Here is a 72,089-nt window from a genome sequence, read left to right on the forward strand (position 1 = left end):
ACATCTTGGCCAATTTACTTTCCTTAGACTTTTTGATACTTGTGATTATAAAATTATTACATGGTCATCATAAAATAAGAATAATTCTAAAAATTCAGTCAAGGTTTAGAAAATAAAGATTATCTATAATTCCATCAATTGGATATTATGTAAACTGACTTTTGACAAAAATTAATAATATCACATAGTTCTTACACAATTTACTTAACCAACCCCATTAGTGATAAGTTGTTTCTAATTCTTCACTGTGGCCAACAGTACCTTGACTGGATGATACACGCTTGTTTACACACCTAGTGATGTCTTTGTGAAAATTTCCCAGGACTGGACCACATTTAGACTTTGATTAAATGTTGCCAAATTGATCTCTAGCAGTGTGAGAAGGTCCCCGAGCACTGGGTATTATCATTTTTCACATTTTTACTGTAGTATCTGTTCAAATAGATTCCTGTTGAATTCAAGCTAGATTAGATTAGTTCAGCATTTTATAAATTCATGAATTTTATTTAAAGCCAGCATATTAAGTGAATAAACACGTATGGTTAGATTTCTTAGATAAATAATTAAATACTAAGTTTAACGTGTATTATACAAAGGCAATATTTCAAATTCCTTCTTCAGTGAAGTCAATCCTGCTGGTGGTACTTCCTTGTGAAAATGCTGAACATGCTGTGAAATAGTGAAGATCTCTACAAGAATTGAGTAGTTATAGTAATTACTATATTTTCTTTAATTGATTCTTATGACCTGGACCTCTAAACAGAGAAAATTACAATGAAAGAATCACTACCAATAGAAAATACATTAACTATATTACAGGTCTAGTTTAAAAGTAGGAAATAAATAAACCACATGTAATGCAGGGCAGAAATAAGAAATAATGTCACCAGGCAGTTCTGTCAGCAGTATAGGAACTGAGTTTGTGGAACTGATTACCTAATGACCAAAGATGAGACAGTGAAACAAATCAATGCAAGAGCAAAGAATAAAGGGGAAGAGTAGCAGTTAACATCAGGTAACCCCAAATTTTTTTATATCCATTAAGCAAGGAAAAGGTCCCTGTGAAACTATAATAACCAAATGCTATGTTTTAATACATGAAAAAAATTAAAATATACAGCTTATAGACACTCAAATATAAAATAAATTTGCCTTATAGTAGCTCAAAATATCATAATTGAAGTTAATTTCTCATTCTCTATGTAAGATAATGCACCAAATTCAGAAAACAAGGGATTTGCAGTTATGCATTGTTTATATTCAGTAAATCTCTTTTAGATTTTAATACTCATTTTTAAAAAGTTCATAGCAGGTACACCAGAGGATTCTCAAAAAATTTCAAAACTCAGTATATTTTCCTTATCTTCAGCAAATTAATCTATTAAAAATGAATCAGGGACTTCCCTGGTGGTGCAGTGGTTGAGAATCTGCCTGCCAATGCAGGGTACACAGGTTTGAGCCCTGGTCTGGGAAGATCCCACATGCTGCGGAGCAACTAAGCCCGTGAGCCACAACTACTGAGCCTGTGCTCTAGAGCCCGCGAGCCACAACTACTGAGCCCACGTGCCATAGCTACTGAAGCTCGTGCCCTAGAGCCCAAGCTCTGCAACAAGAGAAGCCACTGCCATGAAGAAGCCTGCGCACCACAACAAAGACCCAACGCAGCCATAAATAAATAAATAAATTTAAAAATGAAACAAGTTGAATTGAATTTTGAAATTCTCTTTTGGCAAGATAAAAACACCAAATACCTATTTAAAATTAATTTTGAAAATGTAGTCTCAAAGCAAAACACTGCCCTTGAGTTTCCTCCATAATACTGAGTTCTATACAAACATATCCATTATACTTCAATAAGTTAGTTTAAAAAATTATATACTTTAGTTTTTATGAGATGCTTCTATACTTTATTAGAAAAGTTATCTCCAGTCGAATATGTTAAGAAGAAAGATAGCTCAAATATTCTAGAAATGTAAAATTTCAATTTTTTCCCCATCGCTTACATATTGGTCTATGGGGCTTACAAACAGCAACACTCTTGGGCTGATACTGTTAAGAACTTTGCTTAAATTTTGAGGACAGAAAAATAAAAATTTCACAAGTCAGAAATGACTCATGAATAGATTATATGCTGATGCACACTATAAGATATTCTACTTAAATAAATGAAAGGCAATAGTTAATGCAAAATAAAAATGGAATGAAGGCAACTTGAAAATAAATTTAACGTATATTAAAAAGTAAAATAGTACTCTATTTAAAAGTACTGTCATATTCATTCCTTAAAAAGCTGTGTGAATATCTAGACTTCAAAAGCAAAAAGTCAGAACGAGCACTGCACAGTGAAGATGCAGAAAGTTTTACCAGAGATATTTTTGTTTACTAACAGAGACATATAAGCAACTTTCTATTCCTCAGTCAGTTAACTGTTCTCCCCAGCCCCCAGTACACAGCAAATCAACTCTAGTCCCAGCTAACCACAGCAAGTATCTGATGGAGGACACTGATTATCATCTGGTAAAGTCATTTCAGAAAGCCTCAAATCCATAGCTTCCAATACAGGACGTTTCCATATGGAATCTAGCACTGGAACGTTTCCATATGGAATCTAGCACTGGAATCTAGAGTTTTGCCTAGACTGGACTTGCATTTTATGATTCTTTACATTTTTAATTGCTTTGTAAGTACTTCTACATAATAAGTGACCTTCCTTATTGATGAGATCGGAAGTGTTTGAGCTGAAGTTTTCCCACAGATAACCACCTGTGTGTGGTTTCCCCCTGCGTGTTTGGAGTGTGTGAGATAAGAGAACTAGAGACAGCGCATGCCTCCTTGTGGGTATGACACCTGTAAGGGTTTCCTTCAGTAGACCTGCGACTGTGAGAGGTCAACGTGCTGGGACGGGCAAATCTTTGTCCACTCCTATCTTAGATATAGGACTTGTCTCCACTATCTGTCCATGTTGTGAATCTTGAAATTGTGGAAGTTGTAAGTGGTCAGTTACATACATCACACTTAAAGGGTTTTTTCTCACCACAGTGAATGCGACTGCGGATGAGTACCTGGCATTTTTGAGCAAAAGCCTCTGTCACGTAATTCATTTATATGGCTTTCTTACATGAGTTTTCAGCTGGTTATACTGGGTGAACACCTTTCCACACGTGTGGCAGAGGTAGAGTTTGACTCCCTTGTATGTATACTCACGTGCCTTCTCAAGCTGCTGGCTTGTAAAGCCACTTTTCCATACATGTTACACATCAGCTTGCCCTTGGAAGCCCTCTGATCCAGCTCTTTGCTGGAGCTTTCCAGCTCGTAAGGATTCTTGACACTGGCTGTATTAAATACAGTGTGTTTTCTCTCAGAGTATAGTTGAACTGTGATTTTTCCCATTTTCGTTTCACTGTTAAGGGTTTGCACAGAGACATCTAGTAATGGAAATGTATTTCATCAACTCAAGTTCTGAATTATTTCTTTGTGCAACTTGTTCTGTTACAAGTGTGGACACTTGCATCTAGAACTATTTCAACAGATGCATTCTCTAAAACGTCACTGAGATATCAGACTGTTTTATTCTGCCCTGTTTTCTGGGAGTTGAAAGCTTTCTTTTGAGTTGGAGATAACATCTTTGCTAAAGCCTCTTGTTGAGGATTTGCCTGAACTAAATCTGACTTTGTTTTTAATTCCAGTTTTTAATCAAGAGCTTTAGAAGTTGTTTTTTTCTTCTTGCCCTTTTAGGTGGCTTGATTTGATTCAGTAATTTTTAAAGATTTAATGTCTTGCAATTAGAAAAATGTGGCCTGTATAATTGTTTTAAAAATTGAGGTTTTCTGGATATCTTTTTTTTGGTAATGTTTGGTGGACATTTGAAAAAACATTTAGTTCACATGAGATACAAAATTCTATTATATGGAGATTTAACTGCCGATTGTAATATTTCCTATTTTGTCTGTTTTGCATGTCAAAATTAGGCAGATGTGTTCAAGTTTTACACACAAAAGTTAGAACTCTGATGTCACCTTTGTTTATTGTTTATCTTGATAGGTAATATATATATATATATTTTGCAGTACGCGGGCCTCTCACTATTGTGGCCTCTCCCGTTGCGGAGCACAGGCTCCGGACGCGCAGGCTCAGCGGCCATGGCTCACGGGCCCAGCCACTTTGCGCCATGTGGGATCTTCCCGGATTGGGGCACGAACCCGCGTCCCCTGCATCGGCAGGCGGACTCTCAACCACTGCGCCACCAGGGAAGCCCTTGATAGGTAATATTTTTAAACCCTCTCATCCCCATGTTTCTGTTTTCTCTATTTCTTGCTTCTTCCCTATCTGCTGTGTTTGTTCCTTGTGGTATGCTTTATTGCATCTCCTGGATCTAGAATTCACAATTCTTATGTGTTAGCTCTTCATCTCTATCCCTTTCCTCTGAATTCTAGAATAGTTTCCCTATTGACTCAGTTTTGTGAAATCTCACTACCTATATTTTTAGTTTACAATTCCATAAAAGTTACTTTTCATTTGAAAGCAACCATCCCTGATGTGATTCATCCTTTTTGAGATATGACATGGCTGTAAGTTTGTGTTTGGAATTAAAATTAGAAATCAAAGCTTGCTCTTCTGCTCGGATTCTGTAGAATGAAATCCTTTTTTCAGGAGGCTAAACCTTTCCATATGTTTGCTGATTTTTAAGGAATTTTTAAAAAGGTTATGTGGGTCACGCTGCTTTAATCTTTTAATCCTTAACGAAAAAGCAAGCATAAAGCCGCCTACTTTTTTCTGTAGCTTCTTCTCAGTTAGAAAATTACTTGATTACAGAGTATAGGAAAGACAGGGAGGTTGAATGTTTTGCTAAGCATTTGTTTCTAGCCAGTCAGTAAGCAAACACCAGTGGCTGCTGCTTTTAGGTATTTACAGCAGGGTTGAAGATTGCTCCCTGGAATCTTGAGCTAGGCTAAGGAAGTTTCTCCTCCATGCTCGTATGGCAGCTTGAAGTTACTGGGTGCATCACGCTCCATATCAATGTGACCAAACCAGTTGTATTAAGTACCTCTCTTATTTAGTCAACTGTGGTGCAAGTGAGACAGAGGGCAGTTGCCGCAGTCTCCCTGCTTTTCTGACCATCACAGATCCTTCTGTTTGCCTGCTGCTCAGAATTTGGGCGTTTTCATGGCCTCCGTTGGGGAGCCCAATAGACTTGATTTATAGGTTAACCTTCACTGGCAGCTAGAACTGTGGGTTCTTGATATTGGTTGCTACCGCCCTCAGTACACACACACACCCCCCATCTGCATCCTGTCATTTCCTACCCCGAGAGCACCCTTCCCTGTTCTCCAACCCTTAAAAATGTTTTCATTAGTTATTTCAGTAGAATTTGGGAAGAGAAACTCAAATTCTAATCTTGAAATAGCAGTACCCCTGCCAGCTGTGACCGTTTCACTCGTTGTGAAAGTGTAGGGAAGTGTAGAGGGAATGCAAGCTATTTCAATACACTAATCCAATGTTCTCCTCCCCCAACCCCAAATGCCTTTCAAATGAAGACCTTTTTTTTGAATCATGTACACCCAAAGCAGGCTATTTTTAGTGACTTAAAAGAAGTCATAATTGGGGGATGGGATTTAGAAATGGCTATGTTAGTGGTTCTTGATCAAGGGAATAGAACTACCTCAAAACAGATTGAGTCCCCAAGAGAATAAATGCATAAACAAGTCAAAAGGAAGCAAAGTAATATAATATATAGTAAGTAGCATTTTGCTCCCGAATCACAGTGCAAGACCGAGGGAAGCTAGGCTGCATCATCTGATTTTCCTGCATTCTCTTTTCCTTACCACTAGAACGTCATGAGAGGCTGGTCAGAAGCACACCCACCACTTTTCCAAAGGGCAGGACAAGTGAGATGATTTGACAGCCCTAAGGGTATGGAACTGGCGAACCAAAATCTCACCCACATATTATATACCCTATTAAAACCTTTGAAGCCTCCGTCACGAAACACCACCTGGATAGTGTCCTAGAAAAAGGCCAATAGGCCAAAGTCAAGTCTTCCAGGAAGTCTTTGGAGGAATTGGGGTAGGAGACAAACCACACCCAGCACACTTCCGTGTGGGAAACTGAGCAGTCAGTACCTGAGGAGAAATCACTATATGGGTAGTGGGATTGCAGACAGATGATGCAGTTCTCTTAGAAGCCTAATGAACAAAATGAGCAGCACAAGGAATCACTATTGTGGTAACCAGATTTGAAGTAATTTTCTATTTCAAAACAGATTGTTTAAAAGGGACAACACAGGATGTGAGAAGTGATGAGAAGGGAAAGAAGACAATAAAAAAATACCTCACATACTATTTTTAGTTATCTTGGATGTTCTTTCTATGTGTTACTTTACACTACGATGTGGTGGAGGGTAACCAAGTACCTCATGAGGTAAAGTTTCCTTGTAACTTCTGAGAGGGAAGGAGGGAAAGTATATATGCAGGTTAAAGATGTAAGAAACATTAACAATCAATGTCAGGTATTCTATTTAGACCCTAATTTAGACATGCTTATAAAAAAAACCTGTGAGACCAGTTGGGAAACTTAACACTGGGTATTTGATATTATCTTGTAAGGTGTGATAGACGGTGGTTTGATATTATCTTGTAAGGTGTGATAGATGGTGCTTTTTAATAAACTTAAAAATTTATTTACAGATGAGCTGCTAGGATGTCTGGGGGTTTGTTTCAAAATAATGGTGGGGGTGGTGGATGAGAATATAGATGAAATAAGTCTGCTTATATCTGGATAATTTTGGAAGCAGGGTAATGAGTGAGTGGGGGATTACAGGATTCTTCTGTACTTATGTATGTTTGCAAATTTTCTTATATTTAAAAAATGTAGTGGGAGTGATTTTGACTTTAAATATGCCTAATCATTGAAAATACTATCTACCATAATTCATCTGCAGTATTTTCTGTGCACAAGTTGGGAAGGGTGACTACAGACCCTAGCAAGAGGAAGGTGATTATATCCCTTTGAAAACCTAACTACAGATGACAGAAAGAGATAAGAAAATCACTCATTCTTTGGTAAGTGACATATATTAAAGTGGAATGAAAAATGTAAATTTTTAACATATCCCACTATTTTTTTAAACATCTTTGAGTACAACTGCTCTACAATGGTGTGTTAGTTTCTGCTTTATAACAAAGTGAATCAGTTATACATATACATATGTTCCCATATCTCTTCCCTCTTGCGTCTCCCTCCCTCCCTCCCTCCCTATCCCACCCCTCTAGGTGGTCAGAAATCACTGAGCTGATCTCCCTGTGCTATGCGGCTGCTTCCCACTAGCTATCTATTTTACATTTGGTAGTGTATATATCCCACTTGTATATAGAATTTGCTTATTTATACTTTCACCCAATTTTTAAGTTAGAGTAATGTACTAATACTTAATAACCCAAATCTAACATTACTACATGTTCTAATAGAAGAACAGAAAAGATTAGGTTTCTAAGACGGCATATTTCAGTCCAGAAATATATGAGTATTGGAACTAGGACTGGTTTGATATTGTAAATCATTTCTAATTACACAGAAAGGATGCAGAATGTAGTGTTTGCTTTTAGTTTATTAATTTATTTCTCAGGAATCTTTGACTTTCCGAATATGTTCTGTTTGGAGGTACGATGCATGCATAGCCTTTTTAAATGCCTTTGTACAATCTCGCCTCAGAATAATTAAACTCACAACATACACAGAAATCTAAGAGAGACATGGTATTTACAAGATTTAATAAGTTCTTGCTGTTTTAGGGAAGAAACTGAGCAAATCTTTTACAGTGGGGAAACATGGTGGACAACTGGGTGTCATTATAAACAAGAATTCAGAATTGTTCAGTGTCAAAGCCACTTTTCATGGCTTTAGAAATTAACATTGAGTCGTCATCCTATTAATCGCTGAATGCTCAAGCCATGCAGAATCTACTTGTATTAAATATTTGGGGACGCAAATAACAGAAAAAAAAATACGTACGTCTGGTGAATGAAATCATCATCAGAATTACCTTTTACAATAAGAAAATACTGTTAATAATTCTTTCAAAAAGATACAGTAGTGGTGCAACAGACAGTGCCAAATTTATTTTGATTTTAAAGTAACATTTCAATTGTCATTTTTCTCTACGGATATACAGACACACACTTTAACAACTCGTTCAAAGTCTGAACAGTGATTACAATATTAAAATAAATCAATTTAAACTATAAGGGGACATCTTCACATTCCAGGGTACATCACTGATATTTTCAAAGGACAATTTTTCTATGCCTTATATTCTTGCTTTTTGTTTATACTGTCAAAAACATTACAATTAATTACCTTTTAAAATACTATATAAAATCGAGTTGCCACAGAAAGTTGGAATATGAACCCCCTAGATAACTGGGACAAAGCAATGTCAAAACTGAAGGAAACATTGATCTCTTTAAAAGTACTAAAATTGAGACCAGCTCCTTAAAAATTATTAAAGTCATCACACTCCCATTTTTTCAGGGAAATAAACAAATTAGCAACACTTCCCCCACCATCATTAATCTGCTCTAAAACTACCTTTTCTACAACGCATTTCTTTTGTTTATTTAAATTGCCGCGCCTCTGTACTCTCTCAAACAAGGTCATTATTTGAAACATTTTACAATGCTTAGAAAGTTTCTGACTCCTTTTTTACCACTTTAAACTTTTAAGAACTACCTCAAAATGTAAGGGGCAATGTACTTTAACTAAATGACAAAGGTGCTTTCTACAAACCCAGTTTACAAAACAGTGAAATAATGTAAAATGTACAGTCAGCTCTCTGTGTTCCCAGATACATCAATCAAACTGGTTGTATTTTAAGAAAAAAACTTTTTTTTTTTACTAGAAACAAGAAGTGCACTAACTGATCCTAAAAGCATAGGCACCTCAGCAGCCAGATCCTTTTGAAAAGGCATCTTGAAAGTTGACTGAATTCTTATTCAAACTTGTCATAGGCAAGAAGTAGTCTACATATGGGACACAGTTAAATATATCAAATTTATCAGTGTCAAATAATTTTGCTTATTTTAAAAACTGAATACAGCCTATGTTGGCGTATGAAACTTTTGCACAACCAGAAATGAACATATACAAAACTTCCTTAAAAATCAATCTCTGATGTCTCAAACCCCACCCTCTACACCTATCAAATAGACTGATTTCTCATTTTTCCTGGCAGGTGAAAACAATGATTTACTAGATATATCACCAAAGGACTGGAACCATGCATCTACTGTGTGATAACAGTTCAGTAATCTGGATGTATGTTCATGCAATAGTTTTAAAGTCATCTACATGGTTTTAATAAAGCATCAAACGGTTTTCTTACATGCTACTTTCATTCTCAACTGACAACTGCCAAGTTAATTGCTGCCACTTCAGCATATCACTAAGAATACTGGGTAAACCTTTAGCTAGAACATCAAGCAATATATGTATTTTCCCCCTAAATTGTTACCTAATACCAAGTGGGGTTGACCATCACTAAAGAGATATGAAACCATACAAAGGCAAAAGCATCGGCATATTACAGAACAGTAGGACTGATAGACTTATTGGAGAGTGACAGACACCAGTGCTACTACAAAAGCCTTTAAAGAATGAATGCTGTTTTCAGGTCAATGCTTTTAAGCCCATCTGCTTTCTCACCTTTATTTTCACAGTTTTGCCACAGTTGTTACATGAGAGATGTTTTATCAGTGTAATTACATAGCCACGCTGACTTTGTGAGACAAGTAGATATTCTTCAGGACATTTTCCACATATGAAAAGTTTTCAAAGCTGCAGGTACAGTGTGAAATTATGAATTTGATGATAAGCTATGATAAGTTATTACGCCTTTGGTTTCATTATGCTATTAAGTGCAGCTTGTTTTTCCAGGTCTGCCAGAGATTACTGCTACATTAGCATACAATGACAGCTTGAAGCTTGTGTGTGTGAGATAGAGGGAGAGAGAGGAGAGAAGGGAGACGGCTGGTATGGGAGAGTATATATACTCCTCAGGTTATAACCTGAGGTAAAATCCTTTAGGATTAGGAAACCTACCAATTTTATTGCTGTTTATATTGACCCAAATAGGGGGAAGATTCCAAAATCCAATTTTGAGCTTGGAAGAAAAGTCAACGATGGTAAAGACCTTAATTCAGTGTCCTATTAATAATTTTCTAGTGGTGCACTTTAGTAAGTCAAATGATTTTATATGTCTTCAGTTATTTACACCCTAAAGTTCTAGTTTCATAAATAAAGAGTGCTTTAGTATCACCTGAACTGTCTGAACAAACTCAATATCATCTCTGAATACAGTATTGTTACATTTAAAAAGTTCTTAGTTTCAAAGTCCGTTGTATTCACCTTTCTCTCAGTCGTTATTTCTTGACTAGCCTTCTCTTCCTCCCCAAATAACGCAGAGCGTGCAACTTTATGATATTGGCCAACTATAATTTTCCTCACACTATTTTGTTAACATATGTGCAAATATATCTTTATTGAACAACTAATATTAATTTTTTTCAGCTAAATTAGGATTATGGCACAAAGTATTATCTGTGCTGTAAACATCATGGACTCATCACAAATTGGAAGGAGGGGAAAAGGCTCTAGGGACTGCAAACATTTCTTATAGAACCACAGCTGAGCTCAAGATTCCAAGTGGATTTTGGAATGGATTTACATTCAGCATACATTCACTGTGCTATTGGCGAAGCGCAGTTTTATGAGAAGGTCATTCATAAAATCATAATTTGTAAGGACTTGTTGGTTATTTTAAAAACCAGTGGCCTAATAAAAGCATGCAGTAACTTAAAAAATATATTATGCGGCGTAATTAGGTCTTAGTTACCAGTGTTGGTATAGCTTGATGAATCACTGTACAAGCAAAAGGGATCTTATTACCTCTGATTGTACTTTCGAACAAAGGGCACAATATGCCTAATTCCTGACTGCTACAAATCACATTTTAAAACATTTTGTTTGTTTGAAATTACCCCTGAAAAAAGCAGCAATTACAAATACCCTTGTTATTTTGCCCCCTCCAGGAAAACATCCTCTGGTTGCTTTTCCCTGTCCTTCTCTTCAGTAGGAAGCAACAGGAAGAAGCCTGGGGAGCCTGGGTTTTCCAGAGAGCTGTGACCAGGTAAGTCTGCTCTGGCAATTCACAGTTTGTCTGCATAAACTGTAACATGTCACATCATGAATCAAAGTTCTAGTTTATAAAATAAGGGTAACTTATTTTATAAGTAACTTTAACAGCAGTAACTTTAACAATTGGGGTTGCACAGAAGAGCTCTTGACTTCTCTGTGTACATTCTTTCAGGAGTGAATCCTTTCCCCATTTCAAGTATCCCTTTCCATCTCTAAGTCTGCAATGAGTTAAGAAAGGGGGAAAGAAAGCCCTCCCCGTTTTTCCTTTATTGAGCACAAGCGGCTGCATTGTCACCCCCTCCCCCCACCATGTTATCTGAAATGAAAAGGCTGGGCAGATGAACAGATTCCCCAGGTTTCCTTTTCTTCTAATGGGCGCTCAAAGCTTCACTCTCAACCTAGTGCAGACTCTTGGGAATTCAAGTGTACCGTGGCATCTCACACTGCTCACAGCGATTTAGTGCGGGGTGGTTCAGAAAGGTGCAGCTATCACAATTCCATGGAGCCCCTTCATAGTCTTCGTCTCGGGGTTGTGTCCGAGGACTCTGTTTGGAGCTACTTGGATGCTCTGAAAGAAGTTAGGAATAAAAGAGAGAAAACAGAGTGAATTTTTTTCTAAGTATAATCCAAACGGAAATTCAAAATTACCCCCCAAAAGCAAGGAAAGTGGTATTGTGAAATGAGAAAGCCAAGTAGTATACATAGCTACTAGAAATGCAGAACTAAATAGTAAGTTTATGATATATTTTCTACTTTGTTCTCAACAGTTTACTTTTTTCCTACAAGAAGTAGATAGAAGTCCAGCACAGACTACCTTCCAAGTTAATTATCTCTCGATAGTGGATAGTTATGCTATATTCCAGCCATGTGAAAACAATGAGAAATGTTAAATAGCATGTTAAATTACTTCTGAAGTTTTCCCTCATAACTTCGGCCCGCCCACGACTCCCACCCCCCCATAGTACTAGTCATACTATATCAAACATTGATTGAATGTGTGCCTTCTTCCATGAGACTTTCAGCTCCACAATATGCCTGTCTTTAATCATAATGACTTATAAGTGGTGTGACAGTTCATAAAAAACATTCTATCATAGGGGTGGATGGGTATGTCGATCCTTTGGTATCATTAGGGTGGCCACGCAATTCTTTGAGAAATTCAAAATAGCTGTCCCTGTTTTTACAAATCAGGTTTTTCCAGGACCAGAGGTGTAGCTCCAGGAACAATCCTCTACCATTCCCAAATCCCCAGAACCTCCCCTATTTATCTTAAGAGACTTGTAGTAGTGGGGGGTGGGGTGGATCTAGCCTTAAGGAACAAAGTCCACCTAGGAGAAGCTTGCATTTCTCCTCCTATGCCTTTGAGATGCCGAAGTTCTAGCTGGTCTACTCCAGGAATGCTTATCTAGGCCATTTTTAAAATGCAATTTTCAAAGGTAACTAACTCTCATCAACAAGAAAAAATAAACGGGGGCCAGGTAATATGGAACTTGGCTTGTCAAGGACAAATACAAATCTTAAGTGTCTTCTCTATAAATATTAGTAAAAAAGGTTTAACCATCTAAATAGGTGATCTTGATTTGTTCAATCTGCCAGAAACCCAATTTGAATGCAAACTCTTTTGTAAGTGGTGGGTTTCATATTATTGTAACTGGTTCGTGGCTGACATTTTGGCATGGGAAGTACTGGGTCTCTGTTTGTGTGTTTGGATGTATATATATATGTTGATTTTGGTAATACCACATACTTACAGTCTATAAAAGAGCTCTATTTAATTGGCTTCAATGAAATTAAGCACTTATATAAATACTCAGAAATATAAAAGAAAACAAACCAAATGAATTTCAGGACCATGATCTAGGATTAATTTTAATGAATGAAAACAAGTTTAAGTTTGTTGGTTTAATGAATACAGACCATAGAGTCATCAATCAACATGAACTTTTATTGTACCTAGGTTGCCTAGAAGTCAAATAAGATGTTATTATTCCTGTTGCAAAATTTGTCAGCAAGAAAATAAGTTGATATGATGAAACTTTAAAGGTGAATGAGAGTTTTTAGGTGACCTCTTTAGGAATAATGTTTTAGGACTGCCTACACAGAACAGTTTCTCCAGATTTTTGGTAACTTTTGAAACTGCTAAATTAAGCAATGGGAATTCACTGAATATTCGGATCATTTCCAAATAAGATACTAGAACATTAACTGCTAAACAAGTCTGTTTGTTTGAGTTCACTGGACATGTCTTGGGACCCACTAAAGAAAGAAATTAATTAGGTTATTAAAGAAAGAAACTAGGTTATAGGATATGTTCACAGTTTGTCATACCAGCATTATCCTGATTGGCAAACAGTTCATAATTACTTCTTAGCTTTTGCTACAAACCAAGGCTTTAAGGTTAAGAATTCTAATTAAAATATGTAAGTAAAAGTACTAAAAACTAATACGGAAAAACATCTTTGTATGCAAGGAAAAAGAAGGTGCATAAGGAATGAAAATGTGTTTTGTTAAGGGAATAGAAAGTAATTTTGTCAAAAAGCTGGTTATTTCTAAATGGGAAAGAAAAGGGAGAAATTAATATGAATATAGAAAGTGGTAGAAGGTTTGTGAGAAAAAAGAATCTTTAGAAAGGAATTCTATGGGTGGTCAGGACTAAGATTAAATTTGAGTTTGGGAAGGAGACGCAAGAGGGAGGAGATATGGGGATATATGTATAGCTGATTTGCTTTGTTATAAAGCAGAAACTGACACACCATTGTAAAGCAGTTATGCTCCAATAAAGATGTTAAAAAAAAATAAAAAGTACACTAAGAGGAAATCATAAAAGAAAAATTGAATACATAGACTTTAATGTTAAAGGGAAAGTGGTGCAAAACCTGAACTTGTTATCTCTCTGTTAAGAGTACATTCTTATAATATTAATCTGCTTTTGATAACATATTGTAAAGTCCAGAACTTTCAAGTTCAAGTTGTTTTTTATTTATTTACTTGGCCTTGTTTTCTAGATACTATTATTTTTAGAGGAATCTGTCCCATATGGTGGCCACTAGAAATGCAGCCACTCTGAACTGAGATGTGCTCTAAGTGTAAAATATACACCATATTTGGAAGATTTAGTATGAAAGAACGTAAAATAAAATACCTCACAAATTTTATATTGATTTCATAGTGAAATGTTTTTTTTTTTTGTTTTTTTTTTTTTTTTTTTTTTTTTGTGGTATGCGGGCCTCTCACTGTTGTGGCCTCTCCCGTTGCGGAGCACAGGCTCCGGATGCGCAGGCTCAGCAGCCATGGCTCACGGGCCCAGCCGCTCCGCGGCATATGGGATCCTCCCAGACCGGGGCACGAACCCGTATCCCCTGCATCGGCAGGCGGACTCTCAACCACTGCGCCACCAGGGAGGCCCCATAGTGAAATGTTATTTCACTTTTACTTCGGCTAATAGAAAATTTTAAATTATGTACGTGGCTTCAACTGTTATTTCTATTGGACAGCACAGCCTTAGAAACTCAGTAGAGAGTAGAGAGTAATTTCTTAAGGGAAAAAAAAAAGGTTGGCCCTTACTTATGAGAACTCTACATGGGTTAACACGTGTGTTTGGACATTTTGCACAAACTCCAGACACACAAGTACAAACCATCTGCAGCTGCTGCCTGGGTGTCATGGATGTCCTCCTGTACTCTGGAGGTCACGCTAATTCTTCGGGCTTTCCTCTCAACTGTGCAGGTGTCTGATGAGTCTGCATGAGAAGAAGCACAGCCAGGAAGAAGGGATCAAGCTGTTCATGAGAAGAGCGGACAGGCTCACAAGGACCTTTCACCGAACACACAGAGTTGAGTATTTACTCTATTACCTCATGCTACCTTTAGTTCTCCCATGAAGGCAAGTGCCATATTTTATACTGCTCTTACAACCTATCCAGAGCAGTGGATAAGGTTGTATCCACTTTTTCCATCCTCTCTAATTACTTGGAATAAATGACTTATTTCACCAGTTTCCCACTTTCTAGTGAGTTAGGGGTGCAAACTCAATATAATTAAATGTCAATATGAACCCAAAATTTGGGAGATTTAGCAATTCCCTGATTAAGCAGTAGTTACTAGAAAATTATGGGTTTAAAGTACACCACCCATATAAGGCTAACCCAAGAACACATTGCATTAACCCAAGAACACATTGCATTAATGGTAACAGTAAACTGTAATAGTTGTACTTGAAAAATCAGAACCAACTCAAAGTAATATTATATACTGATAATACATATTCCCCAATCTTTTCATAAATTCCAGTTACCTGTGTGTGCAAAAGCCTAGCAGACACTTCACAACATGGACTGCAGGCACACCAATTTCTTGCTAGAATACTGTTTCTATTAATTTATAGAGGTAGTTAGTAAGTAGTGTTTTGTATTCAGTAAAAACAAAAAATGGCAGACTTCATATGGTTTACCCTTAAGAACCAAAGAAAGATCTTACATTTTGTAATCAGTTCGGAGCCCCTAAGCAGTCCTCTAATACAACCTACCTTTGGAAATCAGTGCTCCACAATCCTAAGCGTGGGGCTTAGGCATTTAAACACTGTTATCAGAGTAAAACAAAAGCAGAGTGAACATCTTAGGCTCCAGAGAATAGGATAAGGTAAAGTTCTACTTCTTAGATCTGTTAACCACTTTTTTTTTTTTTTTTTTTAGAATTTTTTTTTTTTTAAGATGTTGGGGGTAGGAGTTTATTAATTAATTTTTGCTGTGTTGGGTCTTTGTTTCTGTGTGAGGGCTTTCTCTAATTGTGGCAAGCGGGGGCCACTCTTCATCGCGGTGCGCGGGCCTCTCACTATCGCGGCCTCTCCTGTTGCGGAGCACAGGCTTCAGACGCGCAGGCTCAGTAGTTGTGGCTCACGGGCCTAGTTGCTCCGTGGCATGTGGGATCCTCCCAGACCAGGGCTCGAACCCATGTCCCCTGCATTAGCAGGCAGACTCTCAACCACTGCGCCACCAGGGAAGCCCTGTTAACCACTTTTATAGCATCACATACCTCCTTCTCACTGACTCTTACAACAACCCTGTACAGAAGCACCTCTCTGGATCTGAACAAGGTCAGGTGGCCAAGACAACCAGGACCAGCGCTCAAGTTGTACCACACCAAGGTCAGTGCTCTCACCACTATGAGTTACCAATGTCAAGGTTTTGGCGGGGGGGACACAACGACTTTCTGAATCAGCTGAGGGAGCTTATCACACACACACTTACTTGCATTGCTTAACTACAAAGTCTAGTCCAAAAAGACTTCTCAGTCTCCCTTTCTGTCTTTCCTTCTTTCTCTCACTCTAATTATCACACTTATTATTCAGATAAACATCTATATTCCACTTGGATATTCTAGGTCTTCTGCATTTCCATATGAATTTTAATTCTACCAAAAAAAGAAACAAACAGTTAAATCTGGTATTGCATCAATATGAAAAGAATAGTACCTTAATAAAACTGATTTAATAACAGACATGGGTTATTACTATTTATTTAGGTCTTATTTAATTTCCTTTGGCAGTGTTTTATAATATTCAATGTACATATCTTATTAATAAGTGTCATTTTTTGGCTGGTATTGTAATTATCCTTTTTTTATTTCCACTTTCCAATTCTTGGCTAATATATATAAATATGGTTTTGGGATCCTGACCTTATATCTCAAAACCTTGTTAAATTCACTTATTAGTTCTAATAGTTGGTTTTTGGTATCCTTAGATTTTCTTTGCAAATAATCGTGTCATTTGCTGAATTTTATCAGATGTTTTTCAGTATCACATGCTTTTTCTCCTTTACTTTCTTAATATTGCATTCCTGAGGCTAACCCCAATTTGGTCATGATATATTAAGTTTTTTATGTTATGAGGGTTATTGAGCTGTAACTTTGTTTTCTTTTGGGGAGGTAGGTAATGTCTATCAGGTTTTAGAATCAGGGTCCTGCTGGCTACATAAAGAAACTCGGAAGCTTTCCTTCCTCCTCTTATTTTCTCAGAGTTTGTATAATTGGCATTATCTCTTCCTTAAATATTTGATAGAATTCACCCACTGGTGCAACCATCTGGGTCTAAAGTTTTCTTTCTGGGAAAACTTTTGATAATATATAACTAGTTATATTTCCCTTTTCATCTTGTTCTCAGTGTTGGTAGGCTACATTTTTCAAGGAATGTGTCCATTTCATCTATGGTGTCGAGTTTATGGGCATAAAGATGTTCAACTGCATTCCCTTATTTTAACAGGCAACCTCATCTTTCATTGCTGATTTTGGTAATCTGTTCTTCTAGATCAGTCAACCTGAGAGTTTACTGACTTTGTTTATCCTTCAAAGCTGTGGCTTTGATGCCTTTCTCTGTCTCATTGATGTTTCTTATATTTTCTTTCTTTCACTTCCTTTGTTCTTTTCTATATTCTTAGGGTAGAATTTTATGTCATTGACATTAGATCTCCAAGCTTGTATGAGCATTGATGGCTATAAATTTCCTTCTGAGCACTGCTTTAACTGTTGTAAAGAATTTGGCCTTGCTCAAAGAAAGCTCTAGCTTTGTCCCCAGCTCCTGGAAGATAACCTCTAAAATTTCTCAAGAGACAGGAGTGTCCTTGTTAATTCTGGTGGGCCCTGCAGATCATAGAGTTTATGCTAATAAGGTGGCTCACAGTGGACATATCCCTTAAACAGGGTGATTCCTCCCACAACCCTTGAATCAATTAACTGGATTACCACTAGGTAATGCTTCCTTAGTAGATACAAATCTGGTACTTGGTAGTCATCCACTAAGATTCTTCTTTGTACCATTTTTAGACAGCAGGAGGCTATTATAAATGCAGAGCAGTCCAAACAAACATCCATAGTATTGGCTTGGCCAAACAGTTCATTTGGGTTTTTCTGTACCATCTTATAGAAAAGCCTGAACGAACTGTTTGGCCAACCCAATAGTAGTACTAAACAATAAAAAGAACATGTACTGCATTGCCACCTATAAATGAAATACTTAAAACACTCTGTACTGAGTGTTGAACAGAAAGCTGTTTAGGTTAGGTAACATTATTTGTGTAGAATTTTAAATTCTCTGATTAATCAGTTTGATGTGATTTTAAAATGTTACACCCTTAGGTAACTTCTTTAAGTAAGGCCTTCTCCAATATTGTATGTCCTCATGCTCAACAACCTACCTTGAGTTCTTTAAACCAAAGAGGATTAAGATATGAAATGCATACTTCACCTCAGGCTTGAGAATCATAAGAATGGAGAAGAAAAAGATTCATTTTTTAAGATACTGAAATGCCAGTTATACATTTGGTACATAGAACTCAAAAGATTTGATATCTTTAATACTAATGATTTAATAACTATGCATGTAGGATTTACTTTGTCCTTGATGAGAAAACACCTAGTCCCAATCTAATTGTTACACCTGCCTGTTGAGTACACAAGGATTCTTTTGTGGCCTGTCAATTAAATAATCGTAGATCTACTGCAGATCAAACTTCCCATTCTAAAGTAAGACCTTTAAAATTCCCATTACACTGTAAGAATTATCTTTTAGGACTATAGTTTTTTTAAACTATATTACATACAGTTGCAACTTACTTATTTTGGGGGAAGGGAGACAACGTAGAAGAACTTGAGCTCACCTGCTCTCACCAAAATCACAACAAACTGCTGAACAACAATAAACACTGGAACCTACCGAAAAAGATCTTCTTCATTCAAAGGCAAAGAAGAAGCCACAAAGAGATGGTAGGAGGGGCACTTTCACCATATAATCAAATCCCATACCCACCAGTTGGGAGACCCACAAACTGAAAAATAATTATATATGGCAGAGGTTCTCCCAAAGGAATGAGGGAATGTAAACTGGTATAGCCACTGTGGAAAACAGATTTCTCAAAAAACTAAAAGTAGAGCTACCATATGATCCAACAATCCCACTCCTGGGCATAATATAGCTGGAGAAAACCATACTTCAAAAAGATACATGTACCCCAATGTTCATTGCAGCACTATTTACAATAGCCAGGACATGGAAGCAACCTAAATCTCCATTGACAGAGGAATGGATAAAGAAGATGTGGCACCTATATACAATGGAATATTTATTACTCAGCCATTAAAAAGAATGAAACAACGCCATTTGCAGCAACGTGGATGGACCTAGAGATGATCATACTAAGTGAAGTAAGCCAGACAGAGAAAGATAAATATATGATATCACTTATATGTGGATTCTCAAAAAAGGGTACAAGTTCACTTATCTACAAAAGAGAGAGTTATAGATAGATGTAGAAAACAAACTTGGGGGTAAGGGGGGAGGGATAAATTGGGAGATTGACACATACACACGACTATATATAAAATAGATCACTAATAAGGGCCTACTGTATTGCACAGGGAACTCTACTCAATATTCTGTAATGGCCTATATGGGAAAGAATCTAAAAACGAGTGGATATATGTATGTATGTATATTCACTTTGCTGTACAGCAGAAACTAACACAACATTGTAAATCAACCATATACCAAGCACATACATATCTATAATTACCTTAAACGTAAAAGGACTGAATGCTCCAACAAAGAGACACAGACAGACTGGCTGAATGGAAACAAAAACAAGACCCATGTATATGCTGCCTACAAGAGACCCAATTCAGATCTAGGAACACAACAGACTGAAAGTGACAGGATGGGAAAAGGTATTCCATGCAAATGGAAATCAAAAGAGAGCTGGAGTAGCAATTCTCAAATCAGACAAAATAGACTTTACAATAAAGACTGTTATAAGAGACAAAGGAGGACACTACATAATGATCAAGGGATCAATCCCAAAAGAAGATAGAACAATTGTAAATATCTATGCACCCAACATAGGAGCACCTCAATAAGGCAAATGCTAACAGCCTTCAAAGGAGAAATTAACAGTAACACAATAATAGTGGCAGACTTCAACACCCCACTTACATCAATGGACAAATCATCCACACAGAAAATCAATAAGAAAACACAGGCCTTAAAATGACACATTAGACCAGATGCACTTAATAGATATTTATAGAGCATTCCATCCAAAAGCAGAAGAATACACATTCTTAAGTGCACATGGAACATTCTCCAGGATTGATCACATGCTGGCCACAAAGTGAGCCTCAGTAAATTTAAGAAAATTGAAATGAGAGCAGCATCTTTTCCAACCACAACACTATGAGATTAGAAATCAACTACAAGAAAAAAACTGCAAAAAACACAAACAGGTGGAGGCTAAACAGCATGGTACCAAACAACCAATGGATCACTGAAGAAATCACAAAATGCCTAGGGACAAATGAAAAAAAAAGCACGACAATCTAAAACATATGGACACAGCAAAAGCAGTTCTAAGAAGTTTATAGCAATACAATCTGACCTCAGGAAACAAGAAACATCTCAAATAACCTAACCTTACACCTAAATTAACTTGGAAGAGAACAAACAAAACCTAAAATTAGTAGAGAAAGAAATAATAAATGAAAGAGAGACAAAGAAAAAAATAGAAAAGATCAATGAAACTGAAAGCTGGTTCTTGGAAAAGATAAACAAAATTGATAAACCTTTAGCCGGACTCATCAAGAGAAAGAGGGAGAGGACTCAAATCAATAAAATTAGAAACGAAAAAGAAGTTACAACAGACACTGCAGAAATACAAAGCATCCTAAGAGACTACTACAAGCAACTCTATGCCAATAAAATGGACAACCTGGAAGAAATGGACAAATTCTTAGAAAGGTATAACCTTCCAAGACTGAACCAGGAAGAAATAGAAAATATGAACAGCCCAATCACAAGCACTGAAATTGAAACTGTGATTAAAAATCTTCCAACAAACAAAAGCCCAGGACCACAGGGCTTCACAGGCGAATTCTATCAAACATTTAGAGAAGAGCTAACACCCATCCTTCTCAAGCTCTTGCAAAATATACCAGAGGGAGGAACAGTCCCAAACTCAATCGACAAGGCCACCATCACCCTGGTACCAGAACCAGAGAAAGATGTCACAAAGAAAGAAAACTACAGGCCAATATCACTGATGAACATAGATGCAAAAATCCTCAACAAAATACTAGCAAACAGAATCCAACAGCACATTAAAATTTGTATGGAGACACAAAAGACCCCGAATAACCAAAGCAATCCTGAGAAAGAAAAACGGAGCTGGAAGAATCAGGCTCCCTGACTTCAGACTATACTACAAAGCTACAGTAATCAAGACAGTCTGGTACTGGCACAAAAACAGAAATATAGATCAATGGAACAGAACAGAAAGCCCAGAGAAACTCACACACCTATGGTCACCTAACCTATGACAAAGGAGACAAGAATATACAGTGGAGGAAAGACAGTCTCTTCAATACTGGACATCTACATGTAAAAGAATGAAATTAGAACATTCTCTAACACCATACAGAAAAAGAAACTCAAAATGGATCAAAGACCTAAATGTAAGACCAGATACTACAAAACTCTTAGAAGAAAAACACAGGCAAAACACTCTTTGGCATAAATGGCAGCAATATATTTTTGGATCCACCTCCAAATAAAAACAAACAAACAAAAAAAACCCCAATGGAATCGAATTCAACTTAAAAGCATTTGCACAGCAAAGGAAACCATGAACAAAACAAAAAAACCCCATAATGGGAGAAAATATTTGCAAACAATGCAATCAACAAGGGATTAGTCTTCAAAATATATAAACAGCTCATGCAGCTCGATATCAAAAAACAAACAACCCAATCATAAAATGGGCAGAAGACCTAAATAGACATTTCTCCAAAGAAGACATACAGATGGCCAAGAGGCACAGGAAAAGATGCTCAATATCACTGATTATTAGAGAAATGCAAGTCAAAACTACAATGAGATATCACCTCACACCAGTCAGAACGGCCATCATGAAAAAGTCTACAAACAATAAATGCTGGAGAGGATGTGGAGAAAAGGGAACCCTCCTACACTGTTGGTGGGAATGTCAAGTGGTACAACCACTGTGGAGAACAGTATGAGGGTCCTTTCAAAACTAAAAACAGAACTACCATATGTTCCAGCAATCCCACTCCTGGGCATACATCTGGAGAAAACCATACTTTGAAAAGGTACATGCCCCCCAATGTTCATCGCAGCACTGTTTACAGTAGGCAAGACATGGAAGCAACGTAAATGCCCATAGACAGAGGAATGGATAAAGAAGGTATGGAAGATGTGGCACATACATACACACACACACAACCACACACAATGGAATATTACTCAGCCATAAAAAAGAATGAAACAATCCCATTTGCAGCAACATGCATGGACCCAGAGATTATCATACTAAGTGAAGTAAGTCGGACAGAAAAAGACATACCATACGGTATCACTTACATGTGGAATCTAAAAAAATGATATAAATGAACTTATTCAGAAAATAGAAACAGACTCAGACTTCAAAAACTTAGTTACCAATGGGGAAAGACAGTGGGGGAGGAATAAATTAGTAGCTTGGGATTAACATATACATGACTATATATAAAATAGATACTCAACAACAACCTACTTATAGCACAGGGAACTCAATCGTCTGTAATAACCTACATGGGAAAAGAATCTGAAAAAAGAATGGGTATATGTATATTATAACAGAACCAAATTCACTGTACACCTGAAACTAACATAACAGTGTAAATCAAGTATACAAAATAACAATTTTTTTCAAGTTATTTTTTAAAAAATAAATTGTATATCATATTTTAGTTACCTTTGACCTCCAGGAGTATTTTTAGTACTTTTTAGAAATTAAGGTTTGGGGACATTTCATTATTGCCACAGTAACATCAATAGGGTAACTTTTAAAATGCTATCTTTAATGGAAATTTCTTCAGCTTTTTAGGTGAACTGCCAAGGAATTTTCATATTCATTTCTATGACGTCTGTGACATTTCCCTACTTACCTTTTTTAGGTGGCTTGGGTGGTACAACTGGACCAGGTTCTATGTTGTCATAAAAATTATTCATAGCTTTTGGATCAAAGTTACCTATAAAGAAAATAAAATCAAAATCAGCAGGCATTTAGGACTCCTTCTCCTGTTACTTGAATTTTTTGTTGAGGAAAATATGGAAACAAAACATGTAAAAAGGGGAACTGTTTTTCCAGGGTTTCAAAACTCATTATACTATCCTACGCTCCTCCCACTGAAATTGTTTTACCATTTTGAGAAAATACCCACGCAAACTACCACTTCAGTGTCTTTCTACAATGTATCACCTAAAGGAACATTTTTCTAACTATAAAGCTCATCTCTTTACACAGGATTAAGTACGTGGCGCACATAGGGAGGTAAATGAAGAAGAGAAATGAAAGGATGACTTAACTGTTTTCTGTTTGTTTTGATTTTAATGAACAAAACCATGAGAAAGCTCAAGTTTATGTCTTTCATATTAACCTTAAAATTTTATCCATTATAAATTCAAGTATGGAAGAAGCTAAACATAAATTTACAAAGATTAATCAAGTTGTTATGATATCAGCAGCTCAAGGATTCCTATCTTCAAGAAAAGGAGAATCTTAAATGTTGCCTACAGACTTATCAATACTAAAAGATGATATGCTGCCAATTTCAGAATAACAGAACAATCTCACCTCTCTCAAAATGTTCACTCCCTGATACAGTGTCTGTTTCAGCCCCCTCTCCTGACATGACTCCGGCAAGGTCAGTTTTGATCCAGTGCCAACTTTGGGTCCTACCTTCACATCTGTGAACCCATCATTGCAATCTGCCAGTTCTGCATAATTCCAGTTAAGCTTTGAAACTGTATAATGTTTATTTACAGAGGATGATATGTGGTACTGATAGTTCAAATATATTGGATCTCTTGACTTCTAGACCTAATTTTCTCCCCCCAACAAAAGTTTTCCTCACCAAAACCAACAACGAAGCTGCTTTTCATCAGTTTACGCACTGATCTGTATCTAATCTAAATGCCCTGCCCCCCAAAATGTCTAGATTCCTTCTCTGCCTTAAAAATTTAGGCTGAAAACTCAGTATACAATTTTTCCACAGGATGGAGGAGTAGAATTTAGTATAAAATGGATCTATTTGGACCCCTTATGAAGGGAGATTTAGAACTGCTTAAGCACCAAAAAGAGCTCTTTGTTGCCCAACAGAGACCAAAAACACAGGTCTTCGTTTATAAAACCTCAATAACGAACAGTTTTCCTTGCAGGTACTATACACAAATGCTTTTAATCCATTTAGAGATGCTATTTTTAAATAATTTTCTGAAAATAATTCCTATGATGGCTCATGAAAGCCACAATGCTATTTCATTTATTAATTAGATCTTTTTATGCTTTAAGATGCTGCATATGTATTTCTTCAATTACTTAACTTACAGCTGATGATCTAATTTCTAGATCCCATAAGGCTTACTTAAAAATATCCTAACCAAATGTTTCAGTGTTTCTTGTTTAGCTTCAAAGAACACATTAAACAAAAAAATTGATGCAACCTCCTAATATGGTAGCAATAGTTTGTCTAACCCCCACACAGTAGTTCTTTCACTGCTTAAAGCTACTAGGCTGTAGAGTCCCCTAGGCTTCTGAAAATAACTTCAAGGGTACCCAACCAGATTGCTCAACTTTCACATGGAAATGTGCTTCTGTCTATTGTTCACAGAGTTTCGTATCTTTTTGGTTCCCCCGCTTCTACTGTATAATCTTGCCTTAAAATGGCAACGGGGTACTTTAAAATATAGTAGAAGCTCTCTTAGCTGCCATAATTAAGAACAGTAAGTGGCGGTGGGGGAGGGGTGGCTGACTAAAACGGAATTCTTAAATAAATAATAAAGTTGGCATGTAATTTTTCTTGTTATTATTATTTTTTTTGGCTGCATTGGGTCGGTTGCTACGTGCAAGCTTTTTTTCTAGTTGCGGCGAGCGGGGGCTACTCTTCCTTGCAGTGTGTGGGCTTCTCATCGTGGTGGCTTCTCATCGTGGTGGCTTCTCTTGTTGCGGAGCACAGGCTCTAGGCACGGGCCTCAGTAGTTGTGGCTCGCAGTCTCTAGAGCGCAGGCTCAGTAGTTGTAGCGCACAGGCTTAGTTGCTCCGTGGCATGTGGGATCTTCCCGGACCAGGGCTCGAACCCGTGGTCCCCTGCAATGGCAGGCGGATTCTTATCCACTGTGCCACCAGGGAAGCCCAGGCCAACTTTAACGTAACAAAACATATAAACACAGCAATATTTTAATGTTGGACCAAGACCTTTTCTTTACATATCTGTTGACCAAACTTCTATATTGTCTTTCTTAAATTAACTACACCCATCATGACGATCTAAAGTGGGGGTGGGCAAACTTTTTCTGTAAAGGGCCAGATAATAAAAGTTTTAGGCTTTGTGGACCTGTAATACAGTTGTAAGCCCTCAACTGCTGTTGAAACACAAAAGCAGCCCCAGACAATATGCAGACAAATGGGTCTGGCTATGTTCCGCTAAAACTATTTACAGAAACAGAGAGCAGGCTAGTTTGCTGCACCCTGGTGTGTAAATCCCTGTTTTGATTTTAGAATGGAGCAAAAAAGATACGTTAAGAACATTTAATTTGAGAATAGAATCCTCTTAGATTTTTGATTTTCCTCTGTAACCCTTTTCAGTTGTTTTCACCCATATCTAATTCACAGTCCCTATACATTTCTTTTTTAAGTGTTTGCCTTTGAGTCTTTAAAAAGCAGTTGCCTATGGCTTTTATAGAAAGAGCAGCTTCTCCTGCATTCATGTCAGTTTTGAAAACATTATGCCAGTTACAATACTTCTGTAATTTAAACGGGTTTAAAAACAGGCACAACTGACTCTTGGTAAGCAGACAATTCAGCTGATGCGAGCAACAGTACGGAGACATGCCAGAATGCAGCCTCCTGGCTGTGTATTTTACAGAGGAAAATGAAGAATATCTCTAACCTGGCGAGTAGGGTAAATCAAAGTCAATTAAGAGAGCTTCGGGCTTCCCTGGTGGCGCAGTGGTTGAGAGTCCGCCTGCCGATGAAGGGGACACGGGTTCATGACCCAGTCCGGGAGGATCCCGCATGCCGCGGAGGGGCTGAGCCTGCGCGTCCGGAGCCTGTGCTCCACAACGAGAGAGGCCACAACAGTGAGAGGCCCGCGTACCGCAAAAAAAAAAAAAAAAAAAAAAAAAAAAAAGAGAGCTTCTACTGTAGTACGCTTCTATAAGACAGCCAAAAAAACCCCCAAAAACAAAGTATCTAAGATAGAGTTGAATGTTTTCGTGTAACAGATAACATAAAAAACCGCATATGGAACTTATTTTTAAAGTGAGAAATCTGATATTCTGATTTGGGATCCCTATTTTTACAGGTATCTTAGATGACTATCACATAATATAAGTCTACTAAGTTTTAGAATTAAACCCCAGCAATTTATAAAATATTCACAGTAAATGACTAAAAGAGGATAAATACAGAGTAACAACATAAAACAGTCTAAATGGTAAGAACTTAATGATGAAGTTGCCAAAGTAATACTATTTTTTGATCACCCAAATCTCATTTATGACCATGGAGTGAGGGATCTCTACCAGGACTGTGATCTTTTAAGAGAGGGTTTTTATCCATTATATCTGTAAAACCAAAATGATTGCTATTTAAGCAGCTTAAAACACCACACTATTACTTATGGTTTACCAAATAATCAAGTCTATACCTCTAGATTGAAGGAGGTCAACTTCTTTCAGTGTACAGTCAACATTTATCTGGAGTTGTCTGTTCATGCTTCTCAATCTTGTCATTTCCTCAGGCTAGTAAGAAAGGACCCAAAATAGCAATTGTGGGAAAGTCATTATCAAGCCCAACATTTAAGAACTGCTATTCACGTTAATCGTTCTGATTGGTTATTACCAAGAAAATGGCCCTAATCCATTAGAGGGCATGTTTAAGAAGTCCTGTATGTTTTTCAAGGAATAAAGTGGTGACATCAGTATGGCCACATATAAACAAAATCTGCATATAATGTGGCGGGGCTGTAATACTACACTATGTTCTCTCATACAAATACTACCATATTTTAATCACAAAGCATTGAGAATATTTTATTTCTATGTCTTCATGGTAAGGGAAACTAAGAATCAACCTTTTAAACAAGCAACGTCCACGATTTTAGTCTCATCAAGGCTGGTAAAAATTACAACAGTACTAATTTTAATTAATGCTTATTGATTGTCAGGCACTATGTTCACCAGAATTCTCTCATTCTTTCCTCAAAACAATCTTCCCAGGTAAGTACTGATATCACCCCCAATTTATACATGAGAAAGCTGAGGCACAAAGAAGTTATATAATTTCCCCAAGGTTATAAGAAACATAATTGATAAAGCCAGAATTTATATAGAGGTCTTCCATATAAACTTATACAGAAATCTTTTTGTCTTTTTTTCTAGATCAAAGGAAGCTATTAATCTAGTACATGAAAATTTCAGAAACAAATGGATTCCATTCTTCCTCCAACTCTGTTTCCTTCTGCCTTGACCTTTCCAGCCCAGCCTACTCCCTAGGTCTTTCAGGGGCATACATGAGACTCTGAAATGTGAAGAGAGCCCTATTTTTCAGTTAAATAAAGCTTTTTGGAAGCCGCTACTTCCCTCGAGATTTTGAATTTCCTTACTATTTACATATATGTACAGTAAAAAATAGTTTAGACTCCAGAGGCATGGGTACTGAATCTTTCAGCACAGCACAGCTATTAACCCAGTTACTCAGGTGATTTCAACTACATGAAGTAAAAGATAAATATCTGCTATGATAGGAAGACAATAAAATCCTATTCTGTTAAAAACATGTTGTTTTGCTAAAAACTAAATACAAAGGTGAAGAAAAATAAGCAAAATGGGTTATCTTAATTACCAAGAATGCAAGATATTATGCTGTTAGGACATATTATCAGAATAACTGGGAATGCCCATTAAATTAGCAGGTGTCAAAAGTTTTTTAAATGATTTAACAGGCAGAATATAGTACGAGCTACAATCCCTTAGAATGCTAGGGGAACAAAAAAGTCATTGAGACATATTTATTAGGGACTGCTTTTCTTTTCTCCTTCCTAGGGGCAAACCATGTGATGTTAACATGCAAAATGCTTACACCTTGTAATTAAGTATTAAAAGTTTAAAACATATCTGAGCATTTATATTAAAGATAAAGCACTTGGTCAAGGGTTTCAAAGAGTGATGCTGTCTTCCTAGGAATATGTGAAAGAACCTATTCTTTTCTTTGTAGAATCACTGGGAAAGTCAAGTACCTAAAGGAGCAAATCCTTCCTATGTATTTGCGGCGGGAAGGGAATGTTTCAACCACAGCAGTCCTGAACAGTGAAGCTCTGTAACTAAGTATGGAAATATTATAATACACTTTATACTCAAGAGGCTACTATACATGTGCTTATAACAACAAAAAAGCTCTCGTCAACATGCTCATTTCCAAAGAGAGTAGAACCACTGGAACTCACTAAAACTAAGAGTTTATCTGTAAGATTCCTATGTCCATCTTCATAGCTTCTGATTGAGGGGAAAAAAGCTGTTTCTGAAACATTACTACCATTTGTCCAAAAGTATACTGTATTTTCATGGGGGAGGGGGTTTCAAGATTGGTTGTGTGTAATTTAGACTTGTTTGTAAAGTACCAGGATGTTTTATATCTGACATTTCCAAGTAAAAAATTCTAAGCTTTTTTCCAAAAGGTGGCAGAAATACCTTGAGTCACCTGTTCCATCAGTTTAAGAAGTTGTCTCAAAGAGACCAAGTTCAAAGACCACTAATGTTCTTTCATGGTTTGGCCCCAATTACGCATCTGGGATTGTGGGTTGGTCCAAAAACCCAATTAATCAGGACAAGATGAATGAAGGGGAAAAACTTGTGGCAGGGAGTAATTGGAAGCTCTCTGATTATTAAAATCTTATTTTTCCTTCAAGGTATAACTTAAATTTCCCCCTTCTCCATGAAAGTGTCCCATCTTTGAACCCTACTAGCAAAAACTAACATTTCTATCTCAGAACTCTGAAAGTACTTAATATCACTACCATTTAGTTGGCCAGCACTTCTGATTTACTGTCTTACATTATCTTTCCCCTCTCTCTCTCTCTCTCTCTCTCTCTCTCTCTCTCTCTCTCTCTCTCTCACACACACACACACACACACACACACACACACACACACACACACACACACACACACACACACACACACACACACACACACAGGTTCACAGACAGATATACGTATGTCTTTTCACATACAGATGTTGTTAAGAGATGACATCTCCCACAGCATTTAATACAATGCTTTGCAAACAGGAGACTGAGAAAAATGATGGCCATTATGCATCCTTCACTTCTGCCCTCCTTGGAAAGGTTATTTCACTGCTCCTCTAATCATCTGCAACTGCACATATAGCTGGCCACAAACCTGCATTTCAGTTTCATGAGGCACACAGGTTTCTAACCAATTTTTTTATACACTACTTGGTAAGAAATTAGTTTGAAACGTAAAGGAGGCAATATGTGCTTACCAGCAAAAAAGTTAATTCTCTTGTATAATCCTACACTAGTGGGACAATGATAGTGATACCCATTTATTGAGCACCCACTTCATGCCAGGCAGTTTACATATACTGCCTCTTTATCTTGACAATAATATTAAAATATAACTCTTATAATTCCCTTTTATAGATAGGGAAAATCAGATACAGAGAAGTTAGACAGAACCAGTGAGTAAGGAGTTATTCTGGCTCCAGAGCCTATGTAGGCACCCTTTCAACTACATCATGGGGCCATGAATGAGGCTCTATGAACAAAAAGGGAATTATGACTAAATGCTTTATTTCTTAATTAATTTCCTACATAATATATACCCTTATGTTATACATGTTCCTAAAGTTAAAAGGAAATTTTTTCAAAATATTTCAGATTTGTGTTATGTATATATATATCTAAAGCAGATTTCTCCAGTATCTTGTAAACAACATTTATTTTGTAAGAATACTGTCTGTTGGGCATTGTATAAATTGTTGAATGTATATTATCTTACTTAATTCTAACAAAAATCCCATCAGATGGGTACTCCCCAGAAAACAAGCATAAAGGAAGTTGCTTATCCAAGGATATATGAGTGACCCAGAAGGAGCAGAAAGAAGTAGGATTCAAATTCACACCTGCATTGAGAGCCCAGATCTTAACCACCATGTATAACTGTTCTTCAGCCACGCATTCCTATTACTTCTATTTTACTCTGGGCCTGGCAGTGGAAACACATGGGAATCACACACTCAAATTTCTCACCTCTCAGATATTATCACCCACATGAGCCACTAATCTCTGAAGCTGGGTGATGGCTACACAGGAGTTCACTATACTACTCTGCTTATTTTATGTATGTTTGAAATTCTCTGTAACAAAAAGTTAAAAATAAATTATAGCATAGGGCAGCAGTTTGACTAACTTCCCTCTTTTTCTAAATAAGTCTCATCAATAAAAGCTCTCGTGTAAAATCTTTTTTTTTTAAAGCACTGATCTATTCTACGTTAGACAATTCTCTACTTCCAACAACAACAAAGAAATCAATAGGGCTTTAGCAGGGATTATCATAGAGCAAGAAGTTGCTAAACAAAGTTTATATGGTTATTTTAGAGAAATGACTTCTATGCTAAGAAAATTTGTTTATACTCTACAAGTACCTAAAGGACTCCAAAGTGCCCACCCACCACTGGTGGATTCCCATTTGGGTTATGTTCTTCAATATCTCCCCCAATCAGAGGATATAATTAAGATTTTGAGTGGGGAAAAAAATGAGGCACAGATGTGATTTACATTAGTATCATCTTTCAGTTAAAGATAACTTTGTAATTTTCCATGTGTCTTAAGTAATTAAAACCCTTCCTTCTCACTTCTGATATTGACTATACTTAGGTATTTAGTCTATTAGAAAAAATTTCATTACATTATTAAATATGCCTTTTTCTCAGTAGTTAACTTCTCAGAAACTTCCATTGGTTCCCCATTACCAGCAGAATACAGTTCAAACACCTCCACTATTCCACCTACGCATATTAACCTGTTAAGACACCAGAAATCTCAGCTTAAGTGAGGGAACTGTAAAGACTCCTTAAAGTCTGTCTTGACTTCAAGCCTTCCATTACCTCATGCTGTTTTTCCCTTCTAAAATGCCTTCCCCTTTCCTCTGTGCCTACATAGCAATACTGTACTGTTTAGTATTTTTAGGTTACGCTATAATACTGATTTTCATACAGTTATTAAAGGCAAAAGGTGAGTTCTAATAACCTTATGAAAATCAGATGAAAGCTATAGACCTGCTTCCCATATAAACACACATATGAAACTCTGCATATAATTTCAGGGACTCACGGATCTCCTTTGAAGCCACGAACTTCAGGTAAAAACTTCTCTATGAGGGCATAGCTGCAGACATCCTGTCTGCAAGAGGCCTGACATATACACTAACTTCTCTAAACTTGTGCACTCTGAGAAAGAGATTATCCTTAGTTAAGAGATGGTAAGAACATGAGGAATGGCTCCATGAAAAAGTAGAGATTAAGCTGAGCCCTGAAGAACAGACAGCATTTATACACACAGAGCTTCAGAAGACCACTCCAGCAGGAGCATAATGTGAGAGAGCAAAGTGTATTGAGTATACATGGATAAACTAGCTGATGTATGAGTTCTCTCATTAGCCATGAGCAGACACAGCACTTACCATACTGTATTACAGTTATCTACTGATGGGTCTATTTCTCCCACTAGCAGGTATACACACTAAGCTCCTAGCATAGGACCACATTCATAAACTGTAAAAAAAAAAATGCTTGTTGAACGAATGAATGTTGAAAGACGAAATGATAGGCTGGATCACAGAAAGCTTGTGATGTCACAGGATTTTAGGACACCTGTTTCAAATTTTTTGGAATTTTTAAAGAACTTTAGAACTCACAAATATTAACCAACATGTTAAAAATATATTACCGAATCTTTTCATGAGAGCAGTTCCTGTTAGGACCGCTGTTAATACTATTATCTTAGTTTCTACAATTATTTACACTAACAAAATTGCTCTGCTTTAAAATATTCTATAGTCAACACTTTCCCAAAATGCATATTTATCTTGATCTAACTCATGTGCATTAATGTACTTAGAAAAATAACTTTTAAATGTTTGAAAAATATATATACAGTATGCTTAAAAGAATAAATGAGTACATGAGAACAATGTATAAAATATTTGGTCAAGGTATACTTTTCATTTCTATTTGGACAGAAAGCAATTTATAGTGAATAAGATGCTTTACCTTGATTATAACTGTCAGTATTTGAAAATAGTGATGAGTCTACGGAATTCACATGAGAAAAAAAAATAAAGCATCAAATTATTTTGATGAGAACAGAAGGCAGAAGTCCTTCGTCCATTGTTTAAAAAACAGAAACAAAACCAAAACCGTGCCAGGAACAGAACCTAAAAGAAAAACAAACAGCCTGGACAGCCAACATGTCCACCTTCCTATCCATGCATCCTAATAGATCGTACTTACCGTTGGGATCGCAGTGGTGCAGCTGACCCTTCTGAGCCGTCTCTGCATCAGGTCATGCTCCATACTGTTAACTTCAGCCTTCAATTGCTCTAGCTCCTCTTTCTCAAGTTTCAACTGCTTTGCTAACCTCTCCATCCTTGCTCGCTGATGTAACAGCAAGGCTATAGCATTACAGATAAAGTCATTGCAGAAAGTAACATTGAACAAGTGACTGGGAAATTTCTATATGCATTGCTAATGTATGAAATACCTGTAAAGAAGCCTGTCATTCAACTTCAGGTGACATTTACTCTCATGTCTTTCTAATGCTATTCTGCCTTCAAATCTGCTTTAACTCTTGTTAACTTCTGCCAAAGTGACACCATCTATACATTCCTCTTGTTCTATTGTCCTTCATTTCCCCAAGATTCTCTTTAACTATACCTGTGTGCATTTTAAACACGCTCAAAACCAGGCATATTGAATTACAATCATAATTACTTCCCTTCTTATACACTGAAAGAATACTAAATTATCACATATCTTGGAACAAACTTTTAAAATACTCTATTCTCCTTATACTTAGGTCCACTGTGAACTAATCCAATAATGTTCTTCATGACCAATCCCACTTCTTATAAATATTACACCCTTCAGGCCATCCTCTTAGAAAATATTCAAATTTTTCACCTTGATAAACTTTAGTCCACCCTCTATGAATCTTTTTTTCCCACTCTGTAGTTTGTATTTTTGACAGTATTGATTTCACTTGTCTATATTTTTCTCCCAGTGAATGTTCTTCCTAAAAAAGAAGTCTTTTAGAGGTCACTATTATCATGCCTATATTTTTAAATTTTAAAGCAAAGTCTGTAGATGATTCTGAAGCACTAACCCTACTCTTAATAGCAATGCTAGTGCCCAATATTTAATAAATACTAAATATTTAATTAAAATTAAACAGCTAATATAAATTATTTTATTTTGAATAGGAGACTGCCACCTCACAACAAAGATTAAATTTCAAAAAAAGGGTAAAATTACCTTGTGTATAGGCATAGTCATCTGATCCAGAACTGGAACTTCTCTGATATTTATGGCTTCCCTTTTCTCCCCCAGAGCCCGGTATCACTGAAATGGGCTGAATAGGTTCTGGGGCTGCAGAACGTTCTTCTTGGTCCACTAAATTTAAAAGATTTTCAGTTGTTGCTCGGCCTACAGTAATTTTAAAAACTGTAGTTGGGTTTGGTATCATCCGAGGAGATGGTGATGGAGCACAAGAAGGTCCAGTTGGCTGTGTATATGTAATATACACAGGATTGACACTAAATGGAGGTTTTGGTTGACTGGATATCCCTCTTGAAGGAGAACTTGAAGGTGGCGTGGTGGCTGTATACAATGAGTGCTGATTCCGTGGAGATGGCTGATTACTGATAGGTGAAGGACTCCTATTAATTGCTGTCCCAGATCTCTGAGAGGGTTCGACTGTAATTTCTATTTTCTTCATGGATCCTTTGGGTAAGCTAGATGGTGTATATGGGAGATAGGCAACTGAATGACTTCCCTGTTTCTGATAGCTAGGAGGTCCTTGTTGATATGGATGGGGTGGAGTAGTTGAAGGACTAGGTGGCATAAAGACATGGGAACTAGGGTGGCCCAACTGGGATGGTTGTACTTGATGCTGTGGAGAGCTGAAGGGTGAAGGACATTGAGAAGGTGGTGGTGAATGGTAAGCAGGTTGAGGGATCTGCTGTTGTTTGGGAGAATACTGAGAAGGTTGATAGTTCTGTTGGTGCGGATAAACAGGTAAAGGACGCTGGCTATAATGAGGCACTGGGCCCTGTGGTGAGGACTGCCATGGTGTACTCTGAGGAGTTTGTCTTCCTGATGAACTCTGAGATGTCTGTCTAATATAGATAGAACCAGGAGACCCATAAAGATTGCTTGGAATTTGTGGAAGAATTTGTAAAGCTCTTGGTACAGTCTGTCCAGAAGGGAGGTTCTGGGATACTGTAACAGTAATTGGATTTGTACTATACCGAGGTATGTGCATGTATGAAGGAGGTGGCGGTGGTGGTGGTGAAGGCCCTTGCATAGCAGATGGATTCATTCCTGTTTGAATGGAAGATGGCTGTTGAGGCGGCTGTGAAGGAGGAGTAGCTGCACTTCTGTTCTGTTCATTCATAAAAAATGGATTGTAGTTGGGAGTAGCAGCAACAACAGCTGGAGCTGAGTGGGGTTCCTGAACTAAACATATCAGCTGTTTGCCTGCTGCATGCTGTGGATCAATATGTCCATCACTTGAGCTATGTACCAGTGTTCGACCACCGTTAAGTTGCACTCCATCTCCTGGGTGGTAGCTACTAGGAGAATGAATACCCAGGTTAATATGCAAAAGGCGATTTCTATTCATCCTGTTGTCATCTGGACTGTGGTATTCCATATATAAGTATTTGCTACTCTCCTGGGAAAGCGCGCGGCAACAGGCTTCAAGATTGTTGTTGTTCTAGGGGGAAGAAATGGTAAAAATAACATTGGCAAAATGGACAAATCCTAATAGTGGGAAGTCAAGCTTTGCCACAGAATTATGTAAATATAATTGTCACAGAACGAGCAGAGAACAGTATTTTAAACACAAAAAGCTTTATGGTCATCGACCCTGAAAAGGAGATCCCAAACAATCCATATTATTTTACAGACATTTAGCTCACATAACTAGTACTACCGCTACTGCTACTGCTACAGAAATGTAAAGTACCTACTAATGAACATTGTGACTCAACCCCAACTTTTCTGACTCCAAATCCAGGACTCATCTTACACTTGTTGCATCTCAACAAATTAAAATGCTGGGCTAATCTTGGATTCACCACACTTGCTGTAATATATAAGTATAAGTAATATCCATCATTAATATTTAAATTGATAAACATGAAAATAACCATACATTAGTTTTCAAAAGGTAATGAAACCCCAAACAGAAAAAAGTTATAATAAAATTCCTAAAGACTCAAAACAACAAAAATTCTAAAGCAGCCTTTACTTTTCATTTAACCAAAGTTAACCCTATCTAACTTCAACTGTCTGTTTCATTATGAAAGATTAAGTTAAAAAAAGATATCAGTATAAAAACAAATCCACTTTTTTTTTTTTGCAGTACGCAGGCCTCTCACTGTTGTGGCCTCTCTCGTTGTGGAGCACAGGCTCCGGACGCGCAGGCTCAGCGGCCATGGCTCACGGGCCCAGCCACTCCGCGGCATGTGGGATCCTCCCGGACCGGGGCACGAACCCGTGTCCCCTGCATCAGCAGGCGGACTCTCAACCACTGCGCCACCAGGGAAGCCCTCAAGTACTTTTTAAAATACTTTCTGAGCCAAGGAAAAAAGTAATTGTTGAAATATAAGAAAACAATTAAGTTTGGGCTTTTTCTTATCCTGCTTGAAACCATGCTGATCAAGGGAAGGAAGATAGATATTAAGAGAGAAGACAGATATTGCTAGACACTAAGCAAATTTGGAGCCAAAGGATTCAAATTGATTGCCAACAAGACAATGTCACTGACAGATATCTGAAGGGGAAAAAAAAAAAGATTATTAGCTCCTTCAAGTTTTTTAATAAACCTATGGATTAAAAGGAGAACAAAAACTAAAGTTTTATTTGAAACCTAAGCAGTAACAGACACTTCACTATTTGACATTTTTATTAATTATCCTAAAATTTCATGTTTTCTACATTGAATTAGGTTGCCTAATTAGTACTGCCACAAAAAAGATACAAATTTAAATGATGCAAAGTTGGAGTTGTCAGCCTATTCAAATGTATGTCTACAGTGACAAGCTGAGTACATTTTCTCAGGAAGAAAAATTTAAAGCCACAAATACAAGATATTTAAGTAGTATCTTTACGGAAGTATTTAAAAAATACCACCACAATAGATTCAAATGTCATATCTGACCTGCTAAATGTCTTAAAAAGAAAAAAAAAGGATAAAAAATTTATCAAATGGTAAATATGAAGAATAAAGAAATAAAAATTGTTTAGCTGGATAAAGAGGTCAGCAGTTTTAAGAAGACATATGTGAACACTCATGAAAGGACTGAGCCAATAAAGCATCATACCCCTAAAAAGTGGTCCTAAACTGGGGGATGATAACCTAGAGAGAGGCTTTAATGCTTGTGTATTAAATGCAAACTACTGGACAGGGAGGGAGGGATAAATTAAGAGTTTGGGATAAAATAGATAAACAAGGACCTACTGTATGGCACAGGGAACTATACTGTATTCAAAATCTTGTAATAACCTATAATGGAAAAGAATCTGAAAAAGAATGGGTATATGTCTACATATAACTGAATCACTTTGTTGTACACCTGAAACTAACACAACATTGTAAATCAACTATACTTCAATTAAAAGGAAAAAAAGGCAAACTACTGAGTCTTATATATTTTAATGCAAACAGAGAAACTTTCCAGAGCCAGCAGGTGGTAAGTGTCCATACTGATAAACAATATTAATCCCAAAGGAACAAAAAACTAAAAGACTTAGGACAATGTAAGTTATCAACAAATATTCACTGAGTTGAATTTAAAGTTCCATTCTTTCAATTTATTAAAACGAAGACAATAAGCCTTGGAAAAAATAAAGGGCTAAATAAAATTAAATTAAAAAAATAAGGTGGGGCCCTAGAATAAGTTAGGAAGGTAACTGCTAGGAAGTTGGTTTAAACTAGGAGGGTTTCACTCCAGTGGGAAGTACCTTTGCTCTACCAGAGACCAAAATGTGGCTAAAGAGTGGAAATTCAGACTGGAAATGTTATGTTAGAAAAAATAAAGACAAGCTATAACACAAAAATGAGACCTAGTAGAAGGGCTTGCAAACAAAGGAAGCACCTCTGTTACCACCACTGATCTGTGAGTCTCTATTTGCAATTAACCTCAACTATATATAGGTTTACATTATATCCTGAGCAGCTCACACTGTAAGGGAGAGCTTGCATATTATGCAGTAACATAGAGATTGAACTGATTGTGTAAGAAGTCCAGTGGGCAGGATAGAAATACTGCTCCCAAAAGTCAACCAACTAGGCAAATGCTGTAACCCAAAACACACTGCGATTCTGTGAAGGATGATGCAAAACTCAACAGGGGAAGTGTTAGGCCTATTTCTCTGTGGCCCCTTGAGTGGGAAGACACGTTCTATCAGAGATGAAAGATTTATTTCAATAGAAGACAACAAGACAAAAATAATGTGATTAAACTAAAGAAAGTAACCTTCCACTTAAAATTAGACATTAGTTAAGCATTTACTAACTAGAAAAACAGTAAGAAAGGGAGGGAACTTTCTAAAAACTTTTTAAAATAGGCTAAAAAAGTATATAGTTTAAGAAGTTATAATGATAAATTTGACATTCAAAATTCAATTCTAAGGATTTGGGGACTGATGACACAACCCCCAAAACTTAAGAAGTGAAATGCATGAAGAATCTTTCTTTTTGCTACATGCCTTTATTCTTTTCTCTAAATCACTGGTTCTCAATGGGGGAGATTGTGCCTCCCATGGAACATGGAGATTTTGTCTCCCATCAAGACATTTTTGGTTGTCACAACTGCAGGGATACTAATGGCATTTAGTGGGTGGAAGCCAGGGATGCTACTAAACATCCTACAATGCACAAGGCAGACCCCCACAACAAACAATATATCCAGCCCAAAATGTCGACAGTGCCAAGGTTGAGAAATCCTGCTCTAAATGTTCCCCCAACATAAACAAGAAAACTTAACTAAGTTCTAGTCACTACAACACAAAGTCACCTCTAATAAGGAAAACTGTAACTTTAATATCACTATCATTGGTGGGTAATCTACCTGTAACATGCACTGAGACACCACACCCTCTGGAATCTCAGGGAAACGTTGTCGGAGGTCATGGAGAACCTGCATATCAAGCTGTGGACTGTTCTGCGCCATGCCAGAGCAAATGGTGTCAAGCTTCTCTTATGAAATGGATGCTAATCGGTCTTCCAATAGTAATGATCTTCCAATACTGCAGTCATTTTCTATTAAAAGAAATTAAAGTATGGTTAAATTTAATTACATATTTCACTTTATTCAAATAGAAACCATCAATACATTAAAATGAGCAATCTAAAATAAATATACCAAATTATAAAGTTGGAAAATGGACAAATTCTACTTAGCCAAAGACTTTTCTGATGTAATATATAGCTAATCACTGGTTTAAAAACATCAACAACAGAATTCCCAAACCTTCAGTTCCATTTTAATGCTTCAGAAATGAAAAAAGCAGCAGCTAGATTAAACATACAGAGTATTATTATTTGGCAACCATATTTTTCTAAGTCTTGAGAAATCCTACTTATGTATAATCACTCATGTTTTCCTAAGGGCTATCACATCACTCCTCTAAAGCGGGATAATCATTTTGATGTCTGAAGTAATAAAATCAGGCAACAGGAATTGATAATAACACCACAAACCACACATGTCCTGTTTGCCTTACATTCTCCCTGTACTTTGAAGCCAAAAGGCTTGAATTTGAAGTCTGAGTAAAGCAAACCCAATGTCTAAATGAAACTACTGGGCAAACAAAAATGGAAATGCAGAATCCTTTGTTTTCAAAGATGATGCTGGTGGTCCATCAGTAGCCAGACTTGCCTAGCTAAGGTTTCACCCAGTTCTGGTGCAACTGGCACAGGTGCAAAGATGCCAGGATTTGGGGGCACAGTTGAGTACAGGCAAGTGACCCCCAATCTCACTGGTATTAGTCAAGTTAAGCACCCATGTAAATAAAGGCAGCTAGTGAAGTAATAATGAAATCATAAATCAAGTGGCACCCTCAAGGATCAATTAACTGACCCATTTTTTAATCTATCGCTCCCATTTTTATAAGGGGAAAAATGTGCAGTGTATACCATACAATCTCATAATATTTCTGCTGTATCACTCATGAGATGGTAAAATATTTTTAAGACTGAGAAGTAAACACCTGCATCTTCCTAAGATGCACGGAAATCATGATTTTAAGATGAAGTCTAAACCACACACAATAAGGGAGGGTCATCCCACACCAAATCCGTTTCTTGCAAACAGGCCCTGAAACTTTAAATAATACCATTACCTGGGGCAATGTACAGAACTACAGAGAATTTTTTTTTTTCCCCCTGATACACGGGCCTCTCACTGTTGTGGCCTCTCCCGTTGCGGAGCACAGGCTCCGGATGCGCAGGCTCAGCGGCCATGGCTCACGGGCCCAGCCGCTCCACGGCATGTGGGATCCTCCCGGACCGGGGCACGAACCCGTGTCCCCTGCATCAGCAGGTGGACTCTCAACCACTGCGCCACCAGGGAAGCCCCGAGAATATTTTAAAACCTTAAAATGCTGCAGGAAAATACTGAATTACTTTTGCTGCTTTATAATTAAGTATATAATTAAAAAATAAATACCATGTAATCTCAAATTTGACTTTCATTATAAGCAGGGGATCTCATTTTGCATGCAATCTCTTGACTTTTACTGGGCATCGAGCTCTCTCTTTTCTTCCTTCTAAGCCAAGACTGTCAAGAGTAATTACACTCTTTGTGTCTGTCTACAAGGTGGCAACAAAGCCCCTATGGATAAGACTCTGCCTAACCACAGGTATAAATAGCTATTAGGGACTGCTTTAATGACTTCCAACATCAACATGGAGGATATCTAGTGAGTCTAAAGAAAAATCAAAATATGGGAAAAGAATAAAGATAACTTCCAATATGCACATATATATAGGCTTTCTGGCCTCTGTATACAATTCTGCTCCCTGCAATGCATTCCTTAGTCTGCTCTAATCAGGCTCAAATCACTGTTCCACTGAAATACTCTCTTCATCATCTCTCTGCTGCTAAATTCAGAGGATTTATCTTCTGGTTCCTATGCCCCTTGACCTTTGCAGCATCTGACACTACTGATCATTCCTTCCTTTTTTCAGCCTCTATGACATCACACTAGCCTGGTTTCTTCCCACCTCTCTTGTCACATTAACGCTTGCCTGGTTTGGGCCCTAAGCGGCCTCCTCTTCTCATTCTACATCCTTGTGCCCAGTGATGATGTCTACTACTAAGGTTTCAAAAACATTTAAAGGCTGATGATTCCCAAATTGCTATTAAGCACCATGCATGCTCTCTCTTAAGATTCCAGACACATAGAGTCTACTGCCTACACACAGCACCATCGGGATAAACCCAAAGACATTAGTCAATATGTACAAAAAGGAACTCCTTACCACAATCCTTCCCCAAACGCTGTGTTCTCTCTATGAATGTTACAACTATTCACTCAGTTAACAAAACTAGGAACCAGAGCGTGCTCCTTGACTTCCCATTCTTACACAACCAACTTAACAAGAATCTTAAATCAAATGGGTGATGGTGTGCACCCTGGTTCTGCCATTTAGTGGCATCTAGGAAAGATACTCAACTTTTAAGCCTTTGAAGCTTCATATTTAAAATGGAAATAATTGTAGGGTTGTAGTAGAATTTAAAAGGCAAACAGTAGTAAGTCAGGAAGCATTAGTTACTGTTATTCAGGGCATGTCTGAATATTGTTCTCATCAACATTATACCAGCAACTTCCTGCTGCTCTTCCCACCTCAGGTCTTGCCTTCCCCCACATCACAGCCAGAGTATCTGTTTTCTAATCTCAACCAAACAGAGCTATGTGTGATCCTGTGCATGGGTGTCCCACACTGCCTCCTCTCAGGGCATTAGTCCCTGATCATCCATCTGCCTGAGATACTTTTCTATCTTCCTCCCTCCCACTGCTTCTCTGAGCCATACTGATACCGTACATGTCAGTATTGGTGGCACCTCCTCTAAGAAGGCTTCCACTCACAGTCACCACCACCACCCCCAACTTAGTCCGGCTGCTGTAACTCTCCTCCACCTACTCTGGGCTAAAGGACCCTCCACTATGCTTCCACAGCAGGCTGTGCTTATCCTCACAGGAGCACCAAACACACTATACTGGAGCCACCTGTGTATCTGAAGGTCTCACATGTGGAACTGTAGCTCCACCTAGAATGTGTTATGCCAGAGAGTGGGGACATACTCAAAGAATGATGGGAGCTTGTTCCAAGGACCTGAAAGTCAGCTTGAAGAGGCTCCCACTGACCAAATCTGTGACAATTTGAGTACCAAAACAATTAAGGGCAGTAATGAATTATAGGCCTGTAGAAAAGCAGAACCCATGAGTCCTTAGCCTGATAATAAATAGTTAAATACACACGCACACACACACAAATAAAGGCGAAGGGAGGGCTTTTGCTTAGTGGAATCCAACTGGTAAATGTGTGCAGGAAGTGCTGGAGCTGGAAAAATCATCATTTTGCAGCCATCACAGTACAGACTACTTCAATAAAGAATCATCAATGGATGCTAAATCTAAGGGGAAATTTGGATGAAGTTAGGCTATATTAATGGTCTTAAAAGTGTCTCCCCAGAGAACTGCTTATTAGCTGCAAGGGAGAATTTAACTATATAGTGGATAAATCAAACAACATCTTGGATAATCAAAATTAACATCACCAATGAGGGACAGATGGACAGCGCACACCTCCAGATGTGATACTGTGAGAAGAATATATCACTTTATAATATTCCAGTTAGGAATATGTAATCTGAAACTATTCATGAAAAAATAGACAAAACCAAAATGAGAAATGGTCTATTAAAAATAAAAAGCAGGGAGTGGGAAGGTGAAAATGTCATCTTAAAAAAATGCCAATGTCATAAAAGACAAAGGCTAGAAAAATCAAAGATTAAAGGAGAAATACTAGAACCATGACAACTGAATCTAATGACTGATCTCAGACTGGATCCTATACTAAATGGAGAAAATGTTATAAAAGAAATGAATGGATCAATTGACAAAATTGAAATGTGGATGGTACATCAGGAAAAGTATTCTACCAATGTTAAATTTATTGAATTTAATAAATTTACTGACTTGGTAATTGTGCTGTGGTTATATACGAGAATATCCCTATTTTTAGGAATTAGGCAATGAAGTATTTAGGAGTAAAGAGCAACTTTACTTTCAAATGGTTCAGGAAAAAAATCAAATATATGTATATACGTGCATATATACAAACATGCATGCACACACACGTGCACAGAGAGAGGGAGCAAGTTACAAAAGCACAAAGGGAAAGGACTTACAACAAGATGGCAGAGTAGGAAGGCCCTGAGCTCACCTCCTCTCATGGGCACACCAAAATTACAACTATTTACAGAGCAACTATTGATAAGAAAGTCGAGAATCTACCAGAAAAGATCTACAACTAAAGATATAAAGAAAGGGGGCTTCCCTGGTGGCGCAGTGGTTGAGAATCTGCCTGCCAATGCAGGGGACACAGGTTCGAGCCCTGGTCCAGGAAGATCCCACATGTTGTGGAGCAACTAAGCCCGTGTGCCACAACTACTGAGCCTGCACGTCTGGAGCCTGTGCTCCGCAACAAGAGAGGCCACGATAGTGAGAGGCCCGCGCACCGCGATGAAGAGTGGCCACCACTTGCCACAACTAGGGAAAGCCCTCACACAGAAAGGAAGACCCAACACAGCAAGCAAGCAAGCAAGCAAGCAATAAATAAATAAGTAAATAAATACATAAATAAATAAATAAAATTTTGGAAAAAAAGATATAAAGAAAGAACCACAACAAGATGAGTAGAAGAGGTAGAGTTGCAGTATACTCAAGACCCAAACCCCCAGGTGGGCAACCCACATACAGGAGGAGAATTACAACTGCAGAGGTTCTCCCCAAGGAGCAAGGGGTCTGAACTCCACATGGGGCTCCCCAGCCCTGGCATCCTGCACTGGGAAGACGAGCCACCAGAACATTTGGCTTTGAAGGCCAGCAGAGCTTTCCTTCCAGAGAACCAAAGGCAGTGGGAAACAGAGACTCCACTCTTAAGGGCACACACAAGATCTCACACATGCCAGAAACCAGGGCAGAAACAGTAATTTGAAAGGAGCCTGGGTCAGACCCACCTGCTGACCTTGAAGAGTCTCCCAGAGAGTCAGGAGGCAATTGGCACTCACCCTGGGGACACAGACACTGGTGGCAGTCATTTTGGGGAGCTTGCTCTATCATATAGACACTGTTGTTGGCAAGCATCACTTTGGAATCCTCCATCTAGCTTATGAGCCTCAGGATCCCACAGAGTCCCTGCCCACATGCCTGTAGGCACCAGTACTGGGATGCCTCAGGCCAAGCAACTAACCAGGTGGGGACGCAGCCCCACCTACCAACAGAGCAGCAGTAGCCACAGGACCCACTAGGCCCCTTCCCCACCCACCAGCAGGTAAACAACAGCTCTGAGACAACTTGAGCCCCTCAGCCAGCCACGCTGGGATCCAGCCCCACCACTGGGCCAGCATCAGCTTTGGACACCATGGAACCCGCAGCCAGTCGAGTCAAGAACCGGCCCTACTTACCAGCAGGCTGACACTAGATCTGGGAACCCCGGCCCCACAACTACCCACCCCTGAACACGGGTCTGCCCACCAGTAAGCCAGCACTAGCCCTAGGACACCTGGGTTTCTGTAGACAGTTGCCTCATGACCCGGCCCACCCAACCAGCAGCTGGCAACCACTGCACAAAGCAGGACCTGGTGCCCAACCAGACCAGGAGCCAGCCACACCTAGCAAAATGACAAAGTCAGCCTGCCACACCAGAAGGACCCACACAGCCCGCACCCCTAGAGAATAATAGCTCTGGTAACCAGAGGGGAGTGCACTGCTGGAACACTTAGGATGTCTCCTACAAAAGGCCACTTCTCCAAGGTTTGGAAAGATAACCAATCTACCAGATACATAGAAATAAAAATGGCAGTCAACATGTTCCAATCAAAGGAACAAGATAAAACCCCAGAAGAAAAACTAAATGAAGTGGAAATAAACCATCTACCTGATAAAGAGTTCAAGGTACTGACCATAAAGTTAATCAAAGAATCAGGAGAAGAATGGATGAACACAGTGAGAAGTTTAACAAAGAGTTAAAATACATAAAGAACCACCAAGAGAAATGAAGACTACAGTAACTGAAATGAAAAATACACTAGAAGGGCTTCCCTAGTGGCGCAGTGGTTGAGAGTCCGCCTGCCGATGCAGGGGACACGGGTTCGTGCCCTGGTCCAGGAAGATCCCACATGCCGCGGAGCGGCTGGGCTCGTGAGCCATGGCCGCTGAGCCTGTGCATCTGGAGCCTGTGCTCCGCAACGGGAGAGGCCACAACAGTGAGAGGCCCACGTACTGAAAAAAAAAAAAAAAAAAAAAAAAACAACTAGAAGAAATCAATAGTAGACTAAATGATACAGAGGAATGGATTAGCGAGCCAGAAGACAGAGCAGTGGAAATCACTGAGCTGAACAGATTAAAACAAAAAAAAGAATAAAAAGAAATGACGACAGTTTAACGGACTTCTAAGATATCATGAAGCATACTAACATTCGTATTATAAAGGTCCCAGAAGGATAAGACAGAGGGAAAGGGGCAGAGAACATATTTGAAGACATAACAGCTGAAAACTTCCCTAACTTGGGAAAGGAAATAGATATCCAGATCCAGGAAGCAAAGAGTCCCAAACTGGATGAACCCACAGAGGTCACACCAAGACACAATGTAATTAAACTGGCAAAAATCAAAGACAAGGATAGAATATTAAAAGCAGCATGGAAAAAGCAAGAAGTTACATACAAGGGAACTCCAATAAAGCTATTAGCTGTTTTTTTCAGCAGAAACTCTGCAGGCCAAAAGCAAGTGGCATGATGTATTTAAAGTGACGAAAGGGAAAAACCTACAACCAAGAATACTCTACTCAGCAAGCCTCTCATTCACGTTTGATGGAGAGATCAAAAGTTTTACAGACAAGCAAAAGCTAAAAAAGAGCTCAGTACTACCAAACCACCTTTACAAGAAACATTAAAGGGCCTTCTCTAAGAGAAAAAGAAAAGGCCACATCTAGAAACGTGATAATTATGAAAAGATGGGATCGGATCAAGATGGGCAGAGGAGTAGGACGTGGATCTCACCTTCTCCCAAAAATACATCAAAAATACATCTATGGGGCTTCCCTGGTGGCGCAGTGGTTGAGAGTCCGCCTGCCGATGCAGGGGAAGCGGGTTCGTGCCCCGGTCTGGGAGGATCCCACATGCCGCGGAGCGGCTGGGCCCGTGAGCCATGGCCGCTGAGCCTGCGCGTCCGGAGCCTGTGCTCCGCAATGGGAGAGGCCACAACAGTGAGAGGCCCGCGTACCACAAAAAAAAAAAAAAAAAAAAAAAAAAAAAAAAAAAAAAAAAAAAAAATACATCTATGTGCAGAACGATTATCACAGATCATCCACTGAACTCTGGCAGAAGACCTCAGACTTCCAAAAGGACAAGAAAATCTCCATGTAACTGAGTAGGACAAAACTAAAAAAGAAAAAAAACAAAAGAGAGAGAGAAAGGAATCAGGAGGGATCCTGAGCCCCTGGGAGGGAGCTGTGAAAGAGGAAATGTTTCCAAACATTGGGAAGTCCCCTCACTGGCGGGAAGATCATCTGGGACAGAGGCAGAGCTTCAGAGCCTCAGAAGAGAGCGGAGAAACCAGTTTGCAGAAGGCAAAGTGGAGTGAGACCTGCAAGGACGGTCAGTGCCAACACCCAGCACTCCCCAGCCTGAGACGCTCATACACTGGGGCAGGCGGGGGCTGGGTGCTGAGGCTCGCAATTCGGAGGTCAGACCTGGGGAGAGGACTCAGGTTGGCTGTGTGGAGACAGCCTGAGAGGGCTAGTGTGTGATGTGCCACAACCAAGGGAATATGGGAAGAAGACTGGGCCTGCCACAGAGGCAAGGTGCTATTGTTGGGGGGCATGCAAGGAAAGGGGCAGGACCACCATAGGAGCTTCTTTCTCCGTGTGTACTATCAGGCAATAGGGCACTGCCTGCACAAGCTTTGGGGTGGGCATGAGCCACAGCTGCCACATCAGACTCCAGAGGTGGGTGCTGATTGCTGCCACTACCGAGAATTCCGTGAGCAGACACCAACCACTGTCCCCGCATTCCTGGGAGCATGTGCAGGCCAGTCACCTTCACACCCCCATCAAGGGAATAACAGCTAGCACATACTGAGGAAAGATACAGCAAGCATCCAAAGCAAAAGCAGCCCTCACCCCCAAAAAATATTAAACCCACAGAAGCTTCACGGGGACACTCTCACATATAAATAGACCTCCAAAATTACAGTAGATAATTGTTCTCCTAAACTCATAGAGTAAGAGAAATATAAGCAAAATGAAGAAGCAGAGGAACTACTCCCAGTTAAAAGACCAAGAGAATTCCCCTGAAAGAACAATGAAACAGTCCTCTTCAGTCTAACAGACACTGAGTTCAGAAAAAGAGGTAAGAAAAATACCAAAGGAATTAAGAAAGGCTATCAACAGAAATGCAGATTACTGTAAAAAGGACCTAGAAACTATAAGAAGGAGCCAAGAAAAATTAGAAAATTCATCTGCCGAGACAAAAGCTGAACTAAAAGCAATGAATAGCAGAATGAATAATGCAAGAGAAAGAATAAGCGATCTAGAAGATAGAAAAATGGAAATTAATCGAAACAGCACACAGAAAGCCAAATGAAAAAAAAGAAAACAATATAAGAGACCTATGGGATAAACATGCCAATGTACGCATAATAGGGATTCCAAAAGGAGAAGAAAGAGAAAAGGGGATTGAAAATGTATTTGAAGAAATTATGGCTGACAACTTCCCAAACCTAAAGAAGGAACTAAATATCCAGCTATAGGAAGCACAGAGGTTCTCAAACAAGATGAACCCAAACAAACCTACACCAAGACATACTGTAATAAAGATGGCCAAAGTTCAAGAGAGGATTCTAAAGGCAGCAAGAGAAAAACAAAGAGTCAATTACAAGGGAACCCCCATAAGGCTATCAGCTGATTTCTCTACAGAAACACTGCAGGCCAGAAGGGAGTGGCAAAATATATTCAAAGTCTTGAAAGAGAAAAATCTGCAACCTAGAATACTCTACCCACCAAGATTATCATTGAGAATAAGAGGTGAGAGAAAGAATTTCTCAGACAAGCAAAAACTAAAAGAATACAGCAACACTAAACCTATCCTAAAAGAAATAATGAAAGGTCTTCTCTAAATAGAAAAGAAGCAAGAAGATATTAGGAAGGAGTAAATCACAATTGGAAACTAAATTACTTAAATAAGCCAGTATACAGATCAAAAAGGGGGAAAAAAACCTACTTGTGAAAGTGTTGATAAACAGAAGGAATGGCAAAAGGGTAAACATGAAGATGTAAAAAAGGACATCAGAATCATAAAATGTGGGGAAAGAGAGTTAAAAAATGTAGATTCTTTTTTTTTCTTAGAATGTGTTTGAGCTTATATGACTATCAGTCGAAAAGAAGCAGATATAGGAAGGGATTAACATACCTGAAAAACAGGGCAACCACAAATCAAAAACATACAATAGATTCACAAAAACCAAAAAGAAGAGAACACAAGCAAAAAATCAAACCACAAAAAGAAAAACAGAAAGAAAAAGAAAGGAACAAAGAAGAAACGTAGAATCCACTGGAAAACAAGGGTTAAAATGGCAATAAACACATATGAATCAATAATTACCTTAAATGTCAAAGGACTGAATGCTCCAATCAAAAGACACACGGTGGCAGACTGGATAAAAAAACAGCAGCCTACAATATGCTGCCTATAAGAGACCCACCTTAGGGCAAAGGACACAGAGATTGAAAGTGAGGGGATGGAGAAAAATATTTCATGCCAATGGAAATGACAAGAAAGCAGGAGTCGCAATACTCATATCAGACAAAATAAACTTTAAAACAAAGGTCATAAAGAAAGATAAAGAAGGATACTACATAATGATAAAAGGATCAACACAATAAGAGGATCTTATACTCGTGAATATATATGCACCTAATATAGGAGCACCCAAATACATAAAACAAATACTAACCAACATAAATGGAGAAACTGAAGGGAATACAATAATAGTAGGAGACTTTAACACCCCACTCATATCAATGGACACATCTTCTAGACAGAAATATCAATAAGGCGACACAGATCCTAAATGATACAAGTTAGACTTAATTGATATTTTCAGGACATTACATCCCAAAAAAACAATACACATTCTTTTCAAGTGCACATGGAACATTCTCTAGGACTGGGCACATACCAGGGCACAAAACTAACCTCAACAAAGTGAAGAGTATAGAAATTATTTCAAGCATGTTCTCTGACCACAATGGCATGAAACTTGAAAAAAAAATGCAAGAGAAGAAATGACCAAAAAAAGACTACATGGAGATTAATAAACATGCTATTAAAAAAACCAATGAGTCGGGACTTCCCTGATGGTGCAGTGGTTCAGAATCTGCCTGCCAATGCACGGGATATGGATTTGATCCCTGGTCTGGGAAGATCCCACATGCCGCGGAGTAACTAAGCCCGTGCACCACAACTACTGAGCCTGTGCTCTAAAGCCCGCAAGCCACAAATACTGAGCCCACACACCACAACTACTGAAGCCCACGCACCTAGAGCCCATACTCTGCAACAAAGAGAAGCCACCGCAATGAGAAGCCTGCGCAACGCAACAAAGAGTAGCCCCCACGTGCCGCAACTAGAGGAAGCCTGCGCACAGCAACGAAGACCCAACACAGCCAAAAATAAATTAATTAATTAAAAAATACCAAAAACAAAAACCAATGAGTCAATGACGAAATAAAAAAAAATTAAAAATCACCTTGAGACAAATGACAATAAAAACACAATCATACAAAATCTTTGGGATACAGCAAAAGCAGTTCCCAAGGGAAGTTCATAGGGATACAGGCCTTCCTCAAAAAACAAGAAAAATCTCAAATAAACAACCTAACCTACCACCTAAAAGAATTAGAAAAAGAAGAACAAACAAAACCTGGGGGGATTGGTTCAAGATGGCGGACTAGAAGGACGTGCTCTCACTCCCTCTTGCGAGAGCACCGGAATCACAACTAACTGCTGAACAATCATCCATCGACAGGAAGACACTGGAACTCACCAAAAAAGATACCCCACATCCAAAGTCAAAGGAGAAGCCACAATGAGACAATAGGAGGGGTGCAATCACAATAAAATCAAATCCCATAAATACTGGGTGGGTGACTCACAAACTAGAGAACACTTATACCACAGAACTCTACCCATTGGAGTGAAGGTTCTGAGTCCCACGTCAGGCTTGCCAACCTGGGGGTCCGGAAAAGAGAGGAGGAATTCCTAAAGAATCAGCCTTTGAAGGCTAGTGGGATTTGACTGCAGGACTTGCAAAAGACTGGGGGAAACAGAGACGCCGCTCTTGGAGGGCACACATAAAGCAGTGTGTGCATCGGGACCCAGGGGAAGGAGCAGTGACCCTGAGGGAGACTGAACCAGACCTACCTGCGAGTGTCAGAGGGTCTCCCGCAGAGGTGGGGGGTGGCTGTGTCTCACCGTGAGGACAAGGACACTGGCAGCAGAAGTTCTGGGAAGTACTCCTTGGCATGAACCCTCCCAGAGTCCACCATTAGCACCACCAAAGAGCCCAGTAGGCTCCAGTGTTGGGTCACCTCAGGCCAAACAACCAACAAGGAGGGAACCCAGCCCCACCCATCAGCAAACAAGTGAATTGAAGTTTTACTGAGCTCTACCTACCACCAGTCCCTCCCATCAGGAAACTTGCACAAGCCTTTCAGATAGCCTCATCCACCAGAGGGCAGACAGCAGAAGCAAGAAGAACTACAATCCTGCAGCCAGTGGAACAAAAACCACATTCACAGAAAGATAGATAAGATGAAAAGGCAGAAGTCTATGTATCAGATGAAGGAACAAGATAAAACCCCAGAAAAACAACTACATGAAGTGGAGATAGGCAACCTTCCAGAAAAAGAATTCACAATAAAGATAGTGAAGATGATCCAGGACCTCGGAAAAAGAATGGAGGCTAGAAACGTTGCAAAATGCAAGAAATGTTTAACAAAGACGTAGAAGAATTAAAGAACAAACAAACAGAGATGAACAATACAATACCTGAAATAAAAAATACACTAGAAGGAATCAATAGCAGAATAATTGAGGCAGAAAAACGGATAAGTGACCTGGAAAACAGAATGGTGGAATTCACTGCTGAGGAACAGAATAAAGAAAAAAGAATGAAAAGAAATGAAGACAGCCTAAGAGACCTGTGGGACAACATTAAACGCAACAACACTCACATTATAGGGGTCCCAGAAGGAGAAGTGAGAGAAAAAGGACCCGAGAAAATATGTGAAGAGATTATAGTTGAATACTTCCCTAACATGGGAAAGGAAACAGACACCCAAGTCCAGGAAGCACAGAGAGTCCCATACAGGATAAACCCGAGGAGAAACAGGCCGAGTCACATAGTAATCAAATGGGCAAAAATTACAGACAAAGAAAAACTACTGAAAGCAACAAGGGAAAAACGACAAATAAGATACAAGGGAATTCCCATAAGGTTAACAGCTGATTTCTGAGCAGGAACTCTACAAGCCAGAAGAGAGTGGCATGACATTTAAAGTGATGAAAGGGAAGAATCTACAACCAAGATTACTACACCCGGCAAGGATCTCATACACATTCGATGGAGAAATCAAAAGTTTACAGACAAGCAAAAGCTAAGAGAATTCAGCACCACACCAAATGCTAAAGGAACTTCTCTAAGTGGGAGACACAAGAGAAGAAAAGGACCTAAAACACAAACCCATAACAATTAAGAAAATGGTAATAGGAACATACATATCGATAATTACCTTAAACGTGAATGGATTAAATGCTCCAACCAAAATACACAGGATCGCTGAATGGATACAAAAACAAGACCCATATATATGCTGTCCTCAAGAGACCCACTTCAGACCTAGGGACACATACAGATTGAAAGTCAGGGGATGGAAAAAGATACACCATGTGAATGGAAATCAAAAGAGAGCTGGAGTAGCAATACTCATATCAGATAAAATAGACTTTAAAATAAAGAATGTTACAAGAGACAAGGAAGGATACTACATAATGATCAAGGGATCAATCCAAGAAGATATAACAATTATAAATATATATTTAAAATTGCAAATATAATATATATGCACCCAACATAGGAGCACCTCAATACATAAGGCAACTGCTAACAGCTATAAAAGAGGAAATCAACAGTAACACAATAATAGTGGGGGACTTTAACACCTCATTTACACCAACGGACAGATCATCCAAACAGAAAATTTATAAGGAAACACAAACTTTAAATGACACAACAGACCAGACAGATTTAATTGATATTTATAGGACATTCCACTCCAAAACAGCCGATTATGCTTTCTTCTCAACCGTGCACAGAAAATTCTCCAGGATAGATCACATCTTGGGTCACAAATCAAGCCTCAGTAAATTTAAGAAAACTGAAATCATATCAAAAATCTTTTCTGACCACAATGCTATGAGACTAGAAATCAATTACAGGGCATAAAATGTAAGAAACACAAACACATGGAGGCTAAACAATACGTTACTAAAACACCAAGAGATCACTGAACAAATCAAAGAGGAAATCAAAAAATACCTAGAGACAAATGACAATGAAAACATAACAATCCAAAACCTATGGGATACAGCAAAAGCAGTTCTAAGAGGGAAGTTTATAGCAATACAATCCTACCTCAAGAAACAACGAACATCTCAAATAAACAATCTAACCATACACCAAAAGGAACTAGAGAAAGAACAAAACCCAAAGTTAGCAGAAGGAAAGAAATCATAAAGATCAGAGCAGAAATAAATGCAATAGAAACAAAGAAAACAATAGCAAAGATCAATAAAACTAAAAGCTGGTTCTTTGAGAAGATAAACAAAATTGATAAACCATTAGCCAGACTCGTCAAGAAAATGAGGGAGAGGACTCAAATCAATTAGAAATGAAAAAGGAGAAGTTACAGCAGACACCCCAGAAATACAAAGCATCCTAAGAGACTACTACAAGCAACTCTATGCCAATAAAATGGACAACATGGAAAAAATGGACAAATTCTTAGAAAGGTATAACCTTCAAAGACTGACGCAGGAAGAAATAGAAAATATGAACAGACCAATCACAAGTAATGAAATTGAAAGTGTGATTAAAAATCTTCCAACAAACAAAAGTCCAGGACCAGATGGCTTCACAGGTGAATTCTATCAAACATTTAGAGAATAGCTAACACCCATCCTTCTCAAACTCTTCCAAGAAACTGCAGAGGAAGGAACACTCCCAAACTCATTCTATGAGGCCACCATCACCCTGATACCAAAACGAGAGAAAGATACTACAAAAAAAGAAAATTAAAGACCAATATCACTGAATATAGATAAAAATCCTCAACAAAATACTAGCAAACAGAATCCAACAACACATTAAAAGGATCACACACCATGATTATTAAGTGGGATTTATCCCAGGGATGCAAGGATTCTTCAATATACACAAATCAGTCAATGTGATATACCATATTAACAAATTGAGGAATAAAGCCATATGATCATCTCAATAGATGCAGAAATAGCTTCTGACAAAATTCAACACCCATCTATGATAAAAACTCTCCAGAAAGTGGGCATAGAGGGAACCTACCTCAACATAATAAAGGCCAATACGACAAACCCACAGCAAACATCATTCTCAATGGTGAAAAACTGAAAGCATTTCCTCTAAGATCAGGAACGAGACAAGGATGTCCACTCTCACCACTATTATCCAACATAGTTTTGGAAGTCTTAGCCACGGAATCAGAGAAGAAGAAGAAATAAAAGGAATACAAATTGGAAAAGAAGTAGAACTGTCACTGTTTGCAGATGACATGATACTATACACAGAGAATCCTAAAGATGCCACCAGAAAACTACTAGAGCTAATCAATGAATTTGGTAAAGTTGCAGGATACAAAATTAATGCACAGAAATCTCCTGTATTCCTATACACTAATGATGAAAAATCTGAAAGAGAAATTAAGGAAACACTGCCATTTACCACTGCAATAAAAAGAACAAAATACCTAGGAATAAACCTACCTAGGGAGACAAAAGACCTGTATGCAGAAAACTATAAGACACTGATGAAAGAAATTAAAGATGATACAAACAGATGGAGAGATATCCCATGTTCTTGGATTGGAAGAATCAATATTGTGAAAATGACTCTACTACCCAAAGCAATCTACAGATTCAATGCAATCCCTATCAAATTACCAATGGCATTTTTTACAGAACTAGAACAAAAAATCTTAACATTTGTATGGAGACACAAAACACCCCAAATAGCCAAAGCAGTCTTGAGGGAAAAAAACGGAGCTGGAGGAATCAGACTCCCTGACTTCAGACTATACTACAAAGCTACAGTAATCAAGACAATATGGTACTGGCACAAAAACAGAAATACAGATCAATGGAACAGGATAGAAAGTCCAGAAATAAACCCACGCACGTATGGTCAACTAATCTATGACAAAGGAGGCAAGGATATACCATGGAGAAATGACAGTCTCTTCAATAAGTGGTGCTGGGAAAACTGGACAGCCACATGTAAAAGAATGAAATTAGAACACTCCCTAACACCACACACAAAAATAAACTCAAAAAGGATTAGAGACCTAAATGTAGGACCAGACACTCTAATACTCTTAGAGGAAAACATAGGAAGAACACTCTTTGACATAAATCACAGCAAGACCTTTTTTGATCCACCTCATAGAGTAATGGAAACAAAAACAAAAATAAACAAATGGGACCTAATGAAACTTAAAAGCTTTTGCAAAGCAAAGGAAACTACAAACAAGACAAAAAGACAACCCTCAGAATGGGAGAAAATATTTGCAAATGAATCAATGGACAAAAGATTAATCTCCAAAATATATAAACAGCTCATGCAGCTCAATATTAAAAAAAAATACAACCCAATCAAAAAATGGGCAGAAGCCCTAAACAGACATTTCTCCAAAGAAGACATACAGATGGCCAAGAAGCACATGAAAAGCTGCTCAATATCACTAATTATTAGAGAAATGCAAATCAAAACTACAATGAGGTATCACCTCACACCAGTTAGAATGGGCATCATCAGTAAATCTACAAACAAGAAATGCTGGAGAGGGTGTGGAGAAAAGGAAACCCTCTTGCACTGTTGGTGGGAATGTAAATTGATATAGCCACTGTGGAGAACAGTATGGAGATTCCTTAAAAAACTAAAAATAGAATTACCATATGACCCAGCAATCCCACTACTGGACATATACCCAGAGAAAACCATAATTCAAAAAGACATATGCATCCCAATGTTCACTGCAGCACTATTTACAAGAGCTAGGTTATGGAAGCAACCTAAATGCCCATCGACAGACATGAATAAGCAGGATGTCGTATATATATACAATGGACTATTACTTAGCCACAAAAAGGAAAGAAATTGGGTCATTTGTACAGACGTGGATGGATCTAGAGACTGTCATACAGAATGAAGTAAGTCAGAAAGAGGAAAAGAAATATCGTGTATTAACACATATATGTGGAACCTAGAAAAATGGTACAGATGAACCGGTTTACAGGGCAGAAATTGAGACACAGATGTAGAGAAGAAACGTATGGACACCAAGGGTGGAAAGTGGTGGGTGGTGGTGTGATGAATTGGGAGACTGGGATTGACATATGTACACTAATATGTATAAAATGGATAACTAATAAGAACCTGCTGTATAAAAAAATAAAATAAAATTCAAACATTCAAGAAAAACCAAAAAACAGAAAACAGAACCTGAAGTCAGCAGAAGGAAGGAAATAATAAACATCAGAGAGGAAATAAATAAAATAGAGATTAAAAAAACAATAGAAAAAAATGAAGAAAACCAAGAGCTGGTTCTTTGAAAGGGTAAACAAAATTGACCAACCTCTGACCAGGCTCACCAAAAAGAAAAGAGAGAGAATGCAAATAAACAAAATAAGAAATGAAAAAGGAGGAATCTCAACCAATACCACAGAAATACAAAAAACCATAAGAGAATACCAAGAACAATTATATGTCAACAAATTTGACAACCTAGAAGAAATGGACAACTTTCTTGAAACATACAGCACACCAAAATTGAATCAAAGAGAAACAGATAATTTGAACAGACCAATCACTAGAAGTGAAATAGAATCTGTAGTTTCAAAAAACTCCCTACAAACTAAAGTCCTGGACCAGTTGGCTGGACTTGGGAATTCTTCCAAACATACCAAGAAGAACTTATACCAATCCTCAAACTCTTCCAAAAGACTGAAGAGGAGGGAACACTCCCAAAGACATTCTATGACGCCACCATCACCCTGATAACAAAACCAGACAAAGATATCACCAAAAAATAAATTACAGGCCAATAACTGTGATGAATATAGATGCAAAAAATCTCAACAAAATATTAGCAAACCGAATCCAAAAATACATTAAAAAGATCATACACCACCACCAAGTGGGATTCACCCCAAGTTCACAAGGATGGTTCAACATATGCAAATCAATCAATGTAATACACTACATTAACAAAAGAAAAGTCAACAACCACATGATCATCTCAATAGATGCAGAAAAAGCATTTGACAAAATTCAACATCCATTCATGATAAAAACTCTTAACAAAGTGGGTATAGAGGGAACATATCTCAACATAATAAAAACCCTTTATGAAAAACCCACAGCCAATATAATACTGAATAGTGAAAAGTTGAAAGCCTTCCCGCTAAAATCTGGAACAAGATAAGGATGCCCACTCTCATCTCTTCTATCCAACATAGTACTGGAAGTCCTAGACACAGCAATCAGACAAGAAAAAGAAATAAAAGGTATCCAAATTGGAAAGGAAGAGGTAAAATTGTCACTATATGCAGATGATATGATACTATATATAGAAAACCCTAAGGACACCACATAAAAACTACTAGATCTGATGAATGAATTCAGCAAAGTAGCAGGATACAAGATTAACATTCAGAAATCAGTTGCATTTCTTTACACTAACAATGAAATATCAAAAAAGGAATGTAAAAAACAGTATCTTTCAAAAATCACACTAAAAACAAAAACAAAAAAGAAACCTAGGAATAAACCTGACCAAGGAGGTGAAAGACTTATACACAGAGAACTATAAAACATTAATAAAGGAAGTTAAAGAGGATTCAAAGAAATGTAAAGATATCCCATGCTCTTGGACTGGAAAAATTAATACTGTTAAAATGGCAATACTACCCAAAGCAATCTACAGACTAAACACAATCCCTATCAAATTACCCATGACATTTTTCACACAACTAGAACAAATAATCCAAAAATTCATATGGAAACATAAAGACCCAGAATTGAAAAAGCAATCCTGAGGGAAAAAACAAAGCAGGAGACATAACCCTCCCAGACTTCAGACAATACTACAAAGCTACAGTAATCCAAACAGTTTGGTATTGGTACAAAAAAACCACATACGGATCAATGGAACCGAACAGAGAACCCAGAAATAAAGCCACACACCTAAGGTCAATTAATCTTTGACAAAGGAGGCAAGAATATACAGTGGAGAAAAGAGAGTCTGTTCAGCAAGTGGTGTTGGGAGAGTTGGACAGCTGCATGTAAATCAATCACGTTAGAACACACACTCACACCATGTACAAAAATAAATTCAAAATGGCTTGAACACTTAAGACATAAGACATGACACCATAAAAGTCCTAGAAGAGAGCATAGGCAAAACATTCTCTGACATAAAGCGAATCAGTGTTCTCTTAGGTCAGTCTCCCAAGGCAATAGAAATAAAAACAAAAATAAACAAATGGGACCGAATCAAACTTACAAGCTTTTGCAAAGCAAAGGAAACCATAAAAAATGAAGAGACAACCTACGGAACAGGAGAAAATATTTGCAAATGATGCAACTGACAAGGGCTTAACTTCCAAAATATACAAACAGCTCATACAACTCAACAACAACAAAAACAAACAACCCAATTGAAAAATGGGCAGAAGACCTTAATAGACATTTCTCCAAAGAAGACATACAAGGACTTCCCTTGTGGTCCAGTGGCTAAGACTCCGCACTCCAAATGCAGGGGGCCCACGTTCGATCCCTGGTCAGGGAACTAGACCCACATGCTGCAACTAAGAGTTCGCATGCTGCCACTAAAAAGATCCCACATGCTACAACGAAGATCCTGCAGGCGGCAACAAAGATTTCACATGCTGCAACTAAGACCTGACTCAGCCAAATAAATTAGATAAATAATTAAATAAAATAAAATAAAGAAGAAGATGTAGAGATGTAGAGATGGCCAGTAGGCACATGAAAAGATGCTCAATGTCATTAATTATCAGAGAAATGAAAATCAAAATTACAACGTGGTACCACCTCACACTGGTCAGAATGGCCATCATTAAAAATTCTACAAATAACAAATGCTGGAAAGGGTGTGAAGAAAAAGGAACCCTCCTACAATGTTGGTAGGAATGTAAGTTGGTGTAGCCACTATGGAAAACAGTATGGAGGTTCCTCAGAAAACTAAAAATAGAATTATCATATGATCCAGCAATCCCACTCCTAGGCATATACTCAGACAAAACTATAATTCAAAAAGATACATGCACCCTTATGTTCATAGCAGCACTATTCACAATACCCAAGACATGGCAACAACCTTAATATCCACTGACAGATAAATGGATAAAGAAGATGTGGTACATATATACAATGGAATACTACTCAGCCATAAAAAAGAATGAAACAATTCCATGTGCAGTGACATGGATGCAACTAGATATTATCATACTAAGTGAAATATGTCAGAAAGAGAAAGACAAATACCATATGATATCACTTATATGAGGAATCTAAAATATGGCACAGATGAACCTATCTACAAAACAGACTCAGACATAGAAAATAGACCTGTGGTTGCCAAGGGGGAATGGGGGAGGGAGAGGGATGGACACGGAGTTTGGGGTTAGTAGAGGCAAACTATTACATTTAGAATGGATAAACAACAAGGTCCTACTGTATAGCACAGGGAACTATATCCAATCTCCAGGGATAAAGCATAATGTTAAAGAATATAAAAAAGAATGTATATATGTTTATAACTGAGTCACTCTGCTGTACAGCAGATATTAGCACATTGTAAATTAACTATACTTCCATAAAAAAAGAAAATTATGAAAATAAAAAGCTCATTGGTAAAGGCAAATATACAGTAAAGGTAGTAAATCAACCAACTACAAAGCAAGTAGGAAGTTCAAAAGGCAAAAGTAGTAAAATCATCTATATCCTCAATAAGGGATACAAAAACAAAAAGGTGTAAAATAATATGCCAAAAACAGTAATTATGGGGGGAGATTAGTAAAAATAAAGGGTTGTTAAATTGCACTTGAAATTAAGAGATCAGCAACTTGAAACAATCATGTATATATATAGATAGCTATATATAAACTTCATGGCAACCACAAACCAAAAAATCTATAACAGATAGAACACAAAAAGGAGAAAGGAATCCAAACATAACACTAAAGATAGTCATCAAATCAAAGGGTAGAGGAAAAAAAGAAGAAAGGAACAAAAAATAACCAGAAAAATAACCCCAAAACAACTTACAAAATGGCAGTAAGTATATACCTATCAATAATTACTTAATTTATTTCATTTTATTTATTTATTTATATTTTTGGCTGCATTGGGTCTTCGTTGCTGTGTGCCGGCTTTCTCTAGTTGTGGCAAGCAGGGGCTACTCTTCGTTGTGGTGCATGGGTTTTTCATTGTGGTGGCTTCTCTTGTTGCGTGTGGATCACGGGCTCTAGGTACGCGGGCTTCAGTAATCGTGGTGCATGGGCTCCAGAGAACAGGTTCAGTAGTTGTGGCATACAGGCTTAGTTGCCCCGCGGCATGAGGGATCTTCCCAGATCAGGGCTTGAACTCGTGTCCCCTGCATTGGCAGGTGGATTCTTAACCACTGCACCACCAGGGAAGCCCCTCAATAATTACTTTAAATGTAAATGGACTAAATTCTCCAATCAAAAGACACAGAATGGCCAAACAGATACAAAAACAAGAACCATATATATGCTGCCTATAAGAGACTCACTTCAGATTTCAAGACACACAGACTGAAAGAGAGAGAATGGAAAAAAGTATTCCATGCAAATGGAAATCAAAAGAAAGCCAGGGAAGCAACAGACACATAGATCAACAGAACCAAACGGAGAGCCCAGAAATAAACCCACGCACATATGGTCAATTAATCTATGACAAAGGAGAAAATACAGTTTCTTCAATAAGTGATACTGGGAAAACTGGACAGCTACATATATAAAGGAATGAAATTAGAACACTTTCTCACACCATATATAAAAACAAACTCAAAATGGATTAAAGACCTAAATATAAGACGGGAAACCATAAAACTCCTGGAGGAAAACATAAGTAGAACACTCCTTGACATAAGTCACAGCAACATTTTTCTGGATCTGTCTCCTAAAGCAAATAAATAAATAAATAAATAAATAAGTAAATAAATGGGACATAATTAAACTTAAAAGCTTTTACACAGCAAAGAAAACCATTGACAAAAGAAAAAGACAACCTACTGAATGGGAGAAAATATTTGCAAATGATACGACCGATAAGGAGTTAATATCCAACATATACAAAGAGCTCATACAACCCAATATCCAAAGAAACAAATAACCCAATTAAAAAATGGGCAGAAGACCTGAATAGACAATTTTCCAAAGAAGACACGCAGATGGTCAACAGGCACATGAAAAGATGCTCAACACTGCTAATCGTCAAAGAAATGCAAATCAAAACCACAATGAGATATCACCTCACACCTGTCAGAATGTCCATCATCAAAAAGACAACAAATAACCAGTGCCGGCAAGGATGCAGAGAAAAGAGAACCCTTGTACACTGTTAGTGGGAATGTATATTGGCACAGTCAGTGGAGAAAACAGTATGGAGGTTCCTCAGAAAGCTGAAAATAGAGTTAACCGTGTGATCCAGTAACTGCACTCCTGGATATATATCCAAAGAAAACAAAAACACTAATTTGAAAAGATACGTGCACCCCAATATTCACAACAGCATTACTTACAATAGCCTAAGTGTCCATCAAAAGATGAATGGATAAAAATGATGTGAGATATATATATAGACAGATATAGATATAATGGAATACTACTACTCAACCATAAAAAAAGAAAGAAAAATTGCAATTTGCAACAACATAGATGGACCTAGAGGGTATTATGCTTAGTGAAATGAGTCAGACAGAGAAAGAGAAATATGTATGTTATCACTTATATGCAGAATCTAAAAAATAAACTAGTGAATATAACAAAACAGAAACAGACTCACAGATATAGAGAACGAAGCAGTAGTTACCAATGGGGAGAGCGGCAAAATAGGGGTAGGGGATAAGAAGTACAACAAACTACTATGTATAAAATAAATAAGCTACAAGAATATATTGTACAGCACAGGGAATATAGCCAATATTTTATATAACTATAAACGGAGTATAATCTATAAAAATTTGAATCACTATGTCATACACCTGAAACTAATATAATATTGTAAATCAACTATAACTCATTTTTTTTAAAAAGCACACAGGAAAAAATGTTAACAGTACATGGATCTGGATAAAGGGTATACAGTGTTCTTTGTACTATATTTATTATTACAACTTCTTTAAGTTTATAATTATTTTCCAAATACAAAGCCAAAACAAGATAAAAACCAAACAGAAAGCCTGTAGTTCTATTCAGGGATTATCCCTTGTTCACCACTGCATTTCCAGAACCTGACCTAGTACCTGCTCAAATGTTTGTTAAATAATGAAGAATCGATTTCATTATACTGAACCAGTCTAGCTAGTAAGATAGAAAAATATATAGATGAACCTTGCCCCCTACCTTCTGCACACCCCACCCCCCAATAAAATATTGGGGGATCAGAGATCAACTATATAATGACTTGTGAATGCATAGAGAAATGAAAAATAGGTTTAGGTTACTGAATCAGTGGGGATATTTTTCTAGTTTGCCCCTTTTATTTTTATTTTTTTATTATTATTTAATTTATTTATTTATTTTTGGCTCCATTGGGTCTGTGTTGCTGTGCGGGGGCTTTCTCTAGCTGCGGTGAGCGGGAGCTACTCTTCGTTGCGCTGTGCGGGCTTCTCATTGCGGTGGCTTCTCTTGTTGCAGAGCATGGGCTCCAGGCACCCAGGCTTTAGGAGTTGTGGCTCACGGACTCTGGAGCACAGGCTCAGTAGTTGTGGCACACAGGCTTAGTTGCTCCGCAGCATGTGGGGTCTTCCTGGACCAGGGCTCGAACCTATGTCCCCTGTACTGGCAGGCAGATGCTTAACCACTGCGCCACTAGGGAAGCCCCTAGTTTGCCCCTTTTAAAGCACCCCAAATCTGAAACACGAAGCGATTCTAACAGTTTAACAATCTAGGCTTTAAGTTAAAATGTAAACTATTTAAAGTCCTTAGTGTTTAACTTTTTTCTGAAACAAGGTTTGAATTTTCCACCTGTTTGATCAAAACAAACACTACCTGCCATTTTCACAGCAAAGCGATCTATAGTTTGCACTAGCCACAGGAGTCCTAACTGGACTAGTAACCTTGCCAAGTCACTGAAGCACTGCCTTACAGTGCAGTCCAATAAAAACATAATGTGATTCATTTTAAATGTTCCAGTAGCTACCCTAAGTAAAAAGAAACAGGTGAAATTAATTCTAATATATTTAATTTAATCCAAGATAGCAAAAATACTTTTGTTTTTAACATGAATTCAATATAAACATCATTGATATGATATTTTACATATTTTTTTTTCAAACTAAGTCCTTGGAGTGCAGTGTGTGTTTTATATTTACAGCACATCTCAATTCAGACTGGCCACGTTTCAAGTGCTCAGCAGCCACCTGTAATTAGTCATGACTACCTTACTGGTCAGGGCAGCTCTAAGGCTTAGGATTTTCATTTAAATTAGAGGCTAAGAGCTACAACTCTTAGATTCCCTAATTCACTACCTCCTTTGAGGGTACACAGTTGACTGGGCATAGGGCCTAGCACAGACTAGGTGTTCAATGAGTATTTGCTAGCTGACATGAACAAAATGCAATTCATTGAATTTAATGATAGGAATGACCTTAGGTGATCAAATCTGCTTGTACTTATTTATAGAAACAATAACACCTTTCCTACCAGGAAACGATTCCTCAATATTTGAGGGACTAACCACATTCAGAACACTTGATGGCTATTTAATCATTGTCCATAAAGAGCTTCTGAAGCATTCAAAGTCTTAACTCAAGCTTTCCTAGTGGCTTCAAAGAACAGTTTTTATTCATTTCTCAACCCTAATTTCAAGCCTTTAAAATATAAGGGCAATACAGTTGCCTTCTTATGAGAAAGAAGAAAAAGTGACAAGGGTCAATAAGAACAAAGATGTTTCAGATGTCAAGAGCCTAGGATCCATAGGTTACTGCAGAGCTTTTGGGAGTTCCTAGCTCTAGGCTAGCTTTATTAGCCTTCAGAACCTCAGGTGCTAAGACCAAAGTTACTATTAATTTTATCACTATTGTTATCAGCTACCATTTATGAACAACTATGCCCTGAAAGGTAGCTATAATTACCTCCATTTTACAAAGAAGAAATTAAACTCAGAAAATGGGCATATGGCAGAATCGTGACACAAATCCAAGCCTGCCTTCTCCAAAGTCTTTTCTTTCCACTATGTCATTGGTAGGTATCAAGGACATTCCCAGCAGAGTGATGATGAGCACCCTTCTTTCACGAGCTGGGGGGAAAAAAGACAGGAAACCCTCATCAGCTTATCATCCAAACAGAGGGTTACAGGTGTGTGGGATTTGGAGGGCTGAGAGGGGAGGAAAGAATCCTTTTACAAATAAGCTGTTTTCGGACATACAAGAAACAGAGCTGAAGGGGAAAAGTTGCCATTTTCTTTTTTAGTGATTACAAATACTTGCCTTTGGAAAAACATTAAAAAACATCTTTAAAATTGAAGCCAACAACTTACACACCCACAAAGATGGCTACCATCTGAAAAGATGATTAATAGTAGACCTACTTTTCACAACAAGTAGGAATCTAAACTGATAAAAACTTATTCTCCTCAAGGGATTATGACAGCGATCTTAAAAGTGATTAGCACTCTGCTCTGTACAAACATTCACTCACGTAAGCACTAAGTGATGTGGATAATCATTAAGTATTGTAAGTATTTCACAATATATAACACTCTCAAATAAATTTAACTTTCTGAGGATTATAAAATACTAAAATACTTTTTAAAAAGTTATTTCCTTTCTGCTCACTGGGAGGTTAAGCCAACAGGTAGTTTACAAACAGAAAATATTCCGACCAATAAGATCAGCCTGTTTCTTAAAAAAGCAAAGTTTTACAGTAAAATACTACACTGTATTTTTGTATTTAATCCCATAGAATACAACTAAAATGAAACACTGCCATATATGATCTCATATTACAGATTTGAAAGTGACGCATATTAAAACATACAATCTATTCTTGCCCATATACATTAACGTATTCAACAACTATGCAAAATACATACAGACTTTGTTACTTAACAATATTATAACGGGCTGCTACTTTTTATATAATATTAGAGTCATGAGTGATGACTTGACACCTTAAAACCAGCCACAGCAAGTAGTACCTGAACTGTACTGGCTAGGCTAGGATGTGACCAAACTCCTGGGACACCCTTGAAACACCCCCACTAAACCACAGATGGCCACAGCTGTGGACTGTGGAGCTGAGTAGGCAGTAACCCTAGATCAAGAAGGAAGAAATACTGAAGGTATAAACCCTACGAATGTCACACTGTTCGAAAGCCACGTAAACCAGGAGATTTTGTAGCGTTGAGCCTTCGTTGCCTGTTAGCTTTGCGGGGACTCCTAATTTCTCAAGTCAGTACTGAGACTGGGGGCTGGGATGGTATGCTTAGCAGTGGAATCACTCTAAGGCTTCCTCCAGTGGTGCAGCTACCCTCCTAATTCAGGAGTGTCAGCATAAGCCACAGTGGGATCTCTTCCTCAAAATGCAGGTGCTGGGATTTCTCTCAACAGAATTCCTCCTTCCAACCAGAGGAAGCTCCCCTAGAGCTCTGCTCTGATGCCACGATTCTCTATGCTCTAGAAAATGACCTCAACACCTAGTGCTTTGTTTCCACAGCCTTCTCTGAGCTCAGCAAATATTCAGGGCTGTTACGGCCCTGACTGTTTACCTCTGCCAAAACTTCAGCTCACTTTCTAAAATAATAATCGCAGGTTATAAACCAGTGTGGTCTCTGGGCCAAAACCAGCCCACCAATCTGTTTGGTTTGGCCTTGGCATATTAAAAAAAAAAAAGGTTGAATCACACTTTAAAATAGGAAAATCTGACATAAAAATTTGGATATCTAGCTTTTCTCTGAAAAATCAGATCTAGCAATAGTAGTCAACAACTAGCTGAAGCTGAAGCGTGGCTCACCTGTTTAGGAAGGACACGTGCTCTCCAGCTTGCCTAGTCCCTACACTCCCTTGCATGTCCCAGACACGGAGGCCTGGCCTTGCTCTATTCACTGACATACTTGCTGGGTCTGTGACACCTAAAATGTGTTCAACAGAGAGGTTTAAAGATAGTACTGTACATATTAGTCTAGTCTAGTGTGTCTCAACAGTATGCTATGGCTGTGGTAATTTGGGGCACAATAATTCAACATGCAAGCCTGCTCCATGTGTTACAAGGTGTTCAGCACCCTGGTCCCTCCTGTAAAATCCCAATAGCACCCCCAAACGGCCCCAGGAGAGGCAACAGTATCTCAGGCTGACAACCACTGCTAGCATGTTAAATTTAGTGACGTGAGCATTTCCCAGATTTGAAGAAAAGTTAGCCTTATCTTGAGAGAAGTTTTAAGATCAATAACTAAAGGAATCATTCATTTTTCTGACTGGTCTGGTCCAAGTAGTAACTGTTGAACAGAAACATATACACTAGTATAAAACTTTGAACCTTCATCCATTTTCTTGTTGAGTGGAAGTTTTGATTTTAGAGCATACTTATTGAGCCATATCTATGTACCAGGCACTGTGCTAAGTGCTTTATCTCATTTAATCCCATTATCATCCCATGGGAGAGGTAATATCATCATTCACATTTTACAAATGAGGAAATGCAAGGCTCAGAAAGGGTAAATAATTTGCCTGTGGTGACAAAGTTAACAAACAGAAAGCTAAAACACAAACTTGAAGTCTACGCTTTAGCCATTATTCTCCTGTACTATAGGCTACATGGTAAGATTTTGATGATGTCATAACTCTTAAAGACATTGTAAAGTTTAAACCAAAACTTGCTTTTAAAAAAGAAGACTTTCTGCACCAGATTGTGAATTCTTCAAGGTAAACAGCAACAAGAAGTAACTGATATTGGAACATAACAAATGATCTTTTACTGAAGGGGTAAGAGTTCCAATTTCAGGATTTTTCACACATATATGTAAAGATGCTACCAAACAACAAGTGAGAAATAGGAATATGATAGTTATTTTTTCCCTTAAATTAGAGCCTTCCAAATAATTTCTAAAACTATCATCCTACAGGATTTTCATTACAGTAGAAACCATTTTGAAATAGTCACATATTCACTTCATCTATCTCATATTCTGTTATATTCTCAAAAGAGACTATGGACCAAAATAATATTCATATTAAAAGATTCATCAAAGGCATTTTCAAGTTAAGTGTAACCCCCCACTGGAAACAAACAGAAGCATATTCAGATAAAATTTAAGCATAATACCCCTCCCCACAAGTGAGCATCTATTTGCCAGCTGCCACCTATACAGGATGCACCATACCATACAGGGCCACTCCCTGCCTTCCCCCACCAACCTCCCCAACAAAAATAAAGGTACTTGGGGGCTTCCTTGGTGGCGCAGTAGTTGAGAGTCTGCCTGCTGATGCAGGGGACGCGGGTTCATGCCCCGGTCTGGGAGGATCCCACATGCCGCAGAGCAACTAAGCCTGTGAGCCATGGCTGCTGAGCCTGCGCGTCCGGAGCCTGTGCTCCGCAATGGGAGAGGCCACAACAGTGAGAGGCCCGCGTACCGCAAAAAAAAAAAAGGTACTTGGGATCTCCTCCCAATTCCGAGGTTGGTAACAAAGAGGTAGGATCTTAAAAGATAAACAAAGCTGAATGACCTTATATAGTGGTAACTAAGAAAAGAAATGGGAACGCCTTGATTCTTACTTATTAGAAATATTTTGTTCAATTAAGAATGAATTGGTGGTGGGAGAAAAAATGGTATCTAGGTTAGAGAAATCAAAGGTTTCCTTTAGAAAGTGACTTTAAAAATATCTCAAGAACATTCTAGAAAAGGCAAAATTATAGAGACAGTAAAAAGATCAACGGTTGCCACAGGTTTGTGGGGAGGAAGGGAGGGTTCATAGGTGAAGCACAGGAGATTTTTAGGGCAGTGAAATTATTCTGATTGATACTGTAATGGTAGATACATGACATTATGCACTTGTCAAAACCCACAGAACTTTATAATACAAAGAATGAACCTTAAAGTATGCAAATTTAAAAAAATCCTTTAGAAAGTCAGGGGGTCCCAGGAAGGAATGGAGACCGTATAACCGAATCTAACTGTATTACAAATGTATGAAACAGTATCACTGCAGGGGATGGGGGGAAAGGTGCTGACTGAAAGAACTTTGGAAATGAGTGGAGTCTGTAAGACTAAAGGTAAAAGGAACTGTACATAAGCATTGTATTCTAGCTGCTAAAGCTGTTTCCCATGGGGGTACAGGTTAACAATTCTGATATTGTTACCCATCGGGGTATCAGGTTAACAAAACTGACATACAACTATACATGTACACTGGGACTGAACAATTAAGTAAATGGGTGGTGAATGGTGGGAGCCAGATTTCTCACTTTGGAGTGGGAGGTTACAGAAAAGCAAGGGGAGGAGGCTAGAATGACCTATGTAGTAATGGATTAGAGCTGGAGACATCAATATGAACTCATGTTTACCTTAAGACTGATAGATATATATACAGAAATGAATGCATAGAAATACTTATAAATATGCATAAACATACAGGTAATATATACACAGGATTTCAGCTAAGAAGGCCTAGAAACAGCAAAACTCTAGTAGCAACAAGCACACCTAATGCCCAGATCTTGATTTCCAATAGCATTCTCTAATAAAAGAAATCTGGACTTTGTGGAGAAACTGCTGATTCTAGAACTGGGATAGGGGATATACAGGATGAGCCTGGAGAATCTTGTAGTACCAGAAAGTAAGGAAGTGTCCGAAAAAAACCAAAAAACACCCCATGACGATGGGGGCATGTCAGAGTGACACAGGAGCCAACCAAAAGAGCTCCCAATGGCCAAAACAGCAAAAATTTGAGCAACAAAATAAATAAGGTAGTATTGGATTATGACCCAAAATATAAAACAAATATCTGTAAGCCCATACTGACATAAAGAAATGACTGAATAAATAAATAAATAAATGGGGGAGAAGAGACAATCTCCCATGGAGAATTCCCAGTAACTTATGTAGAATAGCCTCAAGGAGATGGAGCAAAACTTCCCACTCCTTAAGTGTGGACTACACTTAGTGACTTATTTCCAAACAACACAGCATGGAACAAAGTTTTTACCAAAAATAAAAAAGTAACTTTACAGTGGAGAAACTTGACAAACATATTCTCAGCCAGGTGACCAGAGTCAACATTAACAGTGATAAATCATGATGATAGTATGTACCCTTGATATAATGTAATGAGAATGGCACTTTACCTCTGTGGTCCTCCTCCTAAAAACCCATAACCCCAGTCTAACCATGAGAAAAACATCAGATAAATCCAACTGAGGGACATTCTACAAAATACCTGATCAAATTCTCCTCAAAACTGACAAGGTCATCAAAACAAGGGAAGTCTGAGAAACTGTCACAGTCAAGAGGAGCCTAAGGAGACGTGATGATAACTGTAATACAGGGCCCTGGTGGGATCCTGAAAGAGAAAAAATACATTAGGTAAAAACTAAGGAAATCTGCATTAAAGTATAGACTTTAGTTAATAACACTTTTAATATTGGCTAACTAATTGTAACAAATATACCATGCTAATGTAAGCTGTTCATAATAAAGGAAACTGGGTGCAGGGTATAAAGGAACTGTCTGTATTATCTTCTCAATTTTTCTGAAAAATTAAAACTGTTCCAAAAAAATAAAGTCTATTTTTTAAAAAATTTAAAAATTACCCTGGCACTGGACTCTTATTCACATCTCCAGCTCTCAAAGCACCTTCTTTTCAGTAGAGTGGAAATCTGACAAAATGAGGAGCTAAGTTATCCTTTTATTAACTTCCTAACTCAACATGGAAAAATGACAAAAACTCATAGACTTCTGGTGACTTAAAGTAACAGCAGACAGGATGCTAGACCACACTTTTAGGGCAAGCAGTTCCTTCCCAAGAAGTATCATCACAAACGGAACCTTCTTTTCCTTTAGGTCACAAATATTTTCTACAGTAATTAAATTCTACATTTGTCTTTCTGAGAGCACTTCAGAAAGACAAAAAGATAGTCCACTGACTGTTTTCTTAAGGCTTTTGTAGCACACCTGGTTGTGACTTACCATCATGAGCCCCCCATTCTATCTAGAGAAGAAAGGATGAAGCCCAGGACTATCAAGCATGTACAAAAATTTCAACTGCATAGCCAAAATAGTATACAACTTTTTAAAAACTGCTACTTAAAAAAAAAAGCCCTTACTGGCTTATTTTGACAGATGAGCATTCTCTCTCTCCATCATTTAGAAACTATCTTCGTTCTCGGTAAACCTAATAATTCAATGTTAACCTTATCATTTTAGGGCAAATATTGGCTTGTATCAGAGCCATCATGCATATAAGTTTCTAATTAATCTACTGACTCAACCTCATTTTATAACCACAGTAGAGCTAAAATAACATAGCCTGTTTAAAATGTATTTTTTAGCACTTTACTATACTTTTTCTTACTTTTTAACTTCTTAGTTACTTTATCTTAAACAGTACCTGAAAAATGAACTTCAAGTATGAGCAAGAAGTACTTACACCTACATGAAGGCTGTTTTCTACCACGTGAAACAGCCTTTTCTGATCTCTGATATGACAACACAAAATCCACCCCACATTCATGTCAACCTTCTCCCCATCAACTTGCATCAGTTTTCTCTCCTTCCTAAATGCCTACAAAAGTTATTGTCTGTTTGTTACCACCAGCACTTGAAATAATGTTTATCAATTTTTTATTTTCCTCTAGGTTTTATAACTGTAAACCTTGAGAATGAAAACCAAACATGTTCTTTGACCTGTAGTGCCTTGTGCACACAAAATTCTTTGTATAAATGAAAAAATATAGGACTTTCAAATAATTGCAAATCTAATTTGTTCTGGTTGAGGTATTCCAAGGTCTTTATTAGGTCAATTATTAAATGACTTTTTCTAAGAAGACACAGTACAGCCTATTGGTAACATATGCCAGAGGCAAATCATCTTGACATTTTATTACTTAAAGAGATTTCTTAGAACAGTGTTTTACAAATGGTGGGTTGTAACCTATTAGTAAACTGTATGATAAACTTACTAGGTGATGACAAGTATTTAAGAAAAAAAAAGAAACATAACACAAAATATCAGAGTACTTCATGCATAGTACAGTAAATATTGATTGAAAAAACTTGTATGTATGTACTAGATCATGATTAAAATGTAGTTCTTACTATGCATTCCTTTGAGAAATACTTAGAATATGGTGAGATATTCTGGGTTATGTAAGAAAAATATTTACTACCTTTCCTTTTTACTGTTATCTGAATAAATGGCACCTTTCTAATTAACGAAGTGGAGTTATTTGAGAAAGATCTGAATATGAAAGCTGAAACAACTCTCTCTGTTATGAATTTTTGTGTGACTTTATTTTTCTCAAAAGCAACCTCGATCTGTTTTGTGTAGCTCCCTCACACACTTTAGGAGACTCCTGCCTTCTAAAAGATAAAAAAAAAAAAAAGAGTCATCAGTCTCACTAACCCAGAATTTCAAGATCACAAACTGTGGGAATTTCCAACTGGAAGGGTTTGAAATATTAACAAAAATGCCATTTCTAATCACTTATTTTAAAATGTCTAACCTTCAATACTCCTGAACCCATTGTTCATTCATTTAATAAAATCTGAGCACTCGGCTTGGAGATACAGAAGGCCCATGCACTCAAAGTGAGAGAAATGCACTGAGAGATATAACAGAGTAGGGTTAAGTCCCATAAGTTGTCAGAAAAAGAAATAATTAATTAAGGTAGGACCATAAAAAGGAGTGCGGGGGAAAGCTTCATGGAAGCTGGGTTGCAAAGAGCAGGATTTTTAAAAATAAAAACAATAGGGCTTCCCTGGTGGCGCAGTGGTTGAGAGTCCGCCTGCCGATGCAGGGGGCGTGGGTTCGTGCCCCGGTCCGGGAAGATCCCACATGCCGCGGAGCGGCTGGGCCTGTGAGCCATGGCCGCTGAGCCTGCACGTCCGGAGCCTGTGCTCCGCAACGGGAGAGGCCACAACAGTGAGAGGCCCGTGTACCACACAAAAAAAACATTAAAAAAAAAAAACCCCAAAATAGGATTATAAAGCTGGAAGGAAATCTACACATCATCTAATGAAGTATTTCTCAACTGGGGATGATTTTGTCCCACAAGGCACATTTGGCAATGTCTGGAGACATTTTTGGTTGCCATACTGGAGAGGGGTGCTATTGGGATTTGGTGGGCAGAGGCCAGGGTTACTGCTAATCATCCTACAGTACACAGGACAGCCCCTGACAACAAAGAATTATCCAGCCCAATATGTCAATAGTGCCGAGGCTGAGAAACACTGAACCCAACCTCAGTACAATCCTCTTGTTTTACACAAGACGATAACTGAAGGTTAGATGGATTTAAAAACTTGCTAGAAAGCCAGGACTACAAAACAGGCCTCATAACATCTTGTCCAGTGTTTAATTCACAACACACACCCACATATGTTATTATAATAGAAAACAGATGTTAAAAAG

At 38.0% G+C, this 72,089-nt stretch overlaps 1 protein-coding gene across 5 annotated transcripts; it reads right to left on the reverse strand.

Moving 5' to 3' along the window:
* Positions 1–11,606: 11,606 nt before the first annotated feature.
* Positions 11,607–38,763, reverse strand: TAB3 (TGF-beta activated kinase 1 (MAP3K7) binding protein 3; the record flags this gene model as incomplete). 5 transcript variants are annotated; one of them, XM_079727542.1, is made up of 7 exons in its annotated part: positions 11,607–11,755; positions 14,825–14,926; positions 23,172–23,255; positions 26,934–27,027; positions 32,819–32,979; positions 33,839–35,300; positions 38,662–38,763. In XM_079727542.1, the coding sequence occupies 7 exons, from the start codon at positions 38,761–38,763 to the stop codon at positions 11,607–11,609; spliced, it is 2,154 nt and encodes a 717-aa protein (XP_079583668.1). The 5 variants fall into 5 exon arrangements, with proteins under 5 accessions (XP_079583668.1, XP_079583670.1, XP_079583669.1 ...); XM_079727544.1 differs by having other exon boundaries at positions 11,607–11,745; positions 14,821–14,926; XM_079727543.1 differs by having other exon boundaries at positions 11,607–11,742; positions 14,815–14,926.
* Between the last annotated feature and the right edge of the window lie 33,326 nt (positions 38,764–72,089).

Source organism: Hyperoodon ampullatus, assembly GCF_949752795.1.
Source record: "Hyperoodon ampullatus genome assembly, chromosome: X".
NCBI classification, from domain to species: domain Eukaryota; kingdom Metazoa; phylum Chordata; class Mammalia; order Artiodactyla; family Ziphiidae; genus Hyperoodon; species Hyperoodon ampullatus.